General features: G+C 66.0%; 2 protein-coding genes across 2 annotated transcripts; both read right to left on the bottom strand.

Annotated features, from left to right (window-relative positions):
• Positions 1-257: 257 nt before the first annotated feature.
• Positions 258-6,304, bottom strand: F7 (coagulation factor VII). Its single transcript, XM_052650308.1, has 8 exons — positions 6,235-6,304; positions 5,027-5,199; positions 3,304-3,328; positions 3,118-3,231; positions 2,416-2,556; positions 1,750-1,859; positions 1,347-1,470; positions 258-856 (listed from the first exon to the last, which is right to left on the bottom strand). The coding sequence occupies exons 1-8, from the start codon at positions 6,302-6,304 to the stop codon at positions 258-260; spliced, it is 1,356 nt and encodes a 451-aa protein (XP_052506268.1).
• A 3,617-nt stretch (positions 6,305-9,921) lies between these two features.
• On the bottom strand, positions 9,922-56,043 carry MCF2L (MCF.2 cell line derived transforming sequence like). The gene is made up of 32 exons (XM_052649955.1): positions 55,950-56,043; positions 50,220-50,303; positions 49,661-49,775; positions 39,057-39,147; positions 32,814-32,933; positions 31,058-31,174; positions 30,543-30,692; positions 29,964-30,088; positions 29,625-29,739; positions 28,529-28,648; positions 27,689-27,880; positions 27,104-27,295; positions 26,608-26,767; positions 25,906-25,979; positions 25,307-25,380; positions 23,999-24,065; positions 23,390-23,505; positions 22,242-22,311; positions 21,126-21,218; positions 20,709-20,801; positions 20,166-20,291; positions 18,800-19,021; positions 18,628-18,720; positions 17,678-17,756; positions 17,475-17,541; positions 16,636-16,754; positions 15,417-15,509; positions 14,414-14,488; positions 11,881-12,002; positions 10,732-10,844; positions 10,563-10,666; positions 9,922-10,100 (listed from the first exon to the last, which is right to left on the bottom strand). The coding sequence occupies exons 1-32, from the start codon at positions 56,041-56,043 to the stop codon at positions 10,015-10,017; spliced, it is 3,561 nt and encodes a 1,186-aa protein (XP_052505915.1). The 3' UTR covers positions 9,922-10,014.
• Between the last annotated feature and the right edge of the window lie 1,837 nt (positions 56,044-57,880).

The raw sequence follows: 57,880 nt of genomic DNA, 5'->3' as shown, positions 1-57,880 counted from the left end.
TCCAGGGCCTCCAGGGCCCCTTTGCCACCCTCCCCGTCTGTCTCTGACTCTGGGTCTTTCTCTCTCCCGCCCTCTTTCTCTCCCTCCTCTGTGTCTCTCCATCTCCCAGTCTCCATTTCTGTTTCCCTCCCCCTCCCCCCCCAACCCCCCCTGCCCACCCCCCGACCCCGCTTCCCTGCCCAGGAACCACCGGAGAATCTCTGCCTTTGGTGCCTGGGCGCCAGGCACGCTCAGCGGCTTTATTTGCAGGGCAGGGGCTAGGGCAGCAGCGGGACCCGGAGGAAGCCCCGCCTGGGCGGCGGGTGGGCCATCAGCCGCTGTAGCCAGGCCGTGTAGCGGGAGAGCCTCGTGTAGACCCCAAAGTGGCCGGCCGCCGCGCAGCCCTCACCCCAGCTGACGACGCCGGTCAGGAACCAGGTGCCCCGGAAGTGCGTGGCGTGCGGGCCGCCGCTGTCCCCCTTGCAGGCGTCCTTGCTGCCGTCGGTGTGGCCGGCGCAGAACATGTTGTCTGTGACCGCAGGCCCGCCGGGCCTCTGGCGCGACTGCTGCAGGCAGTCCTGGGTCAGCAGCCGGGGCACCAGCACCACCATGAGCCTGCGGGCGGTGACCCCGCGCTCCAGGAGCTGGCCCCAGCCGCTGACGGCCGAGAAGCGCACGAAGGCCAGCGTCTGGTCCGCGAAGTCTGGGTCGGGCAGGCAGAGGGGTGCCACGTGGTCGCTCAGGGCCACGGGCTGCGCCAGCTCCAGCAGCGCCACGTCGTGGTCCGTCTTGCCTGGCACGTACTGCTCAGGGACGATGACCCGCACCACCCGCCGCTCCTGCTCTGGGCCCTCCACGCGGCCGAGGTCGTGCTCACCTGCGGGGCACCAGGACCATCTGCTGTCATCCGCCTTGCGGTGTGGGCCCTGGGCTCCTCTCCTGGGAATGGGGGGCGCACGTTCCCCCCCCAAGGTGGGCGGGCATCCTCCCGGGGGCTGCCAGCAGGAGAGTCGGGGCAAATCCGGACCCAGAGGTGCTGGAGGTGAGTGGGGGTTTGGGTGGGCAGCATGGTAGGGGAGGAGGGGTGCCCCGGTCCCCCTGCCCCTGGGGCCCCAGTCACCCGTAGGCCCGCAGGGCAGAGCACCCAGGGAGAGCACCCCCGTGGGGTCCTGGCCGGAGCATCGCCACCCGGGGCTGCGTCTGGGCAGGAGAGGCTGTGGGGGGCGGGCACAGGGGCCCCGGGGTGTGGGGTCTGCCCACACATTGCCTGCGTGCGGCTCTTTCTGGGAAAGTCGCCGCCACTCGTGGGAGTGGTGGTTGGAAGCCCGGAAGCTCTGTGGGGCAAGGGAGGCACCCACACCACCTACCCAGCACGGCCGTCAGGTTCCACCAGCTCCGGAGCCTGTCAAAGCAGTGGGCAGCAGAGACCACCCAGGCTGGGCCCACCAGGGTGCCCCCGCACAGCAGCGCCCCGTTCAGCTTCAGCATGGCCTGGCGGACGTGGCACACGGCAGGGGTCACATCATGCTCACGGCCGCCTGGGGCTCCCCTCCCTCGCGTGGGGGCTGCCTGGGACACTGCGTCCATCCAGGTAAGGGGATGGGGAGCAAGTGGGCCCCGGCCGGAGGGTGGAAATGCCGGGCTGGGGTCCTCTGCTCCGGCAGAGCGTCAGCGGGCCTGGAGATTCACCTGCCAGGCAACCCTCCCCTCCCCTCCCCCAGGCCTGATGACCCTCCCCTCCCCTCCCCTCCCCCAGGCCTGCAGCCTCACCTGCCAGGGGCACTCGCCTCTGGGGCAGACATGGCCCCCCACGATTCGCCCTTGGGGCTTGCTGCCATTTCTTTTTTCCAGAACAGGTATTTTCCCGCACGGATATTCCACTGTGTGAGATAGAAGTCAGCAGGACGTGGGTGAGACGGAGGCTGTGTGGCTGCGCCAGCGAGCGCCCTGTGTTGGCGGCTGTGCCCTCTCCTGGCTGGGGTTTCAGGGGCCCTGGGGGAGCTGCTGGGGCCGGGCAGCAGGGCCCGTGGGCCTGGGTCCTGCTGGTGTATCCGGGGGTGGAGACAGGCAGCCCGACGCCACCAGAGGGCCCGGGATATGCTGCGGGGGGTGAGCGGCGTCTCAGGCAGCCCAGCCGCTCTCCAACACTGCTCTTGGTTTCTGTCTGCCTCCGGGAAAGCCCCAGGCCAGAGAGGACAGCATTTGAGGTGGTCGCTCTCTCGGGGCTGCTAGACAAGGCCGCCTGCACGATCCTTGGGAGACCAGGGCTGGTGGGGCACCTCTACCCTCCGCCCAGAGCACCCCCTCGCCTTGGCGAGGCTCAGGGATGCTCCTCCCCCGGGGCCCACCTTTTAGCCACAGAGGATATACAGCAGGGCAGTGGTGCTCATCGGGAGTGGAAGCACACATCCCAGGCCTGGGCCCCGGGCCCGTTACCTGTGGGCGTGCAGGACACCCCGTCTGCCTGGAGTGCATAGCCCTCGTGGCACCAGCAGAAGCGCCCGGCCCCTGGGTCGGCCCCACAGTACTGCTCACAGCCGCCGTTGTCGTTGGCACAGATCAGCTGGCTCTGCTTGTCTGCGGGCACAGGGCACAGCTGACGCGGCCCCTGGTCAGGGCAGGAAGCCCGGTGGCCGCCCCTCCCTGGGCCAGAGGCCAGGCCTGCATGGAGGAAGGGGACACCCCGCAGACGACCCTGGAGGGTGAGACCCAGGCCTGGGGGTCCTGGGTCAGGGGACACCCCGCAGACGACCCTGGAGGGTGAGACCCGGGCCTGGGGGTCCCGGGCCAGGGGACACCCCGCAGACGACCCAGGAGGGTGAGACCCGGGCCTGCGGGTCCCGGGCCAGGGGACACCCCGCAGACGACCCTGGAGGGTGAGACCCGGGCCTGGGGGTCCCGGGTCTGAGCACATCGGCCACAGGGGCTGCAGGACCCCCGTGCCAGGAAGCAGGGGAGCTGGCAGAGATGAGTGGCTCCCCCGGCTTTGCCCCGTGCCCAGAGCCCAGAAGCGGACAGGGTGTCCAGCGGGTCAGCACCCAGAACCCCGCAGCCAGGACGCTCGGGTGGAAGCCTGCCAGGGCGCCGAGGCCCCCCTCCCACCTGGTGAGTCGGCAGCCTCCCGGCCCCGCTCCTCACCCGTCTCGCAGTTCCGGCCCTCAAAGCCGTCGGGGCAGAAGCAGATGTAGGCCTGGAGCTGGTCCTCACAGGAGCCCCCGTTCTGGCAGGGGCTGGAGGCGCACTGGTCCCCATCTGCGGGCAAGTCGCTGTTACCAGGCTGACGGGGGGCTGGCGGCAGATGGGGTCGGCAAGTCACCTACTCACCATTGTAGGAAACCCAGAACTGCCTCTGAGGGAGCAAGAGGAAGCCACGTGAGACGTGGGCGCCAAGGCAAGCGTTTATGTCCCTGTGGGGGAGGCGCCGGGCGGCTGGGGCTTCCGACCAGCCCTCCCAGTGGGCTCTGGAAGCCACACCGCTCCTGTGGAGACAGGTGGGTTCATCCAGGGAAGCAAGTTTTTTCTCTAATACCCACCCCTCCCATTGCTAAGGCCACAGAGGTCCGAATGTCCTCTCCCAAGTTCCAACCCCAGGCTTCAGCACCAGCCCTGCCACGTCGGAGCTGTGAACGTGGGTGAGACCCCACGCTCCCCAAGCCTCCGGGCTGCCCCCGACGCTGTGCTGACCGTCCAGACACCCGCTGTGGCAAAGACATGCGCAAGTGCCCTGCCAGTTCCAGGGGCCGCTTCAGTAACAGGGATTCCCCAGGGATCTTTAGGCCAATGAAAAACAGCTCTGTTGCTGTGAGAACAAACCAAGGTGGAAGCTGCTGGAAGGTTCTGAAAACCACAACCCACTCCGGTTCTCCTGCCTGAGAATCATGGACAGGCGAGCCCGGTGGCTACAGTGCGTGGGGTCGCAGAGAGGCAGACACGGCTGAGCGACTCACACACACAGACGCAAGGGGTGACCGTCCTTAGCGCGGCGGGGAAGGGCCGTGTGAGCCCTGCCTGCGAGTGCAGAGTGTGCGCTGTGCCAGGTGCGTGTTCCATGCGTGTGAGACGTGTGTCGTGTGTGTGATGCATGTCTTGTGCCAGGTGTGGGTCCCATGCGTGTCAGACGAGTGTCCTATGTGTAATGCGTGTCCCGTGCCAGGTGTGGGTCCCATGCATGTGAGACGTGTGTCCTGTGCGTGTGAGACGTGGGTCCCATGCGTGTGAGATATGTGTCCTGTGTGTGATACGTGTCCCATGCCAGGTGTGGGTCCCATGCGTGTGACATGTATGTCCTGTGCGTGTGAGACATGGGTCCTATGCATGTGAGACGTGTGTCCTGTGTGTGATACGTGTCCCATGCATGTGAGATGTATGCCCTGTGCGTGTGAGACGTGGGTCCCATGTGTGTGAGACGTGTGTCCTGTGTGTGTGATGCGTGTCCTGTGCCAGGTGTGGGGCCCATGCGTGTGAGATGTATGTCCTGTGCGTGTGAGATGTGTCCTGTGTGTGATGCGTGTCCCATGTCAGGTGTGTATCCCATGCGTGTGAGACATGTGTCCTGTGTGTGATGCGTGTCCCGTGCCAGGTGTGGGTCCCATGCGTGTGAGACGTGTGTCCTGTGTGGGGTGTCCCTCGAGTGTGTGGGGAGAGGGGGTCCTGTCTCTAGCCTCCTGATCCTCAGCCCCCTGGAAGGAGACAGTTTCAGCAGGGACCTCTCTGCTCGTGGGCGGGAGGGGAGGCCTGCCCCACCTGCTCCGCCCCGCTGGGGGAGGTACAGGCTCCCTAGTTGCGCCCTCCTCACTCGAGCATCCCTGAGGCAGCCCTGGCTGGGGTCGCCGATGGCTCCAATGGGTCTCTGAGGGCTGCTGGACAGGTGGCCCTGCCCAGGGCCTGGACGGCTTACGGGGTCGGGGGCCATCCTCAGGGGGGTGAGAGCACAGGAAACTGCTTCTGGATGAGGGGTGAGGATGCGCAGGGGGTCTTAGCATGGGGAGACCCCGGCCCCTGGCGCCCAGAGCCCGCCGCCCGCCCCCGGCCCGCCGGGTGAGCTCACCGTCCTCTCCTCGTTGCGGAAGATCTCACGGGCCTCCTCGAAGGAGCAGAGTTCCTCCTTGCACTCCCGCTCCAGCGAGCCTGGCCGCAGCTCCTCCAGGAACCCGTTGGCACGCCGGGGCCGATGCAGGACACTGAGGGCCTGCTCCTGGGGCAGGAAGACTGGGGGGCACGCTGTGAGACACGGGGGCGACGGCACCATCCCCCCACCTGTAACAGCACCTCCCCACCACCCTGCCCCCCCCATGATGGGATCACAGGCCCCCCTGCCCCCCACCCCAGTGATGGGATCACAGGCCCCCTGCCCCCTACCCCGGTGATGGGATCACAGGCCCCCTGCCCACCCCGGTGATGGGATCACAGGCCTCCCACCCACGGCCTGGCTGGTTTACAGCAGGAGCGTTTCTCACGGCTGCCAACGGGCAGCACCGCACAAGCTTCATATGGGAGGAGAAGGTGACATGTTTGTTAAATTATAACATGTCCACGCCCTTGACCGGGTCCCTTCACTTCCAGTTTATCCTAAGGAGATGCTCTGAGCCCCGCAGACACGAGGCCGCTGGGAGAGCTGCAGACACTGGCAGCACTAACGACCCACCTCCGGCGACCCCAGGCGAACAAAGACGGTTAAACGGGAAGGACCCGGGTGCCACCGGCACTGGAGCAGGCCTGCGGGCAGGGCCCCGCGGCCGGTGTGGGCGCCGGGGCAGACGTGGACGGGTCTAGGGGACAGTGTCGGCACCTGGCTTCCGCCTCGGCCACCCCTCGGGGCTGGGGAATCACGGTGGTGACCGCTCACAGAGCCGCCCGCCCGTGTTCCCACTCAGGGCTCTCCGCGTCTGCGGGTGGGGGTCGTGTTCACTGCCGCGGTGGCTGAGCATCAAGGTGCAGCATCTGTGCCCTGTCCCTGGGAGGGGGGGTCCACCAGCGAGCGGCTGAGAGCAGAGCGGGAGACGGGTCGCCTCTGAGCCCGCGTCTGGGCCTGGGGGGCGGTGGAGGCAGGGGAGGGCCCGCCGTGGCCAGGGAGCCTGCCCCCAGGCGTCTGGGAGGGGACTGGGCTCCAGGGGCTCCGGTCATCTTTTGAAAGGCAGGCAGGTCAGAGAGGACCCTCCAGCCAGGGTCCCGGCAGATGGGAGTGCCCACCATGCAGGCCAGCTTTGGGGGCGGCTGGCCTTCCACGGGGTTAATGGGGAACCTCCCCCCACTTACCTGCCTGCAGGGACCCCCGCAGGCTGAGCAGAAAGCAGAGGAGGGCCAGAACCGTGGCCTGGGGCAGCATGGCAGGGTCCTAGGTCGCTCAGGCTGTTGACTTTCCCGGGGCGGGCAAAGTTCTCCCAGAGCCGGAGGCGGTGGGGGAGGATGCTGCAGTCCTGGCGCGGGGCCTGCGGACTGGGGCTGGCCGGGCCGCCCCACGGGCTCCGTACCCAAGACTCGGCTCCGGGGTGCGTGTCTGGTGTGTGCCGCTCTGGGGAGGCTGCTGGGGAAGAGTGGTGCCCGCTGCCCCGTGATGGCCCCGGCAGGGCGGCGGGCCTGTGGTGTGACTGTGAGCACGGTGCAGAGCGGTCCTCCTGGCTCGGGGGTCACAGGGGAGGGGCGTGCCCCCGAGCAGCCCCTGTGGTGTCTCAGACCCACGCGGGTCCCTTGGGCCCTCCTGCCCCTGGGCCGCAGTGGGGGTGACCAGCTGCCCCGGCTGCCGGGCACGGGCAGGTTTCTCAGGACCCTGGACTTTCAGGGTGAAATTAGGGTGCCCGGGGCCACTGGGCTGGTGGTCTTCCTGCGCCCCGGCTGCTGGGCACGGGCAGGTTCCTCAGGACCCTGGACTTTCAGGATGAAATTAGGGTGCCCGGGGCCACTGGGCTGGTGGTCTCCCTGCGGGGCCCCCTCAGGTGTCCAGTCTCCTCGGGAGGCTCCCCTTTCCTGTTAACGGTGGGCTGGGGACACCTGCCCTGTGCCTTCCTCTGTGCGGGGGTGACGGGGCCCAGCTGTCCCTGCAGGTCCCGGGCGCTCCCTCCCCGAGGAAGACAGCCCTCGCTGATGGCCTCTGGACTCTCTGCTCGTCACTATCAGTAACTACCAGTCCCTCAGGACCCAGGTGTAGTGGAATTTGTGAAGGATGTTAGCGGGACTCCGAGCCCCTCGGGGACACGAGGCAGGTGTAGCCACTCTGGGCTCAGCTCCCTGGGGGCCCTGGCTCCGTCTTCTCCAGCTCTGGAGGGGCTCACCCCTCTGAGCCTCGCTGTCCTCATGGGGCAGGGGGGCTGGCGAGGCCTGCCGAGAGCTGGGGGCGCCCTGTGTCCTGTGAAGGCTCCAGAAGGGCCCCCGCCACCCGCGCCATGAGCGGCCAGCATCCCAGCTTCCTCCCGCCCAGCCACCACCTTCTCAGGCCAAGCGCCTCGCAGCCACTGCATTCCTTATGTGCCCTTCCAGCTGCCCATGCAGCCCTGCGCCCAGCGGCTCCCAGCCACAAGGAACTGGCCCGTCCCAGGTCTGGGCACCGCTGTCGGAGGGCTGCGCTCCCTCCGAGGCTCTGGGGAGGGTCCTTTTCACCTCTTCCAGCTCCCGAGGCGCCAGTGGCCTTTGGGCCTGGCCACACTGAGCGGACAGTTTCTGCCTCCGCTGCCCTGTGTGTGTGTGTGTGAATCTCCTGCTTTTTCAAGGACACCAGTCATTGGACAGGAGACACTGTAACCCCATCTCAACCTGCTGCACCTGCAGTGACAGCGTCTCAACCTGCTGCGCCTGCAGTGACCCCGTCTCAAGCGGGTTGCCTTCTGGTGTTCTGGATAGAGGGGTATCTTAATGGCTGCTCTCTGCCCGGAGCCCCTGATTTCCCTTGAGCAGAGCTGAGCTGAGCCTGTGTTTGCAGCCACACATGTGGCATCCTGAGCACAGGACCAACAGGGACAGGCTCCTTCTGTGGCTTCTCCAGGCATCACCACTGAGCTGGTTTCCACAGACAGACGCCCTGCGAGCACAGGTGTCAGCAGGCATCAGGTGAATGTGAGAGGCAGAGGCGCTCAGGTCCGGGGGATGGGCCCCACGTGGTGGAGGGGACACGGCAGCCCACGGGGGCTTGGCTTTGAGGAGCCTCTGCTCCCCCTGGCGTTGCACCCTTTCTCCCGGCGGCCTGGTCTTCTCAGTGACCAGTGGCCGAGCAGGGGCAGCCCTCACCTTGTCCCACTCCTGCAGGAGGGCGAGGGGGCACAGGCGCTGGGGTCCAGGGGGGAGAAAGGCAGTCGTTGTGAAGAGCCTGGGGGCCTGCTCACTTGCGTTGGAGTCTGGGGACACTTCAGTGAGGGCGGCGCCCCCCAGTGAGGGCGGCCCCCCCCAGTGAGGGCGGCCCCCCCCAGTGAGGGCGGCCCCCCCCAGTGAGGGCGGCGCCCCCCAGTGAGGGCGGCCCCCCCCAGTGAGGGCGGCCCCCCCCAGTGAGGGCGGCCCCCCCCAGTGAGGGCGGCCCCAGAATCACCGCCCAGTTTCAGGCCCTGAGCCTCTGCAGACAAAGGCAGACTGCAAGAGTTGCTGATATTTATTCAAACTCCATCCATACAATAAAGAATTCTGACTTTTAAATTTCATTTACATCAGAAGCTTAGGGGAAAAAAAAAAAAACAGTGGCTGAAACACGAAGTTTTAAAGTGCCTTTATGAGGATGAGATCACAGAAACGGGGCCAATCCCAGGCTGAGACGGCAGGAACGGTGTCTGAACAGTCAATATATTAAGTAAATTATGTGACTCATCATTTTCCAAATAACTTACACACTTCAGAGAAGCGCTGCAGAGCTTGCCCGCCGCCTACCACACGGTTCAGAGAGGCCTGACCTGCTCGCCGACCGGGGCCCGCGGCGGGGCTGCAGCGGCCTGGTGCCCGGGGGCCGTACAGTGACCCACTGCCAGCAGCTTGGAGGCTATAGACACACCGCCCGCGCTGGGCGCGTGCACACACTCATCGACACATATACACACACGTACAGAAACATCTGCCCCAACCAGACAGAGAAGCGCTTCCAGACAACAGGATTTGTTTCTGAAACACACAAGAAAACAGTAAAGCAGAAGAGTTTTCTTTCCAGTTTCGCCTTGAGTAGAATAAAATAAATTCTGCTCCTGTGCTCACAGCACTTCCACGTGGGGCCCAGGGCCGGGGCGGCCGAGCGCAGGGCTTCCCCGGCCCGGCGTCGGTTCAGGCGACAGCTGCGAAAACTGCATCTTTACGTGTGAAAACAGTAAAAATACCCGAAATCAGTGGAGAGTGTTAAAAAAGTCAGGAGTCCCCTCATTTTTCTGTAGAAAAGGCTAACCTCTTAAATTACAGTTTACATGTTCTTTTGAAAATTAACCTACACAGATGAAGGAATTTCCTTGGATTTTCACTGCCGGTCTGTAGCAACTCTGCCTGATTCTCCTGGGGGACCCCTCCCCTGCACCTGGGACCGGGTGGGCTCAGAGAGTGCTGCCGAGTTCCCCAAGAGCGTGCCCCCCAAGCCACCCCGTGCCACGTAAACCCCGGTAACAAAAAATAGTTTTCTATCAAATACAGTATCAAATTGTCGTTTCATGTAAACACAGTGATTCCTGGTAAAGATCAGAGGCCAAAGTACCACAAAAAAATGGCTGTAGGATTAATCCCTGCTTAAAAAAAATGTGTAAAAGACCAACTATCCCCACCCCCGTTCCCAGCCGGCAGCCGGTGCCTTGGCCGCTTCTGGTGGACGCCGCTCCACAGGACACACGGTCCTGCCATCAGAGACAGGGACGTCAAAAGCCGAGGCGGCGGCCGCAGTCGTGGCTGGGGCCCTTCCCCCGAGGTCTGTCGTTGGCTCGGTCAGTCCACCCCTTCCAAGGGGGTCCAGTGCCGCGCTCCACCCTGCACCTGGGAAGGCGCCCCGTCCTCGGGGGCCGCGGCGGGCTGGGTTCCAGGCGCAGCTCCGTGGGCAGGCGGCCCCAGCAGAGGCCAGCTCCCCGTGCTGCGGGCAGGGTGGCCATGGCGCTACCCCTGCAGGTCGGTGAGGGCGGCCGTGCAGCTCTCGCTGCAGCTGGACGAGGGGCTCAGCACCGCGGACCCCGCGCTGGACTCTGCGGGCAAGCAGGCGAGGGCTGCACTGCTGCAGGGCACAGACCTGCTGGCCTCCGAGCTGCCGCCGCCACTGCAGGCCTCACCTGGGCTCAAGGGGCTGGGGGGCGCTCACGGGGGTGGGGAAGCATTCATGGGGCTGGGGGCACTCAACACAACTGGGGGGCACTCACGGGGGTGGGGGTGCTCACAGGGGTGGGGGGCACTCACAGGGGTGGGGGGCGCTCATAGGGGTGGGGGCACTCACACGACTAGGGACACTCATGGGGCTGGGGGGCGCTCACGGGGGTGGGGGGCGCTCACGGGGGTCGGGGGGCGCTCACAGGGGTGGGGGCACTCACGGGGGTCAGGGGGCACTCACGGGGGTGGGGGGCACTCACGGGGGTCGGGGGACACTCACGGGGCTGGGGGGCGCTCACGGGGCTGGGGGTGCTCACAGGGGTGGGGTGGGGTGCAGGGCTCACCTGGGCTGCTCAGGCACCCCACAGGGCCACGCTGGCAGAGGAGTGCAGACAGGCTGCGGGCGGGCACCCAGCCCTCGGCACCGGAGCTCAGATTCCGCACGAACCTGCAAGGGGCTGGGTGAGGGCGCGGCCAGGCGTGGGCGAGGGGCGCATGGGGCAGGGGTCTTACCAGAGGCCCTCGTCTCCCTCCTGCACCAGCTCCACCTCGTCCCCACTTCTCAGGGCCAGAGCATCGGGGGCCCCCTTCTCATCCAGCCTGGCGACGGTGTACCTCCCGGGGACCTGGGGAGGCACGGCAGGGCACCTCATGCACCACAGCCCTCAACTGGGGGGGCCTCGCGCAGACCCGAGAGCCCACCCGGCCCGCCCTGGCCCTCTGGGCCCCTGCGCCCGCCACACCAGTGCCCGGTCACTGTGGCCCTGCTGCCCCCTGCCTGGGCCACACCTGCGGGCACGGAACAAGCTCAGCCGGGCACTCGTCTTTCACCCGTGAGAGGGGGCTCCTGACCCCCGTCTGCGTTCAGAGCCCGGCGACCAGCACCTCACACACCAGGTGCTCAGCACCTCTGTGGATGGAGCTGCCGAGCAGTGCGGTCTCGAGGAGGGGAGGCCGTCCTGCGGGAGAGCAGGGGCTCCAGCCTCGTGTGATGAGCTGTGCAGGGGTCACACCGTCTGGCGCGGGAGCGGGCAGAGCTGGGCCAGGGGCCCTCGTCCTCATGGGGGCCAACACCGTCCTCCCTGGACCAGCCGCCCAGCCCCGCCCTGGCCCAGGGCAGCACCTCCCGCCCTCTGGCCACCCCGAGAGCAGGAGGCACCCCCCTCCCCAGGCTTGCCCGCCTGCTGAGGTTCCCCCGCTGACCCCCGGGGTCCTGGCCGGCTCCGCTCACCCTTAGGCCTCCTCGGGAAGGGCCGCCCAGCCACCCGAGACGCACTCTGCTTTCCCCACCCACGTGCGTCTGCCCCCTCCTTCTCTGGGGTGGTCTGCGTGCTGCAAACAGCCGGTGTGAACTAGGGCAGCAGCCAGCGGCAGCCAATAACTGCTGTGCGTCCTGACTGATGGCTTATGCTTCCCTGGGGGCTCATGCTAAAGCAGAACTTTGTCTGGAAGGCAAGTTCGCACCTCGGACAGTGCGATTCTCTTAAATGCTGGGGTGGAGACGCAGGCACAGTGATAGCAAAGCTCCCCTGCAGGGCAGAGTGGGCAGGCGTGCGCCCTGGGCCAGGCTGACGTGAACTAACAGACCCTCCCACAGCCCCGGGGCCCCGACCCCCCGAGGGTGCAGCGGGGAGCGGTTGGCCAGGTGAGAACCCAGGTTACCAGCTTCCCGGGGCCCACTCTGCCCTCCTCCTCCGCGTCTGAGGAGTTGACGGGCTCCTCGGTGCTGGACCAGCCGTCGTTATCCTCAGGCGTCTCTGACGGGTGGGACGTTTTGCTCCAGCCTAGAGAGGGACAGGCTCCAGTGAGAATCCCCTCAGGGTCTGCCGCCAAGGGAAGGCCCTTTCCGTGACCACCGGCAAGCACAGCACCCCTCACCCCGCGGCAGGTGGTGGCTGGGAGGAGGCCTGGGCACCCCAGCTGGGGAGGATAAGGGGAGCAGCTGGGAGGCCACCGGAAGATGCTTCTTCGGGGCTTTATAAACCACGCGGACGCCCCTCGGCGAGCATTCCCACTGCCATGTGCCCAGGGCCGCCACCACATGCGTGGCCCGCGGGCCTGGTGGCTGGGGGCCGCGTGGGGAGCAGGACCTGCAAGTTTACAGCCACAGGCCCCCTCCCCGCCCGCTGGGGCACGTCCGCAGTCGCCCAGCGCAGGAAGCGCAGAGGGACACTGGGCTTGGTCACCAGGGGCCCTGGCGCTGGGCCTCGAATGTCTGCTCTCCGCGCCCAGCACCGACCGGGAGGCTTCCGGCCAAACGGGAGCAGGAGTGTGACGGGGGATAGTGCAGGCAGAAAATGACGCTGCTGCTGCGCAGAGTGCCGGCCCCGGGACGCGGGCGCCCGCAAACCCGGCTGGGGCCACCGGGGTGGCACTGCCCTTCGAACACGCCCGGCTGCCCGAGGCCTCTGAGGGACCCTCTGTACCAGGCGAGGTGGTCCCTGTGTCCACACTGGCGGGAGTAAGGGGGAAATGCTGGGCCCACAGCCGTGTAGGAGCTGGGGGCTTGGAGGAGGACGGCGGACCAGGGTAACCGTGCGTGTGGTCACCTGTTGTCCCCGTAAAACAGCCGCTGGCATTGGCACTGGGGAGAGGGGCTGATGAAGCTCCAGGAAGCAGACGCTTGGTGTGGGCAAGAGTGGAAGCCAAGAAAACCTCACTGTGCCCTGATGTGGACTGAAGTGACTCACCACAGGGGAGGAGGGGGAAGGGGGGAGGGGGGAAGAGAAGGGGAGGGGAGGAGGGGGAGGAGGGGGAGCGGAGGGAGGGGGGATGAAGAGCAGGGGGGAGGTGAAGGAGGGGGAGGGGGAGGAAAGAAGGGGGATGGGCAGATGGAGGGGGGGCGGGGGGAGGAGGCGAAGGGGGGAGGGGGAGGAAAGAGGGGGAGGGGAGAAGGGGGAGGGGGACAGGGAGGGAAGAAGGGGGAGGGGAGGAGGAAATGGAGAGGGGGGAGGGGCAGGAGGAGAGGAGGGGGTGGAGGGGAAGATGGGAGAGGGGAGGGGGAGGGAAGGAGGGGGGTGGAGAAGAAGGGGGGGAGAAGATGGAGCATGGGGGAGGGGAGGGGGTGGAGAGGAGGAGGGGGGAGGGGAGGGAAGGAGGGGGGTGGAGAAGAAGAAGGGGGAGGGTGAGGAGACGGAGAGAAGGGGAGGGGGACAGGGCAGGAGGGGAGGGGAGGGGGCTGGCAGCGCTGGGCTTGCTCCAGGCTCTAACACCCTTCTGTGGACTCGAGGTCAGGTCACTGTCTCACAGGGGCGCTCAGAGCTGACACTGGGCAGAGGCCTGCACAGAGTCTCAGTGTCCGAGGCCTGCACAGAGTCTCAGCGTCTGAGCTGCACGGGGCAGGGCCCCGGACCAGGTGACTGGCAGAGCAGGGAAGCGCCTCGGACACCCCTGGTCTTAAGCAGGAACCCAAAGGGCCTGCAGCAGCCTCTCCCAGGAGCCCTGCGGGAGGCGGCTCCTTTCCCCAGAGCCCCCGTGGCAGGGCTGGCCTCGGGCTGTCCTGCCTGGGTGGTGGGAGGGTGCGGCCCGGGTCCCTGGGGCACAGATTGTCCTTGGAGGCTGGGGAGGGCCCCGTGCCCCTGAGTGGTCTGAGCACAGGGTAGGGTCTAGCCACACCCCTGAGGGACCGTCATGCTGTCTGGGAAACGCAGGGCAACCGCACAGTGGAACCCTCTCTGGGAACCTCAGACTCTCAATCTGGGCCGGGGGTCTTGGGGTCTCCTGGGCCGTGGGGGCGACAGAGGCCAAGGCCTGAGCTTCAGTGTGGAGCCGACCCGCTGTGTCTGCACAGCGGGAGCCCCCGGGAGACTAGTGCTGAGAGGGCTCCGCCACCGCTGTCCCCGGAAGCCAACAGCGAGGCAGGTCGGGCCTGGGGCGCCGAGTCCCACAGCCCCACAGCCTCTGCGGAGACAGTCCTGCCGTCTCAGAGGCCAGCCAGCATCCCCAGCCGCTGCCTGGCGCTTGGCGGGCAGCTCTGTGGTGCTGGGCACGCCCAGCCTGAGGCCCGGCCCCCAGAAGCCAGACGTCACCAGTATGTCACGGGGATGTCAGGTTTTGAACAAAACACTGACTCTGCCCCTGGCTGGGAGGGGCCTACTTGGCCGGGCGGCTCAGATGACAGGTGAGGGTGAGACAGGGTCCCTAATCGGATGGGGAGGCGGGCATCAGGCCTTGTCCAGAAGGTGGGCCACTCTACCTCGTGACCCGAAAGGCGTGGGGTCGCTCCTTACTTGGTGTCGCTTAGCTTTTTTGTCGGGACTGGTGGGAGAAGCTGCAGAGAGGCGAGAGGCAGAGAGAACAGGAGAGCATGAGGCGCGGCGGCTGAGCGCGAGGGCGGTGACACAGAGCGCGAGCTGCAATGAGGCCCGCGGCCAGAGCTGCCTTCCGGGGACCCTGAGGCGAGCTTGTGGGTGGAGGGGCCCAGGGGTGCACCTTCCAAGGACTCCGAGCCGAGGGCGCGGGCGGAGGGGCCCAGGGGTGGAAGGGGAGCCCCGCGGGAGGGTGGGAAGGGCTGAAGACGACGCGGCGGCGGCGTGCTGTCTGTGTCCTGGGCCCCGTGTGCAGCAAGCACAGTGCACGTGAGAACCAGGATGTATCCATCTTTTCGTTTGAAGCCAATTTAAAATGATTTTGTCAATTGGAAAGAAAAAAAAAGCTCCAAGTTTCGGGGCCCATGAAAAGACCTCCAGACTTTTAGTGTCTGGCGGGGAGCCCTCTAACGGCCCTCCTGCAGCTTCTGCGCCTGTTTCTCCTGTGTATGCACTGCCTGGGCGCCCCGCGGGCTTTGAGACCTCCCTCCAGACGCTCTGAACCTGCCTGCGCGTTCCAATCGCCCAGAGGGAAGTGAAAGCCTCGTGGTCTGGCAGGCGGGGGCCTGACAGGGAAAGGCGGGAGAGGATGGGCTTGCGGGAGGAGCTGGGCTAGAAGGCAAAGGACACTCGGGCCCCCAAGACGGGCCTCCATCAGAAGCGGGGGCTTCCTCCTTCCCAAAGAAAAGGCCCCGAAAAGAGCTCTGGCCGCACGGATGACAGACACACCAGCATCGGGGACAGAGAGCGACGGGGGGAAGATGCTCCCTGGTGATGAAGGAGGCGGATGCCCTCCCGAGACGCCCCCACTGATGAGCATGGCACCGCGGGTGATGACGGGCAACCAGGGCACGAGCCGCCCCGAGGCTGTGGGCTGGTGAGCACCTTTACCTTTCTGGGCTTTGAGGGCAGCAAAGCTCTGCAGGGTGAAGCGCTTTTTAGAAAGAGCAGAGCTTTCTGAGGTGGAGCTAGTGACCACATCATCTGCGGGGAGAGAGGGTGGTGCAGGGGGCGCTGGGCGGCCACACCCGGGTCCCCCCAGGCCCCACGCTTGCCACGGACCTGCCCGGGGCCACGGGGGATGCCTACGCTGTGCCTGCTGCAGGCACCCACACCCTCCCCAGCGCTCCGGCTCAGCCCAGCACCCACCTTGGCCCTTCTTGGGGGGCCCGGCACTCTGGGTTCAGCCCAGCACCCCCCTTTGCCCTTATTGGGGGACCCAGTGCTCCGGGCTCAGCCCAGCACCCCCCTTTGTCCTTCTCGGGGGACCTGGCGCTCCGGGCTCAGCCCAGCACCCACTTTTGCCCTTCTTGGGAGGCCCGGTGCTCCGGGCTCAGCCCAGCACCCACCTTGGCCTTTCTCGGGGGGCCTCGGCAGTGGCGTTGGGCCCCCATATCCCTCCAGGCTCAGCCCAGCACCACCTTCGCCCTTCTTGGGGGACCTGGAACTCGGGGCTCAGCCCAGCACCCACCTTTGCCCTTCTTGGGGGCGCCCGACACTCTGGACTCAGCCCAGCACCCACCTTGGCCTTTCTCAGGGGCCCTTGGCAGTGGCGTCAGGCCCCCGTATCCCTCCAGGCTCAGCCCAGCACCCACCTTCGGCCTTCTCAGGGGACCCGGAACTCGGGGCTCAGCCCAGCACCCACCTTGGCCCTTCTCGGGGGCCCTTGGCAGTGGGGGCGGGCCCGCGTATCCCTCCAGGCTCAGCCCAGCACCCACCTTGGCCCTTCTCGGGGGCCCTCGGCAGTGGCATCGGACCCCCATATCCCTCCAGGCTCAGCCCAGCACCCACCTTTACCCTTCTTGGGGGGCCCGGCACTCTGGGCTCAGCCCAGCACCCACCTAGGCCCTTCTCGGGGGCCCTCGGCAGTGGGGGCGGGCCCCTGTATTCCTCCAGGCTCAGCCCAGCACCCACCTTTGCCCTTCTTGGGGGGCCCGGCACTCTGGGCTCAGCCAAGCACCCACCTTGGCCCTTCTTGGGGGCCCTCGGCAGCAGCGTTGGACCCCCGTATCCCTCCGGGCTCAGCCCAGCACCCACCTCGGCCCTTCTTGGGGGCCCTCGGCAGTGGCATCGGGCCCCTGTATCCCTCCAGGCTCAGCCCAGCACCCACCTTGGCCCTTCTCGGGGGCCCTCGGCAGTGGGGGCGGGCCCCCGTATCCCTCCAGGCTCAGCGGGTCCGTTTTTCTGTCTTCTAACTTTTTCACGTTTCTTGTGCTCACTTTGGAGGGACTAATGACGTCAGACGCGTGGAAAGAGGAAGAGAATGCTGCTGTTAGCATTCACAGGGCCCTGAGGGTGGGGAGGGGACGACCCTGAGCTCCTCCCCAGTGCTTGGCCGCGCACTTCCCGACTCTGGGTGCAGCCGGGGGGATGCCCACCTCCACAGCTGCTAAATAAGAGGGCTTTGTTGGTTTTTTTCCCCCCCAGGGTACGCTTTCTCCTTTAAAGGCATCGTTCTGTGGTTTATTCGTTTAGACTACATCCTATTCCATAGACGATTAGATGTGGCTTACATAAAAAACAGTAAAAAAATAGTGGATGGATAAAGCAACGGAGGATAAATGAGGGCAGAAGACGTGTAACAAGGCCAGTGCGAAATGAGCCCCCTCGTCCCCGTTTGCCCGTGAGCCGTGGGCCCCACAGCTGAGTTGGCGTGCTCCTAGGACCCAGCCACCCGGGGCGCTGCCATCTCTGACACACGCGTGCGGGGCTGCTCTTGGGACAGCCACCCACCCTGCGCTGATCATGATGGGATTTCCGCCCCCTCCCCAGGAGAAAACAGGGACACAGGGACGGGCCTCTGCCTGACGCTGACCTGCTGGGACTGACCAGCAGTGTGTGAGCCCGGGACACACCCCCTGGCCCTGGGCAGTGGGCTTGGGGACCAGGAGACACGGTGGTGTGGGTTGGCTGGCTCCCACTGGGAGCCCTGCACGCGGCAGGCCTTACCTGGTGCCGCCCGGTGTGGGCAGGGGCAGGCTCTGGGACTGCTCGAGGGCACGGTGCTGGCTGGCCTCTGTGGGGAGAGGGGCCCGGCGCGGTCAGGACCCGGGGCCGCGCGCCCTCCCCTCCAGGAGCCTGGAGGGCCAAGGGTTGGGGCTGCTTCGAGGGACCAAACGTGCCCTGGGGCAGCCCAGGGAACAGGCCCTCACCTCTGCACGCCTGCAGCTGGCTGGTCAGCACCTTCCGGATCTCGCTCACCCAGGCGGCCTTGATCTCAGGAGTGGGTGCCTGCGCCCCAGAGCAGACCAGGGGTGGGTGCGTGCCCACCACGACGCGCGCCATGTATCCCTCTGCCGGTGCCCGGGACCCGTGGGAACCAGGCTGGCAGTGCTGCACTGGGGTGCAGGAAGGAGCCCCCGGGCGAGGGCACGCTGAGTGCCGGGCCCGCACCCTGCGGCTCTGGCTCTGACTCAGCAGGAACCCTCAGGAGTGGGTGCCCTGACCACTGGGCCTGAGGGCCATGTGGGTGGGCGCTGGACTATGAGGACCCCAGGCTCGTGGAGAGCCGGGCGCTGGCTGAGGCCGCCCCCTCCCGTCCAGCTCTGTGGGCCCTCGGTTGGCCAAGCCGGCTTGTGTGTTGTGAGCTGTGACCAGGTCGCGGGGCCTTCTCGCTGCCCTGGGGCCACATCCCCCAGGGTCGCCAGGGCCCAGACCACCAAGGGCGTCATTACTGTGGCGGGCAATGTGGCGAGGCGCCCCCCGAGCTAAGCCACTCTCTCGGGGTCTCTGCCAGATGCGTGGACACCCCGACAGCTCCACCACCTCCCACCCCCATGGCAAGGTGAAGACATGCTTCCCGCACGAGAGTCGGGCACACGCGTGGGCCAGTGTGCACGTGCGACACGGGCCGCCCACACCGCCCCGCCGTCCTGGCACGCAGGAGCCTGCTGCCCTACCTCCAGAGCCCCTCTGCCCTGCAGGGTCCCTGCTCCCCGTCAGGGCTCAGCTCTGTCACCGACAGCCCAGGGCAGCCCCACATGAATGGGGAGGGGGTTGGGCCGATCTCTGGGAGATAAAACCTCAGAGGGTCCTAGAGAGCGACCCTCGGCCGAAACCGCTCACGGACACCCGCACAGGCCGTGCAGACCCCAGGGCCCACCTGGATAATGTACACCTCCTCCCGGGCGTTGTACCAGATCTCGAACTTCTTGGCGTCTCCTTTCACGTTCTCCGTGATGCCGACGGCCGTCATCTGTGAGGGCAGAGCAGGTGGGTGGGCCTCTGGCGGGGGGCCCTCCCCGGAAGGCGGGTGCCCGGCCCGGGGCGCTCACGTTCAGGGACTGCTTGTAGCTGTACGAGGGCGCTTTCTCGTAGCCCTCGCCGTTCTCTTCCCGCCGCTTGCAGAAGAGCACGGCCTTCTCGTGCAGGAACAGGTGGCGCTGCATGGGCTTGAAGCGGGCCAGGTCCTTCACCTTGGTGTGGCCCCTCTTGTGGTCGGTCCACACACTGAAGGAGCCCTGCATGAGAAGCCTCCCCAGGTCGCCCAGGTTCCCCTGGGGGGGCAGAAGGAGGTGCCGTGAACACCAGCGCGGGCCTGGGGCCTCGAGCCTGCCCAGGTCGCCCCGGTTCCCCTGGGGGGTCAGAAGGAGGCGCGGTGAACACCAGCGCGGGCCTGGGGCCTCGAGCCTGCCCAGGTCGCCCAGGGTCCCCTGGGGGGGCAGAAGGAGGCGCGGTGAACACCAGCGCGGGCCTGGGTCTCAGACGCAGCGAAGCAGAAGCCCGTCTGGGAGCCGGGCTGCGGCCCGTGGGGCCCAACTGCCAACACTGGGGAGAGTCAAGAGGACCGGGGAGAGTCAAAGGTAGTGGGAAGGTCAGGGGTCGCAGGCGGTCCGCAGGGACCAACAGGGGATGTTTGGGGCAGGGAACTGCTCCGTGGGACGCTATCATGGTGGACGCTGGTCACCCACTTGTCCAAACTCAGAGCGTGACCCCGACGTGCGCTGCGGACCCTGGGGGAGGGGTCAGACTGCGACGGGAGGGGGCGCTGCGGGGGCCGCCGTGCACCCGGGGGGACGGGGAGGCCTGTGTGTCCCTCCCGTTTTGTGAACCCAGAACTGCTCCAAAAAGGAAGTCGATTAAAGAGAAAAGCAAAGAGAGGAGTGCTGAAGGAATTTACAAGGCGGAGAGGAACCAGGGAGCGGCCTGAGCGCACAGCGGGCGGCACCCAATGTCAGACGCTGCCGGGGCGAGAAGGGGAGGGCCGGGGGTGGTGCCCGAGCCCTGCCGCGCCGAGACGCGGCCTCGGGGGGTGGGAAACGTCCTGGGCTTCCCCCTGCTGGTGGGCCGCCTGCAGGGACGCGCCCTGGGGAGGGGGAACGTCCTGGGCTTCCCCCTGCTGGTGGGCCGCCTGCAGGGACGCGCCCTGGGGAGGGGGAACGTCCTGGGCTTCCCCCTGCTGGTGGGCCGCCTGCAGGGACGCGCCCTGGGGAGGGGGAACGTCCTGGGCTTCCCCCTGCTGGTGGGCCGCCTGCAGGGACGCGCCCTGGGGAGGGGGAACGTCCTGGGCTTCCCCCTGCTGGTGGGCCGCCTGCAGGGACGCGCACGGTATTCTGGGTGACCTGCGTGCAGGCCGCCCCCTCACTCCGTGATGGGCCCCTCAGGCCCCGCCCCAGGCTGGCAGGGTGGGCGGAGCCTCACCTCGTAGCCGGTGATGGCGATCAGGTGCATGGAATCGTTCACTGCCTTGAGGATGCCCAGGATGGAGCTCAGGGCCTCCTGCAGGTCCTCGGCGCCCTCGCAGCTCTTGCTGTATTTCAGCATCTCCTGGGGGGTGCGGGGGGGGGGGGTCACTGCCCGTCTGGACACTGAGCCCCACCCCTCCCGGGAGAGCGGCTGGGACGCCCTGGGACAAAGGTGTGGCTCCGGTGCGGCTGTCGCTGGTGGGGCAAGACCGATGTGCCCTGGGGCACGCACCCCCCGCCTAGGTGCAGGGTTGGGGGGATGCTCTGCCTGCCTGTGTCCTCAGCCCCGACTACGGCAGCGCACGGGAGGCTCTCACAAAGGCGTGTGGGGAGCCAGGGCCCCGCAGACATGGGAGGAAAGTGTCCAGAGACCATGGAGCTCACGGATGGGCTGGGGCGACTGCCACTGTGTGGTATGTGGCTGGGAGGGTGGCCAGATCAGAGCCCGGCTCCAGGGAGGGGGCATCGGGCCAGGAGGGTGGGATGCCCAGCCTCTCACTTTGAGCAGCAGCTGGTACTTGGTGATCCTCTGGACCGGCTTCAGCAAGTAGGAGTCGAGGCTCAGCTTGTGGTCCAGCTTCTTCTGGCACTCCTGCCCCGGGCACACCCTTAGACGGCTGCCGCCCTCCCCCGAGCCTCAGCCCGTGGAGGACCGTTCCCAGCACACCCCTTAGGCAGCTGCCGCCCTCCGCTGAGCCTCAGCGCACGGAGGTCTGTCCCCAGCACACCCTTAGGCGGCTGCGGCCCACCCCCGAGCCTCAGCCCACGGAGGACCGCCCCCACCACACCCCTTAGACGGCAGCTGCCCTCCCCCGAGCCTCAGCCCACGGAGGTCCGTCCCCAGCACACCCCTTAGGCGGCTGCCGCCCTCCCCGAGCCTCGGCCTTTGGGCACCGCCCGCGCGGCCGGCGCGCACCTGGAAGAAGGGGCAGTCGGAGCACTGCCTCCACAGGCTTTCGGAGCGCGGCTTGTTCTGACAGTACTTCTCGTAGATCTGGAACTCCTCCATCTGCCAGGGAGCGGGGCCGCGTCACGGGGGGCACAGGGGTCGCGGAGCCCACCGCCGAGTCACAGCCCTCCGGGTGGGGACGCCCGGCTCCCTGGGCCGGCCCAACTCCGGGGCCCCCTCTGTCTCAGACGCCAACGGCTGTGGCGGGTCAGCCAGGTGACCGCCCCCCAGAAGCTCCGTCTCAGGGCTGCCCGAGTCCTGGCGCCTCTCTTAGAAACATTTGGTCCGTGTGGCCGTCTTTGGCCTCAGGGAACAGCCAAACAGACACAGGACCGGCACAGACTTTGTGAAGGACTCGGCTGCCCGTGCACGGGTCGGGACGGTCGGCGGGCTGATGAACGGTAACTGCCGCCCCCACTGAGGCCCGCGTTCCACAGGTTGGGGGCGCAGCCTGAGCACCTGCACTGCCCCTCGGTCCCCAGGAGGGGCTGATGCTGGTAACACCCCCCACCCCGGTTCTCAGCACCGGGAGGTGCGCCAGACCGCGTGCAGCGCAAACGGGGCCCCTCTGCCTCCTCTGCCCCTGGCGCCGGCTCCTGCTTGATGTCTGCATGCTGCTGGGTCAGGGTCACCAGGGACAGCACCCTGTACCCCATCCTCCTGCTCCCAGAGCCTGTGCACGGCCCCCAGCCCACTGATGGTCCTGCGTCCGTGACTGATACCTCAAAGCACGCATGACCGCCCAGGGTCAGCCGGTGCGTGAGGGACCAGCAGGGAACTAACGCCAGCCAGGACAGTCGGTACGCCACACTCACGCTCAGAACTCAGACACCCTGCGATGCTGTCGGCTCTCAAAACTAAGATCCTAGTTTTCTCTTTTTTGAGCTCGTTACTGGGCTTTAGGGAAACTGTGCTCTTCTGGCCCTAACGAAAAGCATCGCAGGATCTCAGCCAAACTGGAAACATCCGTCCTCGCAATCGCGGTTGGCCAGATGGGGACCGTGGCACTTAAAGCCACTGTAGCTTTAAGGAGCAGCTTCGAGGCATCAGGCCTGCAGAAGGACACGTCTGAGAAGCACGCACCCGCTCCAGAAAGCACCTGCCAACCAGCTCCGGGCAGTCCGTGTAGTTCTCCAGCTCCCTCAGGAATATCCTAGATGAGGAAGTGTGTACCAGGTCACGGAACACCGCCAGAATACGACGGCAGTGTCACCAAGTATTAGACGTTCATTTCCAGACACCTGTCCCGACTCTGGACGGTGCCCGAGACCGTGAGCGGGGATGCGCCGCCTGACTTCGGGGCCTGCAGCCCACCCCTGTCCCTCCCAGGGTCCCGACTGTGCCGAATGCTCAGGGACACGCAGCCGTGGCCCTACGGGGACACCTTGTTTCTGGAGAACACGGACACGGACTGAGGGGCCGCAGCAGCAGACAGGGCCTCTTGAGGCCCAGCAGCCCGAGTGCTCAGTGGGTTTTCTGCTCTGGTCCTGAGGGCAGGACCCTCCACCCTGCAGTGCTGACCCTGAGCCTGAGGTTGAGTTTTCGTCTGGGTTTCCGACTCCCATCCATCTATTGGATAAATCCTGGCACGGAGGGTGGCTGAGAGCCAGGGCTGAGGCTGCGGAAGGGCCAGAGGGCCCAGGCCCCCTGCTCACCCTAACCTCTCAGGGAGGAGCACCTGAAACCCACTGCTTCCTTCACAAGCTTCGGGTGACGGAGGCTACGGACAGGGGCAAAAGCACGTGGTCAGACAGAAGTGCCGGTGCCCCTGGCATCCAGGGAGATGGGGCTGGATCCCAGGGCCACGGGCCTGTCTGTGGGCAGGCTGGAAGGACCCGTGCACGGCGGCTTTCCTCAGGACCACAGGCTTCTGCCTCCATCTGGTTCCCTCTGTGTCCGCTATTCATCTTCCCACGAGCCCGAGACCGCTGAGGGTCAGCAGCCCCAGAAGGACTGCCCACATCTCCTCGAAGCCACGCAGAGGCCTCTGGCACTCCCACGAGGCGGGGATGGGCAGGAAGGAGAGTGCGCTGTGGGCATCCCTTACGGAAACGGGCCTGGCCCTGTGGGCGCATGGCCCCTTTGTAGCTCCCTGCTGCTCAGGGTCTGCCCTGGGCTCGTCCCACCCGAGTCTGCTGCCCATCTGCTTATCCCCCTTGACGGGAGGAAAGGCTCTCCCCCAGCAAAGCTCCGGCAGGCGGGGCCTCCAGCGACCCAAGGGAAGGCCTAACCTGTTATGAAAGTGGTAAATTTCTTCCATGTTTCCAAACAGGATGTCCTTCTTGTTCTGAAGGCCAGTCGAGATGAGATGAGTCATTAAAGGGTTGTCCATCTCTGCGGCGTAGCCCTGCGGAGGAAAGAGCGGTCAGCGTGGGAGGCGGGCTCCACGACGCCACCAGGCAGGGAAGTGATGCTGCTCAGGTTAAGGAATGAAGTCTACCTGAATTCATTCCGGACGGACAAGCACAGAAACGTGAGTGAATTACAAGCAGCATCAGTTACTTGTGTGTGTGTGTGTGTGTGTGGCTGGGGGGGGGCCTCCATCCATTTCTTCACCTTTCAACCTTTCTAAACACAGGCACATCTGCTACACGTGCGTTCTGACGGATTATCTCGGGGCCTGCACCCTCGCGGCCACAGCCCAGACCCTGGGGCTGAGCGTCCCCGCACCCAGAAGCCCCTCTGCCATCCCTAGGCAGTAGCCTCTCCCTCTTCCTGCAAACACATCCCAGTGCAGCTGTGCCTGCGCCCACGCGCCCTGGTCCCGAGGATGGACCGCCGACGGGCTTCTAGCTCCCCGCCGGCTCAGCAGGGCTGTTGTGGGACGAGACCACCCTCACCTCCAGGACGCACAGCAGCTCCTCCACGTAGACCCGCTCTGTGTCCAGAAGCTCCTTCATCACGTGCCTGTGGGTGGGTGCGCTCTCATGCACAAGCTGCTTCCCACTGTCTCCCAGCTACCACGGGCCGCCTCCAAAGGAGCCCCGACTCCCAGGCCACACACAGTTCCAAGTCCCCGACCCCTAGGCCTCCCCACTCCCAAGCCACAGTTCCAAGTTCCCCGCCCAGTCCCCTCCCAGGAGAAGACCCTGCTCCACGGCCCCTCCAGCCTCCCATAAGAAGTGGGCCTGCGTGACCTCTGGGGTCCTGCTATGTGCCGTGAGGTTAGGGACGCCCAGGAGGGCACGGGCTGGCAAACAGGCAGGGAAGATCTTGCTTTGTGGACCAGGATCACCTTTTAACTGTCTGTGACCAAGATTCCCATTTTTAAGCAGAAAACAGAACCAGGGTTGGGACCATGAGCAAACAACGGCTAGCCTGTCGCCAGGCCCTGTGGGGTTCTAAGTGCCTGTCCTCCACAAAGGGCGGCGAGGGGCATGGAGCAAAAGGCTCGGGCTCCCTGGCCACTGGGGGCAGAGGGTAGTGTGGACTGGCGAGGAGGCTGTCCCCGTGGACGGAGGGCAGTGTGGCGCCTGGGCCGTTTCTCTGAGTGGACAGGAGTGCCGAGGGCAGTCGTGGGGGCAGGGGTGGGGGGTCTGTGGGAGAGTGACCGCCAGTAGAGGAGGCACATGGGCAGGGCCTTCCTGTGAAGTCCAGAGTCTAGTGCCCAAGGGCATGTCTGTGCAGGGACAGGTGCCATCCTGGCAGGGGGGGCAGTGTGTGGGACGAGGGGGGCTGTGGGCCGAGCAGACCCTCCACAGAGTGGGGGCGGGCAGGAAGAGACGGTGAGGGGAGCCAAGAAAGACGAGTGACTCCGAGCACCCAGTGGGGCCAGAGTCAGGAAAGGCTGCAGGCAGGGCTGGCGGGGGCGGGTCTGAGGCTGGCCCCGCACATGTGGCCTCAGAGTCAGGGCCGTGCCCTTGAGTCGTGTCTCCTGGGCTCAGGGAGAGAGAATGCAGCTGCTTCAAGCCCCAGGGCCACCAGCTGGGCGAGGGCAAACGTGGCCTTCCTGAGGAACACGCAGAGAGACACCAGCACCCGCCAAGTGACCCTCGAGGTCAGCTGTGCTCTGAGCTGCTCCTCCTGGGGGCGGGGGTCCAGCCACCTCTGCTCCCCGGTGTGCAGACCCTCTCGGGGGCTGGGATGTGGGGGCTGAGATCTGGGTGGGCCGCGCTCCCCCTCGGAGTGGCCAGGAGGCAGTCACCCACCTCCGCAGGACGGCCAGGCTCTCCTCGTCCCCCGTGGGGCCGCCACGGCCCTGCCGGCCCTCGCTCACCTCACTCTGCGAAGAGAGAAGCCGGCCAAGCAGCGCACTTTCAGAGACAGAAGGTGAGGCCTAAGGCCCGGCTCCAGAGCCTGACCCCCTGGTCCCTCTGGGGAGGACAGGAGGCCCCATGGGTGGAGCAGGAGGGGAGAGGGCCTGGGAAAGGCGGGGAAGTCGGGGTGGGGCCGGGTAGTGAGGGGGCGGGGTCAGGAATGAGGGGCGGGGCTGGGGGCAGGGGGCGGGGTCAGGAGGGCCTGGAGGGGCGAGGGCGGGGAGACAGGGGGTTGTGATGGGGCGGGGTCAGGGGCTGGGGGCGGGGCCGAGGAGTGAGGGGCAGAGCATGAGAGCCTAGAGGGGAGGTATGAGAGTGAGGGGCGGAGCCGGAGTGAAGTGGGGGACCAGGGGGAGTGAGGGGCGGGGACAGGGGAGAGAGGGGCGTGGCCGGGTGGGGGGCATGGCCAAGGTGGGTGGGGCTGCGGGGTGGAGGCGGGGACAGGGAAATGAGGGGTGGGGCCGCGGACAGGGGCCGTGGCCGGGGCTCACCTTTGCCCTCCTGTAGGGCCCCCTCCGGAGCGCACTGCCCTCGGAACTGTGGTTCTCAGAACCCCTCCGGATGCCTGGTTTGGGAAGAAGGAGAGGAGAGGAGCGGCCTCGCCTCTCACAGCCTGGAGATGGAATGCGCGCGCAGGGGCACCAAGGAAAAGCCGCGAGCAGCCCAGAGTCGAGGGAGGCACAGAACATGACGGAGGCGGGCCGGGAGCCCCCTGGGCTCGCCATTCGCAGCGGGGCCCGGCTCCCGGTGACGGGAGAACTCTGTGCCTGGAGTCTGAATGGGCCCACGAGCTGGGCTCAGGGCCTCTTGGCGTGACAGGCAACACTGGCCAGGGCCGCGGAAAACGGCAGGCGCCATGCCGGCCGCTGGAGCCGTGTGTTTTGGGGACGGGAGGTGACAGGAAGGGCCCCGCCCTGCCATCCAGAGCGTATGCGCCTGCGGAACCAGGAGGTTTCAGGGGCGGAGGGCCGAGCCACCCAAGGCGAAAACCATCCCAGCTATGGCGCTGAGGACAGACGGCCGGGACAAGCCCGGGAAAGGCCCTCGAAGCCCTGGTGGACCCAGCCCAGCCGCAACGGGAGCAGCATGGCCGAGAGGGACCGAGGGAGGGGCCCAAGTGCCAATAAAGCTTTATTTACACAATGGGCTGGACGGAAGGGGGCGTTCCCCGGGGTAAGAGGTGCCGCTCGTACCCGGGGAGAGGCAGGGCGACTTGGTGAGCGCTTCCGGCCGGGGGGCCACGGGCTGCACGGGCCGCGTCTGCTTGGCCGCCAGCTTCTTGAGGCTGGCCTGCCTGCGGTGGAACATCTCCTCCACGCTCTCCTGCTTCTGGAAGACCCTCTGCACATGCTCCTGTAGATGGGGACGGCACGCTGGACTCAGCAGGACATCTCCGTGATGCTCCGAGAGTCACCGTGACACCCGTGGGCCCCGCTCCGCCCTGAGGGGTGGGCGCCAAGGGAGGAGGTGGCTGGCGGGGGTCTGTGGACAGCCGGCAGGAGCGAGCGGTCGGGGTCCAGCAGCGTCCAGAGGCCGGGGGAAGCGGGGCCCAGAGGCCAGCCAGGGCATGGAGCACAGGCCCTTCCGGGAGGCAGGGACCTCCATGGGGTGGGAACGGAGGGGGACAGCGTCCGTCCTGAAACGCCCGCGCCCTCTGCCTCCCGAGTGCCCAGGGATTCGTCCCCTCACCAGCAGGTCTTTGGTGAGGATGGGCTCGTAGTCCTGGAAGATCTTGCTGAGCTCCTGGATCTTATTTTCCGCCCCTGTCTCCAGAAACCTCTCGAGCTCCTGGAGGGCGGCCTCCGCGCCATCTTGGGACTGGCACTTGTCCACCGGCTGCGATGCCAACAGGTAGATGCCCTCGTCACACCACTTCATGGACTGTGGGGGGAGAAGGCACCTTGAAGGCTGTTCTGGCATCTCAGGCGGCCCGCCGACCGCTGTGCTCTGAGAACATTCGCAGGACAAATCACGCAAGTCCTGTCCAGGTCTATAGGGCTCCCCGGGGACGCGGGCCTGAAACCAGGGGCCTTGCCCAGGACGGGACGCAGCCACACTGAGGACAAAGTGCAGGGAACTGGCTGGATGGTCGCCTCTCGGATTTTTGTGGCTGGTGAGTCCTTGAATCACCAGTGTTGGCGCGGGACTGTCTGGGTCTCAGGAGAGGCCTTCGGGAGGCTGGGGGCCACTGTCCATTCAGCACCTGCGGTCTGGCCCCGGTGAAAGTGGCCCCGCAGGACCAGGGGTGGGGTCAGGGCTGGGGGCCGGGCCTACCGCCTCCAGGAGGCCGTGCAGCTCCAGCGACTTGCCCAGCAGCCCCCTCCTCCGCTCCACGTCGGCCGCGAACTGGTCGCACAGGTGGCGGAGCTCGTGGCACTTGGGGCGGATGGAGTCCACGGCGTAGTGCCTGCGCTCGATGAGCTGCTCGCCCTCCCGGGACAGCGCGCGGGCCCGCTGCACGGCGGCCTGCGGAGCCGCCAGAGGCCAGCTCAGCTCCCCGCGCCAGGGCGCGCCTCCTGTGGCTGGGCCGGCAGGGGGCGGGCAGGGGCGGGCTCGGGGCGGGCTGGGGGCGGGCTGGGGCGGGCAGGGGCGGGCTGGGGCGGGCAGGGGCGGGCTCGGGGCGGCAGGGGGCGGGCAGGGGGCGGGCTCGGGGCGGGCAGGGGCGGGCTGGGGGCGGGCAGGGGCGGGCTGGGGATCGGCAGGGGCGGCAGGGGGCGGGCAGGGGCGGGCAGGGGCGGGCTCGGGGCGGGCTCGGGATCGGCAGGGGCGGCTGGGGATCGGCAGGGGCGGCAGGGGGCGGGCAGGGGCGGCAGGGGGCGGGCAGGGGCGGGCTCGGGGCGGGCTGGGGGTCGGCAGGGGTGGGCAGGGCGCGGGCTGGGGGGCGGCGGGGGGCGGGCTGGGGGTCGGCGGGGGGCGGGCTCGGGGAGGGCTGGGGTGGGCTGGGGGTAGGCTGGGGGGGTCAGTGAGGGCGGGCTGTGGAGTGGGCTGGGGGCAGGCTGGGGATCAGCAGGGGCAGGCTGGGGGTCGGTGGGGGCTGGCTGGGGGTGGGCGGGGTGGGATGGTGACACTAGGGCATGGTGTCCCGGCAGTCCCGCCGCCCACGTCCACGCTTACACTGGACTTCTCCTCGAAGCTGGCAAGGTCCTTCAGGAGGTGCTGCACGTGTGCCAGGCTGTTGCCCACGTCGGTGAAGGTCGTGACCTTCTGGGCCAGCACGTCCAGGGCCGATTTGACCTGAGACGGGGCAGCGGGGTGAGAGGCCACGCAGTGAGGTCAGTGGGAAGGCCACGGCTGGGGGACGGAGGGGGTGCCGTGGAAACTGGCTGCAGGGAGGGCAGAAGGCCCGGGCCTCCCCTTGCAAGGGGGACTAGAGGGAAACTTCCTTGATCTGAGAGAGGACATCCACAAAACCCTCCTGCCAACACCCCAGGTGTAACGCTGGTGACGGACACCCCCAGAGACCACGCCCCATAGGGAGGGCCGTCCACTCTCGCCACCATGATCCCAGTGGTGGGCGCTCCAGGGCACCAGGGCAGACAAAGAATAGACACAAAGACACGCAGATAGAGAAGGAGGAAATCAAGCCACTTCTGTTTGCACGTGGCCTGATGGTCTGTGTGGCAACGCTACAAAACAGCGCCTGGATTGAGCTCGGCAAGGTTTCAGGACACGAGATGAATACACAGCAGTCTGCTGTCTCTCTACAGACAGCAATGAACACACAAGACACTGGATAAAAAGCATAACACCGTCTACGGGTGCTTAAAAAATGAAACATGTACGTGTAAACCCAACCAAACACGCACTCAACTCGGGCAAATGACACCACAGCGGGAAGGACAGCGAAGAAAATGTAAACAGACGGACAGACAGAGGCGTTTACTGACTGAGGAATCAGCGCAGTAAAGAGCTGACTCTCCCCAAAGCGAGTCACAGGTTCAACACAATTCTTGACAAAACCCAGTGGGATTTTCTTGGAGGCAGACATCAGGTTATCTGATATTTACACGGGAGGCGAAGGAACCGCAACAGCTAAGACAACTGTGAAGCAGGAGAGTAAAGGGGCGGGAATCCCACCTGGAAGGATGTACCATTGGCACTGAGGTTCCAACCCGACCCCCGGCTCCTCGAGGCCACAAGCGGTTCCCACGGGGCGCATCACCCGCGCCAGCCCCCCCCCCCCCCCGCCGCAGCCCCCCAGGCCGCTCACCTCTCGGAAGTCCTGCTCGAAATGCCGAAGCTGCAGGCACTGCTCCAGTTTTTGCTGATGTTTTGCCCAAAACTCATCAAAGGCGGCCTCGGTCTCGTTCAGCTGGGCCAGGAGCCTGGGGAAGGGGCAGCAGGCACGCTGGTGTGTGACTGTGAAGCCCCACTCCTGGCAGCGCCAAGCCGTTGGAGAGGGCGTGTTGGGGTCCCTGTATGTCTCCCCAGAGCCCGGCCTCCCCTCCGCACGGTGGAGGGTGTGCCGGGGGCCCTGCGTGTCCCCCGGAGCCCGACCTCCCTCTGCATGGTGGAGAGCGTGCCCGGGCCACGTGTCTCCCCGCCTCACCTCTGCACGGTGCTCTGACTGTCCAGCTGGTCCTGGTTGGGGCTCTGCTCTGGGCTTCGCGCCAGCGGCTCGCGAATGCTCTCCAGGACGCGCCGCCCCTCGACAAGCGCCAGCTTCATATCCTCCTGCGGGACGTCCAGGCTCGTCATCCAGGCCGCCAGACCCAGACTTGGCCCCGGGTGGGGGCCGTGAGGGGTCAGAAGGCACCGCGACAACCCCCGACCGCCCCCACCCCCCGGACCCTCTGCTGCCCGCCCGCCCGGTGCCCCCGGGAGGAGGTGCTGGGAGGCACCGGTGCGGTGAGCGGTCGGGGTAGGGTTACGGGTCTCCCGGGCAGCGGGCAGGAGTAACAGGAAACCGGGTCCCGGCGTGTCTGCTCCACGTCCAGAGGGAGCAGGGGCTCTCGTGGGGGCACCCAAGGACCATCAGCGGGTCAGGGCCTCCTCTGACTCAGAGCCAACAGTGTGCGGCCGCCTTGGCCGACCCCGCCACATTCATCAAGAGGCCAGTGTGTGCCATGGCCGCGGGTCAGCTCAGCCGTCCGGGTCGGCCCCACCTCCCACCGTCTCCCACACACACCTTGGCTCTGTGCTTCTTCTCCGTGTGGGCAAGGAGCACGGAGCTCGTGGACTGCACGTCATTGGGCAGCTCCGTCTCGGCCAGCTCGGTCCCAAAGGCCTGCAGCATCTGTGCCGTCTGCTTGACCAGGAGGGCAAAGCTCTCGATGGCCTATGGGGGAGGAGACCGTCACCCCGAAGCCCGCGCACCACACCCTCCTGGGCCTGGAAGCCCAGCTGCAGCCCAGCCCCTCGGGAGGTCCCCCAGCCTCAGCCCCAGCTCCTGCACAGACGTGGGCTCTGCACCTGCCTGGGGGCGATGCCAAGAGCCCAGCTGGAGCTTTTCTCTGTCCCCGTGCTCCTGAGCCCCAGAAAGTCAGTGCCGACAGGACTCACGTTTCTCCTTCAGATGCCGAGGTCCACTGAGACCGTCGGCTCGTGCTCAGGGAGAAAGCTCGGGAAATGGCACCAGGTCCTTGGAGCAGGCGGAGGCCGCACTGCTGGGCGGCCTGGGGCCATCGGGGGTGGGGGACTCACCGTGCGATGGCAGAGCCACCTGGAGTGGCAGTAGGCCAGCGTCCCGCCCAGGTCCTCCGTCAGCTGGGACTTGTCGATGTAGCCGTGTAGTTCTGGGACTGAGCTCAGCATTATGACCTGGGGGGACGAGACCACCCATAAGCAGAGTGCCCCGCAGACCCAGACGGAGGGGCCTCCCAGCTCCCCCCACGGCAGGCAGGTGCGATGCTCCCTGGGCCTTGGCTCTCCCGTCCATGAAATGGGCGCACAGTCCCAGCAGATGGCAGCCATCAGGATTAAGCAAAGCCCTGGGCAGAGCTGGGCACTCTGCTGACATGGGCATCTGATGGGTGAGGGGGCCTGCGTGTTCATGGAGCCACACAGATTCCAAAGCTGCCCATCTGTCTGCATTCCCACCAAAACCCAGCAGGCTGCATGGAGGCGGAGGCAGGCCCTGGGCATGGCCTCTGTGGAGAACAGGGGCCCGGGGGCTCTTCCCCCGGGAGGGTTTTGTTTCCTGTCTTGCTCTTGCCCTCTGAGGTCACTGCATCCGTGAGCTTTGGGTAAAAATACCACCTTTGCTTTGCAAACCGTCAGGCGCTGCCGCTGAGGTCCTGGAGGTTCTGTCCATATGCCACTCGACACCCCCTCGTGTTTTATTAAACACTGAGTCTGCTCCAGGCCAAGGGCCATCCGACACGCCCCGGGTCAACACTGACTGTCTCCACATGGGGGCGGGTGGAGGGGACAGGGTGCCGCTGAGACCTCAGAGGACCACCGGCCCAGCCATCCGGGGACCCACATCGAGACTCTTGACTGAGACATCATCTTCTCTCAAGAACAGGCTACGGTGCCAGCTTTCAGCAGAGACATCCAGTCTCCCTTCGCTGTCCAGCAAGGCCGTTCGCCCAGAACACCCTGATTCATGCCAACAGGAGTGGAGACGGGTCGGTCAGCTATTCAAGGACTTAAGGCTCTTCTGTGATTTCCGTCTGTTCCGTGTCGACTGAAGCATGATGGAAAAGGCTAGAGCCCACTGGCCCTCTTAACGTTTTCTGCTCAGCGCTAGGTCAGCACAGGCCAGGGCACCAACACGGACCCACTCCAGCAGCAGCCCTCCCCGGGCAGTGCTTCCCGAGTTTCGAAGGGTGAACGAGACGGGCCGGGGAAGGGGCGTCGTGGGCGATGGGTCCTGTAAACCTGGCTTCTGAGAACTTGTGCGTTCGGTCCCACGTGGCCGGGTACAAGGCGACCACTGTACTCCGGGCGGAGACCCCTGCCCTCGGCGTCAGAAACCGAGGCTTTTTGACGCTACCGAGATGGGCGCACCCATTTCCCTTCAAAGCCAGGGGCCTGCGCCCCTGGCCCCTGGCCGGTGAAGGCCCTCTGTTGGCGCAGGAGAGCTGACCTCGGGGACGGTGGCCCACACTGGGGTGCTCAGGTTTCAAGAGCAGCCAGGCAGGTCCTGCGGGTGAGGTCACGAGGTGCCGGGCACAAGCTCTTGTGCTCCCTGGGTCCTCTGCCAGCCTGCTCCAGGAACCTAACTGGGTGTGCCTGGCCTCCCCAAGGGAACGCAACTTCCCGGGTGAGCAGCCACTAAGGGGTCCACACAGCCTTGGCTTTCCAAGGACAGCTGGCAGCTGCCGGGGCTGCCCTGTGCCGGCTGGAGTGAGGAGGTGAGTCAGGGTCCCGCTGCAGCCGGGGGGTCGCTCACACCCACTTCCCTGCCCAGTGCCCTGGGCAGAGTGGGCGCTCCCAACAGGAGGTGGGCACTTACTGGCACCTTCATCTTAAAGTCATCTCTGTTGAACCTGAAGGCGAGGTCGGAGAGTGTCCTCTGGAAGAACCCGGTTGGCCGCAGGACGAGCACGAGCTGCAGGTTTGCGGGGAAGGACGCCTGCGGGGACACAGGCCACGCTCCGTCTGGGGTCCACATGCCCTCAGCAGCCCGCGGCCCCATGGGAAGGACTGGGTGCCTCCCACGCCAGCGCCAGCCCAGGGCGGAGCCGGGTAGACACCGCACTCGGAGCATCGCCACCCCTCACTCAGAAGGAGAACAGCCACACTGCTTGGAACAACTGTGTTCCATGGCTTGTGGTCTCAAAGGTCAAAAGCTCTGACCTTTGGGGGAACTATGCTCAATACCTTGTAATAACCTACAAAGGAAGAGAATGTAAAAATATATATATTCATATATATGCATAACTGAATCCCTTTGTTGTACATCTGAAGCTAATACGACGTTATAAATCAACTTCAACACAAACTTTAAAATAAAACAAAAAATCAGCTGCAGGAAGAGCTTTGTTCTCCCTTCTGGCTGAGTCATGCGTCCCCACACTCTTATCTTGGAGTCCAAGCCCCCAGCACCTCATAATGGCTTTAGGGCCTTCACAGAGGTGACCAAGTCAGGGTGAGGTCGTCAGGGTGGGCCCTGACCAGACACACCCCGTAAAGGTGACGTTTGGGCGTCGACACCCACAGAGGACGCGTGTGGGGTGGAAGCAGATTGGGGGTGCTTCCACTGGCCAAGGGTCTCCAGAGGCCGTTGGGGCGGCACAGACAGACCCCCTCGCAGCTGCAGAGGGTCCAGCCGGCTCAGACTCGCCATCCAGATGGGGAGACGGGAAGCCCTGCCATCTGAGCCCCACTGGGGTCCACGGTGTGTGTGAGGGTGGGCCCCAGGAACCAGGGCGTGGGGGCGCGAAGACAGATGCACACACACACACACACCACAGAGAGAGAAGGAGAAGTGAGCTCACACCCGGGGCAGGCGCCCACACCCAGGGCAGGCGCTCACACCCTCACACCCGGGGCAGGGGCTCACACCCGGGGCAGGCCCTCACACCCGAGGCAGAGGCTCACACCCGGGGCAGGCGCCCACACCCGGAGCAGGCGCTCACACCTGGGGCAGGGGCTCACACCCGGGGCAGGCGCTCACACCCGGGGCAGGTGCTCACACCCGGGGCAGGAGCTCACACCCGGGGCAGGGGCTCACACCCAGAAACCAGGGCATCACACATACACCACAGAGAGAGAAGGAGAAGCGAGCTCACACCCGGGGCAGGTGCCCACACCCGGGGCAGGCGCTCACACCCTCACACCCGGGGCAGAGGCTCACACCCGGGGCAGAGGCTCACACCCGGGGCAGGCCCTCACACCCTCACACCCGGGGCAGAGGCTCACACCCGGGGCAGGCGCTCACACCCGGGGCAGGCCCTCACACCCAGAAACCAGGGCATCACACACACACCACAGAGAGAGAAGGAGAAGCGAGCTCACACCCGGGGCAGGTGCCCACACCCGGGGCAGGCGCTCACACCCGGGGCAGGCCCTCACACCCAGAAACCAGGGCATCACACACACACCACAGAGAGAGAAGGAGAAGCGAGCTCACACCCGGGGCAGGTGCCCACACCCGGGGCAGGCGCTCACACCCGGGGCAGGCGCTCACACCCGGGGCATGATCTGACTCGCACGTGCACGTGAGCTGTGTGTGCGAGGCGTCTGGCCCCGGACAAGTTGCTGTCTGCACCCTGGGCTCCCGTCGGCAATGGAGGCGGGGGGTGGGGCAGTTTGGCGGAGAACGGTGCGCCACCCTCGCCAGGCCGGGCCAAGCTCCCTGCCGCCCACAGCATTCAAAGCCCAGCCCCAGGCCGAGGCTGTGACAGCTGCTTGGTCAGCCCCCGGCCTGGTGCCCAGTCCACTGCCCTCTGTCTGAGAGCAAGCCCCTCTCGTGAGAGGGAAGTGAAGAGAGGCCATGGGGCTGCCCCCGGCGCAGGGCAGGCGGGCAGTGCCCCCGGGCACAGACACAGCCAGCGTCCTGCGGCTCCTCTCCTGTCTCGCCCGGACCTGATGCCACCCTGCTCTCCCACGTGGAAGCGCTGGGACCCTCCTGAGCCGTCCGCAGTCAGGACGGCCTCCTGCCCAGGACATCCAGAGACGACCCCCACCTGCCCACACACCTCGGGTCCTGAGCATGGCCCGCGGGGGCCCCGACCCCTGGGCCGCCCGATGTGGCTCACTCGCACGCCCTCCCTGGCCTCCTCGCCTAGGCCCCCGCCAGCACGTCAGGGGCGTCACAGAGGCCTGGGGTGGGCCCCATATCTGAGGGCCCAGCCAGCGTGTCACTGAAGCCCATGCCCCAGGGGCTGCCCTCCCACCGTCTCTGGGGGGCCCTGACTCCCTGCAGCCTCCACGTCTCCCCAGGGGCACAGCCACATCGTCTGGGCTCCAAACAAGACGTCTCTTCAGGCTGGACCTTGCTGCCCCCTCCTGCTCAGACCCCTACGTCCAAGCGCGAGCTCCCCTTGCCTGGGCTTGGTGGGGGTCCTGGCCCCTGCCCCGGGCCTCAGCCCCAACAGTCACGCAGGGGCCGGACATCTGCTCAGTGACGCTCTGCTCCACCTGGGAGGCCCCCGAACCCCCCTCCCCCCGGGCCCTCCTCTTCCTCCCCCGGAGGCTCTGCATGCCAGGACACCCCGCTGGTCACCCCCCACGACCCCGAGCCGTGCCTCCGGCCTGGCCACACTGACCTCCTGCCTGCCGGCCCCCCTCTGGTGTCCCCCCTCTTGCGGCCCCAGGCACGTCTGCCCCGCAGTTCCCAGTCACAGCCCTGGAGGGCAGGACCGCGTGGCCCCCATGTCAGCCCCTGAGCAGCCCTACTGGGCGCCATGGGCAGGACTGTGTGGATCCCGTGTCAGCCCCGGAGCAGGCCCCCTGGGCGCTGTGGCCAGGACCACGTGGCCCCGTGTCAGCCCCGGAGCAGGCCCCCTGGGCGCTGTGGCCAGGACCGCGTGGCCCCGTGTCAGCCCCGGAGCAGCCCCGCTGGGCACTGTGGGCAGGACCGCGTGGACCCTGTGTCAGCCCCAGAGCAGACCCGCTGGGCGCCGTGGGCAGGACCGTGTGGATCCCGTGTCAGCCCCAGAGCAGGCCCGCTGGGCGCCGTGGGCAGGACCGTGTGGATCCCGTGTCAGCCCCGCTGGGTGCCGTGGGCAGGACCATGTGGATCCCGTGTCAGCCCCGCTGGGCGCCGTGAGCAGGACCGTGTGGATCCTGTGTCAGCCCCATGTCAGCCCCGTGTCAGCCCCGCTCAGAGCTGCAGTGGGCTCTGCCCTCGGTTGGGACACGGCAGGTCTGGGCTTAGGGACCCTGGGCTGTGGACCCTCCAATCTTGTTTCCCTTTCCAAGCCGAGCTGAAGGCGCCCAAACAAGGAGAAAGAGCGCCCCGAAGGAGAGACGTGCAGCTCGCGAGACAGCGCGTAAGGCGGCTTAAAGCAGCCCCGAGTTTCGGCGGTTGCCATCCAGGCTGCAGCCCCAGAGCCTGCAGGGGCCCCCTCGCGGGCTCCGGCCCAGGGGTCCCAGCAGATGCCAGGCGGTCTCTCCCCCGACCCCCTTGGATGAAGCACAGGCCGATGGGGCTGGCGGTCCGGACAGGTCTGCGGCGGGAGATGGCGTCAGCGCGCCGCCTCTGCCCACACCTCGCGGAGCCAGGGAGGAGATGGACCCGAGGCTGGCTCGGGGTCGGGGGCGGGGTGGGTGGACAGGCGTCCTGGGAGCAGCAGGGCGGGGCCTGCAGTGTCCCCGCCCCCGTGGCCGCCCCGCCAGGCCTGGCGCCTGGTCACAGGGTCAGACGCCTGCAGCCTGCTTGTCTACACGGCTCTTGCTTCCCCGCGTTTCCGCAGCACCACCCACTACACCAGGCACACATCAGTGTCTCAGTAAATGTGCTGAAAACATAAACAGGACTTCTGGCATTACTTTGATCAGTAAATTCTTGTAAGAAAAAGCACTGGAGTTCAAAGAGAATTTCTGACAATTTTGTTGGAAAATGCTCTCTTTTGGGGTTTCCAAAGCAGTACTGGGGAACTGTAAGGCTTATAAAAAGAAACCTACGTTTTTACTGCCGTCAGAATCAGTGCAAAAGTCAGTTATGATTCTCACAAAACAAAGCTTTAAAGATGCACCAGCTCTCTTCAGAAGTTCGCCTGGTTATCAGCTCGGTGAAGACGACCATGTTCCCACTCAGCTGCGGGAGAGTGCCGCCGAAGGCCGGTCTGCCCCGGGCCATCCTGCTGGCTCGCTGGGGACCTCAGGGACTGTTATTAAAAGTGACTTGTCTGTTTCTTAGCAAACAGTCCTGCCTTTGATCAGCCTTGCTAACTAACGTGGAGTGGCTGATTAGCTGGAGAGGTATTTACAAGGCTCCTGTCGCGCCCAGGGCCCAGGATGGGTTGTCGGCCACACGAAGATGGATGGGGCTGGCCCTGACCTCAAGGGACCGTGGTGTGCAGAGAGGGAGGGTGCCCCGCCGGGAGGGGAGGCCAGGGCGGGCCTGAGCGAGAGCTGCTCTGGGGGGCGCTGGGGGCTGTGGAGGGCAGAGTGGCAGCCACCCCGCCCTCGGGGAGGGCACCCCAGGGGCAGGGAATGGCATGGGCGTGAGGTCTGGATGCCCATCCCCCTAAGAAGCGGCTGACTGATGGCCCTGCACACCAGTGCACGTTCGAGATGCACACCGGTGAGACACGCACGAAGGGGCCTGGGCGATCACTACACCTGAGAATGTTAGTCTGCCCGCGTAGCCCCTCAGCAGCAGCATACTTAGCTGGAGATTCACCTCACTGCCATCCAGCCCGGGACTGACTTGCTGATTCCAGAATCACCTCTAGGAAGTCCTCTGTCACCTGACCCACTGGCCCTTACAGTTTAGTCCTTAAGCTGGCCGGGCAGGTGACACCCATGTGCAAATCCACGTTAAAACTTAAAGGGATGAAAGGGGCACACTGGCTATCGGCTGGTGGTGGCACACAGTCCCCTGTGAGCTTCTGAGGACTCACAGGCAGGGGAGAGCGCAGGCCACCGTCTATGCACTGCACTGTACTCTTCTGAAACACTCCCGAGTGCTTAGACCAGGTTCAGGTAAGGGACAACACGGAGGGTGTGTGCCGGTGGTGGGGGCCAGGGGCGGGGACGGCGGTGGGTGGAGGGAGGCGACATGTCAAGAGGAGAAGGCTGGGCCGGCACCTGGGACACGTGAGCACCAGGACCTCCAGCAGTGAGCCTCGGGGCGGGGCCCGAGCACTGGGAGGAGTCGGATCTCCCGCCCCCAGACCCCAGCCCAGCAGCCTCAAAGGGGCCAGCACAGGACGCAGAACAAGGGCCTGGGGGCGGGTCACCCCATGGGGTCAGGAGAGGGCAGCGTCCGCCCGAGACCCCAGCACAGGCGCTCCGGGCTGCCCTGCCGCAGACAAGCACACTTTCCATCCTCTCTGCAGGGAGAAGCACTCCCCACTTCTCCACCCAGCTTGAGCGGGGGTGGAAGCCAGCGCCAAAAATAAGAGCGGGCTCTCTGCTGACTGCACCGCCCTCTCCAGCTATCCCGCGGCCAAAAACAGCGCCCAGCGCCGCAGGGCAGCCGCTCTTCCACCCTGAAAGGCGGCCACGGTCTGCAGACTGGAGGGTCTCCATGTGGCCACAAAGGCCACCAAGGACAGGATGACTGCTGATGATCTGACCTGGTCATGAGACTAAAGAAGAAACAGCCCATTTGGAAGGAGAAAACAACACAGGAAAAGCTGGTCGACATAACCCCGTACCCGCAGCCTCAAGGTGCCCTGCGACACACTGATCACCCTCAAGAATGACCGCCCCGTAGCTCACTCAAGCGCTCACACGCTCAGCGTCAGACGCACACCAGCAGGTGACACTGTTTTCAAGTTATAACACGGCCCCTGAGAGTTAACCCATGTGAGACTAGTTGAACACAACAGTTGCACACAAGTACACGCACACACACGCACACACACACACTTGTACACGCATGCACACATGTGCATGTGCACACACACACGTGCCCGAGCCGCTCGAGGAGTCCAGGGAGGTGTGCGCTGGCCCTGCCCAGCCCCAGCTGGCACTGCCCAGCCCCAGCCAGGATCCAAAGCGCCACTGGGCAGGAAAGGCCATGTCCCCCGCCCGGAGAAGGCATGGGGGTCGCTGGCCGGGCAACAACACTGACACTTACCGCTATTCTCAGGATGGATGCCTTGACCGAGGTCCATCTGTCCTGCCTGCGGTCTATAACCAGGATGAACCCGATGCCAGCGTCCTGCAGGCTGAAACGAGAGGGCGCAGTCAGCATGCACCCAGAGGTCCGGCCGTGGCTGTGGCGCGTCTCCGGGAAGAGCTCGGGGTGAACGGCCGCCCGAGACCCTCACACTGCTGCTGCTCCGCCCAGCACCGCGGCCAGGGGAGGACAGAGCCGCCTGCGGCGCTGCCCCGAGCTCGCCAGGCACCTCCCTCACGGGGCTCGCTCCGACCGCGGTGGACAGATTGGCGCTGCGTTACTTCCCGCCCTGACACCAACCAGCTCACAGCGCAGAGAGGCGGGCCGGGCCCCTCCGTCCTGGAGCCCAGCTGCTCCACTCGGAGCCCAGCAGCTTCCCCCAACGTGGACTCGCCAGTGAGCCTGTGACAGGGAGCCTGCAGCTCGGGTGTCACGTCAGCCCCACCATCTGGTCCCCCAGGCTCATCCACGGTCTACAATCACTGTCGAGGCTGATGGCATGGCCACAGCTTGGGGAGAGCCCCCCGCGGCGCCCGGTGGCTTGCGAGCACCCAATGGAGGCGGGAGACGAGAGGTGGCTTCTTGTGGTGGCAGCATCCGTGAGAGAGATGCTGAGGCCAGGAACGACAGCCTGTCCCGCTCAGCCTGACGCGCCTGAGTCACGGCCGACCCGGCGGCACTTCTGCGGGACGACCCGCCCCCAGCCCTGCCAGCCGGCGTGGGCAGCAGCACCCGCCAGCCAATCCCGCGAAGGACTGAGAGCGCAGGCCTAGGCTCCAACTGGAGCACTGATTGCCAAGTCTCTGCACATATCTGCCACAGCCGCGTTTAAATGAAAACCAGAAATACATGGCATACATATAAATTACGTGCCCTGGTGGTACTCTGCCTGCTGCAAACGTTATGTAACACGGTGAGAGCTGAAACAGCCCAAACCCTCCCTGATTTCAGAGCAGGGACAGAGACACAGTCACACCTGTGTGGGTATGCACACCTGTGCCTGCACGCCTGTGAGGGTACGTGCACGCCTGTGAGGGTACATGCACGCCTGTGAGGGTACGTGCACGCCTGTATAGGAGCAGGCATGCCTGTGAGGGTACAGGCACGCCTGTGAGGGTACATGCACCCTTGTACAGGAACAGGCACGCCTGTGTGGGTACATGCATACCATACCTCTACAGGAGCAGGCACGCCTGTGAGGGTAGGTGCACCCTTGTACAGGAACAGGCACGCCTGTGTGGGTACATGCATACCATACCTCTACAGGAGCAGGCACGCCTGTGAGGGTACGTGCACCCTTGTACAGGAACAGGCACGCCTGTGAGGGTGTGTGCACGCCTGTACAGCAGCAAGCATGCCTATAAGGGTATGTGCACTCCTATACAGGAGCAGGCACGCCTGTGAGGGTATGTGCACGCCTGTAAAGCAGCAGGCACGCCTGTGAGGGTGTGTGCACGCCTGTACAGCAGCAGGCACACCTGTGAGGGTATGTGCGTGCCTGTACAGGAGCAGGCACGCCTGTGAGGGTATCTGCACACCTGTGCAGAAGCAGGCGTTCCTGTGTAGGTGTGTGCACCCCTGTGCAGGTATGCACTCCTGTGCGGGTTAGGGTCCTCTGCTGAGACTGCCCATCCCCCATTGGCCCCTCTCCTCTGGGGGGACTCACAGGCTGTCCCCTGGCGAGCGGCACATGCCACTTCTGCACAGCCTGTGTCTGCAGGGCCCCCCCTTCTGACAAGCTGCCCTGCGGCCCTGCTCCTCCTGGGCCCGCAATGTCTCCTCTGCGGCCCCTGTGCTGACGGCCTGTTCCGTTTAGAAACAGGCAGGGCGGGCTGCCTGGCCACGGGCGGGAAGACACGGCCCCGAGCCTCCACTCACCGCCTGCCTCACTCACACATCTCAGCCACCAACCACCGCCCAGTCCCTTGGGGTCTTTAACTCGCTCTGTGCGTTTGAATGCCAGATGGTAGAAACTCCGTGACGTCAAAGCCTCCTGTTGCGCCTGCACACACCAGCATCATGAATGGCACCGGCAACAGACGCAGCGGAGCGGTGAAGGCGCCTTTGAGAACAGCCGTTTCAGGTGGAAGTAAGGAACCCATGGGATTCACGGAAACCTGCCCCTGAGGGCGGCCCTGTAGGCCAGCAGGTGTTGAGCAGGCAGCTCACGTTCCTGGTTTAGGAAACACACAGACTCGAGCTCTGTGGTCACCTGGCCACTGCCCAGCAGGGGCTGGTGGGGCGGCTCAAGGGACGGGCCCCTCCCACCCACAGGCCCGGCACCGAAGCTTAGACTATGCCTCTGTCAAACCTTGTGATGACCCAGAGGCAGCCGGAGTCACGGACGGAGGCTCAGACAGACAAATCATTTGCCTAGAGTCACACAGCTGGTGAGCACAGCCGGGACACCCATGGTCTGGCTCCCCGTCCAGACCCCCCAGGCTGCGTCCACCCTGCAAGGTAAAGCAGCCCCTCCGTCCCGCCCACCTGGGACTGTGCGGCCAGGCAGGGTCCTCCCCTTCAGGGAGCCCAGTCCCAGAAGCAGATGACGAAGAGGCCCCACCCCAGGACCCGGCTCGATGCCACGAGTGGGCTCTCCCAGCCCCATCTCGTCTCCACCACGGCTCCACCGCCAGACGCAGCAGGAGGCGCCTCACGTGAGGACCAGGGGCCCCCCCACGGCCCCTTCCACCCCCAGGACTGCAGCCCCAGAGCCAGGCCATGTCCCGCCCCCAGGAGCCTGGGCCCAGCCCCCGGGGCCCATCCACCACCCTGTGCGCACAGGAAGGCCCGTCTGTGACCTCACACGCCCAGGGGAGAGGGCGGGCGGCCCACGCTTGGTCATGGAAAAGCCGGGTCCCCCAGGGTCCCTGTGCACCAGGCCTGGGGTGGACTGTGCTGAAGGCAGCGGACAAGGAAACCGGAGCAAATAACCGGGAAGCTGCAGCCACACAGACGAGCCCCCGGACCCAGGCACACGTGGGCGTGTGCACACACAGATGTAACCTGCAGCCTCCTGAGGGCTGCCAGAAGGGGCCGCCGAGTGAGGCTGATGAGTCACTTTTGGCCCAAACAGTCCAACAGGCAGAGCGGTCTCGCAGACTCTGGTTCTGGGAGCCACGCGTGCACGGGAGTCCTCTCCAGCACCCCAGGCCTGCTAACTCCTCAGGCGGCCTGGGCACGGCCAGCTCTGCTCTGACCCTCGCGGCTGAGCAGCCCGAGGGCGGCCTCGAGACCAGGCCTGAGGTCCCCGCATCTCCCTGCCCAGCTCCGGGCCCTGTTCTCACTCCTGACGCATCACAGGGCAGGGTCGGGCGGAGCCTCGGAGCCTCTGGTCCTCGCCTGGCCTCATCCCCGACCACAGGGCTCACGGTGGGCCCTGACCCGGGGCCATGTGGACCGGGCCCGCTCTGCCTGGCGCTGGGGCAGGGAAGCAAGCCCAGCAGTGGGGCTGGGGGGCCTAGTGGGCCCTTTCGGGAGGGGCTGGCAGGAGATTCGGGCAGGCTGGCGTCTGTCCCAGATCAGGCCTGGCAGGTGCGGACAGGCGTCGGGGAAGTGGGTCCCCAGGGCCCGTGGGAGGGAAGCTCTGGCCTCCCAGAGGGGCCCTGGAGGAGCAGATGGGCCCTGGGGGCGGGGTCAGCCCGGGGTGGGGAGGGGATGTTGCCGGGTGGGGCGGGGTTTGGGGTGGGTGAGGCACAGTCCCACTCGCAGGCCCCCTCCCCCGACCACACTGCTTTGCCCGTCTCTCTCCATCCCACCCTTGGACAGGGTCTGGGAGGCTGCTAACGCCACAGAGACATGGCTGGGCCCACGCACTGGGCCTGGGCTCGCCCGCCGGGTCTGGGCGCAGGGCCACGGGGCAGGGCCGCAGCGCTCAGGCCCAGCCCTGGTTCCGGCCGCCGCTCCTCCGTTCTCCCAACTCAAAGCTGCCCCGTTAGGCACGGCTCCTGCAGCAGGGTCCCTTCCCGCTGGTCAGCCTACCAGAGCTCAACAGCAAGGAAAGTCTCAGACCTTCCACAAAGCTCCCCACGCGCTGACAGCGCCGCACTCGCCCTCAGGCTCCGCGGCCGCCAGGGCCATTCGCGCGCCAGGCACAGCAGGACGGGGCAGGCGTCCCGGGCACGCAGATGGCCGCGACCCCCCCACAGCCCAGCGGGCACCCTGCTTTGTGCTCAGCCGTGTCCAACTCTGCGAGCCCAGGGACTGCAGCCCGCCAGGCTCCCCCGTCCACGGGCGTCTCCAGGCTCGACTGCCAGGGTGGGTGGCCATGCCCTCCTTCAGGGCATCTTCCCGACCCAGGGATCAAACCCAGGTCTCCTGCGCTGCAGGCAGATTCTTTACCATCTGAGCCGCCAGCTAGGGGAGAAGCCCCACTGAGCACATAGATTCCGTAATCACACTAAACACACACACTCTGGGCCACCGCTCTGGAACCGGAGTGACCGCTCCCCCGAGGGCGTAAGCCCGGTGCCCCTCGGGAAGCCAGACTCCCGTGAGGACCCTCCGGGATCCGTGGTACCTGTTTTGCGCGCAGGCTCCAGGTCGGGGCTGGCCCGTCCACCCGCGCCCTCCGAGTGGGTCCTGTGCCCAGCCGAGGTCCTCGCTGAAGCTGCTCAGGCACCTCCCTCCTCCCGGAGCTGAAACCCCAGCCGAGGCAGCCTGGGGGTCCACAACCTCACTGTGTGCACAGGCTGGTCGGTCAGCCTGGGCTCCCCAGGAAGGGGCTCCCCACACCCCTCACGGCGGCGCAGGGCGAGCCCCCTCCTCCGGCTGGGTCTTGTCCTCCTCCCGCGGGTGAAGGGCAGGGCCGGCCGCCCTGAGCCGGACACCAGCACATCACAGCTGCGCATCCCCCGGGTGGGCACAGCCCACGCTGAACCGCCCGATACGGCAGCCCCCGGCCCCTGGGAACTGAAGGACGGCCAGCCCAGGCTGGGAACTGAACTTTTATGTTATTTAACTTTAATTTTTCAAATTAAATGACATTGGACGGCAGTAACAGAAAAAAAGATGACAAGTAAGCAAGCAGTCTGAGACGGGTGGCCTCGGGCTCCCCAGGAGAATGAGACCGGGAGGACGGAGAGACAGAACCCGTGGGGAGAGGCTGCCCCGTGGGGAGGGGACCCTGAGCTTCAGACACACGGGCCAACGGGCTGGGGCCGGCCGCCGACGGCAGTGAGAATGGTCTTCACTTGCTTCTTTCATGAGCCCGAGGGCCTGAGGACAGCTACAGCAGAGCTCCCCACCCGCCAGATGGCAGGAAGCCGAGGGCGGCCCCGGCTGGGGCTCACTGCCCGGTCCATCCACACCAGCGGCAGCTGCAGAAGGACAGGCAGGGCGCCCACCACAGGCCGTCAACAGGAAGGGGCTAGGCACGTGTGTGCAGTCTGGTTTCAGGAGATGTGCACAGGGACGCAGCCGGACGCTCCCTGTGGGTTCCTGTGGGGAGGGTGAGAGCCACTGCCTGTCTACAGATGTCTGGGGTGTTCAGGACACGTTCACACATTTTCTGTCTTTATGTGCAGAAATCAACCGAAAATTCACGTGGACGTCACAGCCAGAGCAATAAGTGAGGTGCCGCCAGGGGATGAAGGCCGGACGATCTACAGCTTAGCAAGCTCGACGGGGCGGCCCAGTGGGTATATGGGGTTGGGAGCAGCCTGGCTGCACGACTCTGCATGAGGCGGGGCCCGAGCACGGGGCTGGAGCTTAAGAGCAGCACTCAAACCCTGCTCCTTCTGCAGGTGCCCTGCATTTCTGTCATGCAGCCCACAGAAACTGCGTGTGGGGACACGCGTGCACGAGTGTGGTCTGCATGCTCGTGTGTGGGGTGTGTGCACAGGTGTGCAGTATACACTCACTCCTATGTATGAGCATACGTGTGTGTGGTGTGTGATGCATGCCTGTGTGTGCACGTGTGTGTGGTGAGTGCACACACACCTGTGTGTACCTGTGGTGAGTACATACACACACGTACCTATGTGTGCACATGTGTGGTGAGAACATGTTCACCGGTGTGTACACACATTTGGTGCGTGCATGCACCCCTGTACCCATGTGTATACACGTGGTGAGCGTGTGTACACCTCTATCTGTGCACGTGGTGAGTACACGTACGCCTGTGTACACACATTTGGTGCATGTGTACACCCCTGTACCTGTGTGCACACATGTGGTGAGCATGTGTACACCTCTGTGCACGTGGTGAGCACACGTACGCCTGTGTACACACATTTGGTGCATGTGTACACCCCTGTACCTGTGTGCACACATGTGGTGAGCATGTGTACACCTCTATCTGTGCACGTGGTGAGCACACGTACGCCTGTGTACACACATGTGGTGTGTGCATGCACCCCTGTACCCATGTGTACACACGTGGTGAGCATGTGTACACCTCTATCTGTGCACGTGGTGAGCACACGTACACCTGTGTGTACACACATGTGGTGCATGCATGCACCCCTGTACCTGTGTGTACACACGTGGTGAGCGTGTGTACACCTCTATCCGTGCACGTGGTGAGCACACGTACGCCTGTGTACACACATTTGGTGCATGTGTACACCCCTGTACCTGTGTGCACACATGTGGTGAGCATGTGTACACCTCTATCTGTGCACGTGGTGAGCACACATACGCCTGTGTGTACACACATGTGGTGTGTGCATGCACCCCTGTACCCATGTGTACACACATGGTGAGCATGTGTACACCTCTATCTGTGCACGTGGTGAGCACACGTACGCCTGTGTGTATACACATGTGGTGTGTGCATGCACCCCTGTACCTGTGTGTACACACGTGTGGTGAGCACACATGCCTGTGTGGGGGTGACCTGTATGCGTGCACCTCTCCTTGGGGTGAACGTGGCCCATCACGAAAACCACCTGGGCGAGGCTCCTCTGTCTCCAGCAGTGGGGTGATCTGAGCTGGGTCCACAGAAAGTCCGCATCCTTATTGGCCTCAAGTCATCTGGGACCCAGGCCTGTGGTCCCCAGGCTGGGGAGAGGCAGCAGGTGTGTGGGAAGGTGACCCTTGGATGTTATCTTCCAAATGCGGTGGGCAGGTATTGGGGGCCCCCAGGGATCCTGCAGGGCGGCTAAGTGGGTCCTTCTGTGACCCTACACGTGAGTGTGCACGTGTGTGCCTGTGTGTGTCTGCATGGGTGTGCACCTGTGCCCACAGGGAGGCCTCCGGTGACCACCTTCACTGGGAGGAGGTCAGCTTTTGCCGCAAGGAGGGAGGGAGGGGAGAGGGGCGTTTCCAGGAGACCAGGAACAGGTTTCCTGTTCTGGCGTGTCTGCTGCGTCCGGGTGAGGCCTGCCCGGCAGCCAAGAGTTTCAGAATGACCCGCGGCCGTGAGCCAGACACAGCGGCCCGAGCTGGCTGTGCTGGCCCCGTGTGAGATGGGAGAGCTAAGAGCAGGGGAGAGCGGTTTCAGAGGACCCAGGGAGGCTTGTTTGGTGAGCATGGGGTCCGCGTCTGGGAAGCCGGGGGCTCGTCCACTGGACCTGCGGGGGCTGTGGAGCTGGCCTGGTCGCAGACTGCCCCCGGCCTGCCTGGAGTCGGTGTCGCCTGGGGTTTCTAAAGGCGCCCCCTCCCCAGCCCCCGGACTCCCTGGTTTAGGAGACTCGGGACCGCAGTACCGGCAGCGGCCACCAGGTGGCAGCCCACCCCACCCCTGGGTCCCGCAAGAGGGAGGCGCCACGGCAGCGTCCCTTCCCTGCTTTACGCGCGGACACCGAGTGTCTCCCCACCTTTAAAGGCGCACCGAACCTTCCAGAAACGCAGCTGCGTGTGAGCTGACAGGTGACAGCACTTCGGCTTCCCTCACTCAGGGCCGATCCCCACCACGCCCCAGGAACCGCCCTGAAAGCACTGGGGGGGCAGGTGGAGGGCAGGTGGGGGGCAGGGCTCGGGGTGCGGGTCCCCCAGACCCCCCGCTGCTGGACGGCCTTTCAGGCAGCCCCTCCCCCGCTGGCCCTTCACGCAGCTGAGGAAAGACCAGTTGGTCCCAACGTGGGGTTTCACTGCGGGTGGAAGGGCGACGGGTCCACCAGATCCCCGCTACACCCTGCACCCTGAAGGGACTGCAAACGGAACGTGCGTGACCACCACGATACACACGTCCGCCTAGACACGGAGCCGCGGGCCTGGGCCGCACGCACGTCCACACACCACGGGCCCCCGGGGGCACAGTCACACACCGCCTCTCCTCAGCTTCAACGGGAAGCATGTGCCGGGCTCGCAGGGACCGCGCGGACAACCCTGGAGGTGAGGGGTGGGAGGCTCCACCCTGCTGGGGTGAGAACTCCTTAAAAGGGGGAGAGACAAAGGTGCCATCCGCCTGAAGGGGCGAAGGGGCGGCAGGGGTGCTGCGGTGAGGGACGGGGCGGGGGCCCGCCCCCAGGCCTAAGCTGACCTCACTCTGTCAATGAAGCCTGTCTGAATAGCAGACTCTCACCGAGGAGCCGCTGTCTGAACTGCGTGCGGGGCAGACACAGACCAACTCCGAGTGCCGGCGAACAGGGACAGCCCAGGTGAGCCCGCGAAGCTGGGCCGCCGGGACTGGGGCCTGGGGGTGGGGGGCGTAACGGAAAGCCCCCCACAGGAGGGGGCCTGCACTCGAGAAGGAGCCACCCAGGCCGAGGGCGTGAGAGCAAGGGCCCCGAGGCCAGGAGGCCTGAGGGTCAGCAGCACCCGAGAGGGTGGTGACCCAGGGAGGGGAAACCAAGAAGGTGGGGGGTCGGCCTGCTGCGCCCAGAGAAGGCTCACCTCTGCCCCGCCAGAAAGAAAGGGACCTCTGCCCTTTCCACGCCTGGGAGTGACTTGAAACCTGAGATTCCCGCAAAGACAGGGAAGGTCGCCCCAGAGAACCGTCTTAGGGGCAGTGGGAGGCCACAGAAGCCCCCATGGCCCCTGGCTCAGCCAGCGCAGAGAGACCACCGCAGATGGCGGCCCACCAGGTGTGCGGTCCAGGGCCCACCACCGCCTCGGCCGGGGCTGGGGAGCCAGAGACGGCTTGTGGCCACTTCCAGCCTCAGGACTCCAGGCCGCACGCCCCTGCACGGGGGCGCGAGGGGGACGGCCAGGGGACGGGGTTGCAACGCGGAGGCCAGGGCTCTCCAGCCCCAGGAGGAGCACACAGCCCACCCGCCTTCGCAGACACCTGCTAAGTCTCTGACTCCCCCGCCGACGGCCCAGGGAGGAGGAGAGGGCACTTGGCTGGCTCCACGCAGGGACCCAACACGGGCGTGGGCGACATCTCCACCCGGGGCAGGCGGCACCACGCTTGGCTCCCAGGTGAAGGACTGAGAACAGGGACTCAGACCCTCCCTAGGCAGCATCCACACGGGCCTCAGTGTGCTGTGAGCTCCACTGCCCACCCTGGGACGGACCTGGGGTTCACAGGCAATGGTGGGGGACAAGCCACAGGGGACGAGGGTCCCCGGGGGAGCACAGGAGTGGCATCACAGGGGGCCGAGGGCCACGCTCCTCCTGGACACGGAGCGTCCACCCCTGGAGACATCACGGAGGGGAGCTTGCCGAGCTGGCCAGAAGCCCACCCTCCGGAGAACCAGCGAGACCACTGGGGCCCACGGTCAGCAGCCCACAGCCAGCTGTCTCCCTGTTAAAATCCTGGGCTCCCTGAAACCAGTGTAGCTGCTCTTCCTCTTACTGGCCTGTCCCCGGCGTCCCATCCCCAGGGCTGGGTGGCTTTTCCATGTCCCCCTGCTGGGAAGCCAAGAGCCAGACTCACCGTCCCGGGCCCCGACCCCAAACACCGCGCGGTGCCACTCCACACGGGCAGCCCCACCTCCTGCTCTCCCCAGACCCTTGAACCCACTCAAGCAATGTCACCCTGAGGTCCAGGGCCGTCCATGGGACAGGAGCAACATCTGCCTTCCTGGCTGGAAATCCAAGGGTGACGGTAAATGAGAGGCAGGACAGCTGGCCTCCATGAAGTCCCTCACGGCTTGCCCGAGGGCCCTAAGGAAGACCGGCCACTCCCAGGACAGTGGCTAGACCACCCACCTCAGCTCGGCTGCTCAGAGCCTGGCCCAGCAAGTCGGGTCCACAGAAAGAGGGGACGGCGTCCACAGACCACCACCCCACCCCGTGGTGCCCTCTAGGTCCTTCTGCCAAGTGACCCTCACCACCCACGGCCTGCGGAAGGGCTCTTCCATCCTAACACCCCCACCCACGCTGCGCGGTGAGGTGCCAACGCTGACCAGGTCCTGGCAGTCACACCTGCTGTTCGCCCAGCCTCCAAGATTAGACCAGCTCATCGTGCTGTGACCCGGAACCTGGCTGAGAGGGCATGCTGACCGCACCCTCGGGGCAAGCCTGCCCTGCACTCACCTCCCCCTCAGGCACTTTGAAAAAGAAACATCAGCCGCCAGGCCACTCCCTGCAGCCCAGCGGGTTGGCTGGAGCGGGAGGTCCACACCTCACCCGTCCAAGGCAGGGCACCCGGGCAGCGCTGCATCTGCCCCTGGCCCCCTGGGCGTGGAGGAGTCTCTGCACCCCTCGGATGAGGGATCGGGGCCCTCGCGCACCTGGGGATGCTGGTGAGGTAGGTCATGACATTCTGGAAGTCCTGGTCCGGGACGTCGCTGAAGGCCGGGTAGTCGGGAAAGGTGATGACCGGGCTGCCGTCCTGGCCCCGCCCGCCTGGGGAGAGCGCAGGGCAGCAGTCGGCATCCTTGGGGCCTCAGGGGCGGATGGCCCCAGATCCCACTGCGGGGCCACCGAGCCCCAGCTCCCCTGCACCCCGCCCCCCGCCCCCCCCCCGCCCCCCGCCCCCCGCCGCCCCCCGCCCCCCGCCGCCCCCCGCCCCCCGCCCCCCCCGCCCCCCGCCCCCCGCCCCCGCCCCCCGCCCCCCGCCCCCGCCCCCCGCCCCCCGCCCCCCGCCCCCGCCCCCCGCCCCCCCCGCCCCTGCACCCCGCCCACTCCCGAGTCCCGCCCCCTGCGCCTAGCCCCACCTATGCCCGTGCCCGCCCACCATACCCAGTCCCGCCCTCGCCCGCCCCGCCCCTGCCACGCCCCTTAGCCCCGCCCACGCTCCTGAGCCCCGCCCCTGGGCCGCGCCCCGCCCCGCCGGGCCTCGGCACTCACCTGACAAGTAAGCGAAGCGCTTCTGCAGCTGGTCCCGGATGTCGGCGGCACAGAGCGGGCTGATGTCGTGGTGCATGATCTCATCTGCGGGAGGGCAGAGCAGACGGATACGCAGTCACCGGGGACCGCCCCCCGCGCCTCGGCTGGATCAGCCCCACCGCGGACATCGAGGGGACCAGCGCTCGCGGGCCCGACAAGGGGGCTCCGCTTTCCTGTATAGACACCCTTGTTTCTCAGCGCACAGAAAGCTGTGTGCGGAGTGAGTCATCAATATTTAACGTGTGATGTGCGTCAGAGGCACGCAGAAAGGCGCAGGGATGGACAAAGAGGGACGAAGGGACAGACAGGGGCAGGCAGGCAGAAGGGAGGCCGGGGGTGCAGAGCAGGGCTGGGGCTGAGGACGGCCCCCGGACAGCTGCTCAGGGAGCCGGCCGCTTTGGTCTGCAAGTGCACAGCCATGTCCTGGAAGTGGCCTAGGCCATCCCCGGGGCCCTCACCTGCTGTCTACACAAGGACTCGCTGGTCAGAATGGAAACCTGGCCACCGCAGTGGGTCCAGACACACACACCTGGCGCCTCACCCCTGCCAGACACTGACCCTGAGCAGGGCTCCGAGCCCGTCCACAGCCTGACGCTGACGCCTGCAAGTCCTAGACCAGGGCCGGCAGCGCCCCAGTCACAGCCTGGAGGCATCGGCCAGAAACAAAGGATTAGCAAGACTCCTGGGAACACAGACACGGACAAGGGCGTGTGAGGTGCTGGGGCGTCGGCAGGCGGGGCCAGGGTGCTGGGCCCACAGGACCTGCATCTTAGCGCTTCCTGGCTGCTACCGCAGGACTGACATCCCGTATTTGGTGTCTGAAGGCCTGGGTGTCCTGGAGATTTCTCTACAGACACTCACGACTCACGCTGGTCACTGGCAAATGGCTTGTCTATACCCGGATTAAGACACAGGCCCCTCACAGGCTGGAGATTTGGGCCACTGAGGCCTGGGAGAGAGCTCCACGGAGCGAGCGAAACGCCCTCCGCCCTCTGCATGGCCGAGCCTCCATCCCGCAGTCAGGCACGTGGGAGCAGGTGCTGTGTTAGACGCACGGCGAGTCCCAGAACCCGGCTGTTGTCTGTGGACCTGCCGCCCCGACACCGGCTGCCCTGTGAATCTGCCTGGTGCAGACGAGGAGGGGGTGGGGCCATGCCCCTGGCCCGTTGGGCCCACAGAGCGGGCAGCACTCCGGGTCTGGGACTGAGCGGGGGTTCACGCCCATCACACTCAGGGCCAGGGCTCTGGCAGTCGGCCCACGGCAGCTCGGGGCGACACAGGCCTCCCTCTGCACGGACACCTCTCAGCTCTGCTGCTTTTGTGGGAGGAAAACAGCTGGAAACGATTGTGCCAAGAGAACGTGAAGTGTTTCTAATTCCAGACGCGGTGGATCACGGCCGTTACACTGCGTTTGTTTGGAACACGCGTCGGGTGTGAGACACGCAGCTGCGAGGAGGCTGGGAGGCCAGGTTTCACGCTGCCCACACTGTCTGTCGAGCGTGGACCCTGGGCTCTTCGAGGCCAGCTTCTGCCGCCCAGGACAAGCATGTCACAGAGACGTTCCCCTGGGCAGCAGTTCAGGTTTCAAAGCAGGGTGGCCTGCACGGTCCATTCAGACAAACAGACACGACTCCTCCACATTCGGTGGCCGCTGGCTGCCCCACAGAGAGTGGAGAATCCCCGAGCCGTTTCCAGCCACCTCGAGGCCCGCAGTGTGTGTCACGTGGCCCCCTGTGGACAGCGGGTGCTGGGGGGAGACACTCACTTCTTTAACCTGCACTCGAGGGGCCGCAGCTGGTTGAGAAGGAAGTGAGCTGCCCGCCTGCCCCTTCTGTGGTCTGGGACAGGAAGTGGGGTTGCCCCGCCCACTAGCTCAGGGTCAGGGTCAGGGTCAGGGGCCACCCGGCTCCTCCACAGACCCACTCTGTGTCTGCACAGAGCCTCAGTTAACCACCGAGCCCAGCTAACCACCCAGCCCACCCTTCCTGTGGCCCAGACGTGCATGGAAACTCCAGGCTTTGACCCGTCACAGGGCCCTTTCAGGCGGGAGGGGTGCAAGGGGGGAGGTCGGGAGGGGCTGGGCACCTGGGGCGGGAGGGGGTGCTCAGGGCCCCGGGCCACAGAGCCCGCTGCCCGGTCAGGGGACAGTGGGAATGGCCCCTTGCTGAGCTCACGGCTCACCCGTCCAGAGACCCAGCTCAGCTGTACACAAGGACAAAGGGGAATGACCCCCCCCCCCGTCCCGCACTGAAATCTCTGCCCACAGAGCCGTCCCCCGAGTTCCGCTTGGTCTGGGCAGCATCAGAGAGTCGGTGGGGGGTGGGGGGGCCACTCTTTCATCTTTACACCGCTTCATCTTAACACAATCAGACTCCGGCAGCAAACTTCCTTCCTCTGGCAAACTGACTCTCTTTAGGACGAGGATTTCATAACACGTCGTGGGCAGCCTCTGGCCCATCCTGTCTGCGGGAAGGGCCTCTGAGTACCTGCGTTTGCTGCCCCACTTGGGGCAGGGAACACATACGGGGCGGGGCTGGTGGGACGCAGAGTGGACCCTGTAACCCTGGAAACCCACCCCAGGTGGTGGTCGCCAGGGTCAAAGGGGCCTGGCGTTCAGCTTCGGGGGCCGGCTCCTGCCTCGAGGGTGACCTTGCACCTCGCCGTGAGGAGACAGGAGGCTGAGCAGGGCTCCTGAGAAGGGGTCCACAGCTGGCCAGAGGCCCTGGGCTTCGAAGTCCACTAAGTCCATCACGAGCTGATTCACTTCCTTGTTTACATCGGGTTGAACGTCCACACCCAAGGCTTCCGTTTGTTTTCTATCAAAATACATCTGTGATGCCCTTTCAGAGTCCAAGGTGGAGAGTCCATGGGGCCTCCACCTGCTCACTTGGGTGGGAGTCCCAGCTCACCAGGACCCCCCACCCCCCAGGAATGCAGGGAGGAGTGTGCCTGGGGCTTCGAACAGCTCTGGCCTGGCCCTCAGCCAGGGTGGGTCAGGTCAGCTCCCCAGGTGTCCGGTCCAGCAGGAGCGACGTCTCCGTGGCAACCTGTGGTCTGACCCGTGGCTCTGGGGTTAGCCCTCCGGGATGCTGGAGGCCTACAGCCACCGGGGCCGAGTATGCTCTCACAGCCCAGCCGGGGCATTTTTAAGGAGTTACTTGTCCCTGGATTAGGCACAAACAGTTCCCATCACATACGATGCATCGTTAACTCAGGGCACCAACAGTCTCCGGATTTCCTGATCTCAGAAAGTGAATCCTCATGTATTTTAAAATAAAAGGCCCCATATGAGAAGGTGCTTGACCAAACTTGTCCTCAGGGAAGGGCAAGCACGTGCAGGTTTGAAAACCGAAGGGCAGAGACCAACGAGGATTCGAGCGTCAGTGCCCTGAGTGACTGGGAAGCAGGCTGCGGGCCCTGAAGACGCTGCGTGTGGCTGCGAAGCCGGTGAGGCGTCGGGGGAGCCGACGTGAGGGAGGGATGCAGGGGAGCCTTGAAGGGCCGGGGGCCTGCGGGCCACACTTCGGGGAAACACGCATCTTCGGATGAAGCCGGACATGCAGCTCTGAACTTGTTCTCACGGACAGACAGCAGGAGCGGTGGAGGTCACGGAGAGGCTTTGGGAGCTCCAGCCATGCGGCGCCAGGGCTCCGAGGGAGCGTGTCGGGGGCTGGTCCCGCCCGCCCGGCCTCAGCCCAGAGGGGACACGAGCGGTGGGCAGGCCCGCACTGCAGAGCTCCGAGGGAGGGCCTCCCCGGCGAGGCCTCCTGGGGAGGGGTCCTGATGAAGCAGGTCCAGACCTGGGGGTGGGGCGGGACCCAGCAGGAGGCTTGGTGGCCACGATGGGGCAGTGTAAACACACGGCTCTGAGTGCCCAGCCTGGGTGGGACGGACGGGGTGGTTCACACACACCCGCCAGGCATGTGACCGCCCAGAGAGGAGCGGGGCGGCGGGCAGGCCAGGCACGCGGGGGAGGGAGGCCCAGGGCGGCCTGGGGGCCTCGGGCGTGGGGTCCACGCGGAGTCTGGGCGCCAGGTCTCTGTGGACCTTTCATCACCAACGAACGCGGCTCCTCCTGGGGACCCCGCTCCTGCCCAGCCCTCGGGTGCAGCTCCTGAGCCCAGCCGGCCCGCCAGGTAGGGCACCACACGCAGGGACCCCCAGTCACAGTCACAGCGGGCAGAGCCCGTCGGGCCGCACGAGCCAGGCCCCTCTCCTGGGCTCTCGCTGTCCCCTCCAGCGGCCGAACGCCCGCCTCCACCTCGGGCCTGAGGCTCGGTCCTCGCCCAAACGTTCCGTCCTTCTCCAGGCGCCCGGGCCTGTGGCACCTGCCTGATGAGTAGAGGCCACCACCTAAACTCACGCCCACCGGCCCGAGCCCCTGGGCCAGCGCACACCGGAGACGGGAAAGACAGAGACAGGTGAGAAAGGCGTGGGGAGACGGAGAGAACACGCAGAGGAGAGCAACAGCGGAAGGGAAGCGGGGTGACCTGTCCGCAGACCGCAGGCGTGAGTACGGGTCGGCATCGGGCGCACGGCAGGGAAGGGCCACCGGGCCGGCGGGTCCAGGGCCTCATCGAGGGAGGGGGCTCACAGCACAGGTGCCAGCGACTCTGGGAAAAGGACGGACACTTTCTCTGGTAGGAAAGCAGACGTTTCCAGAGGCTGGGGCGAAGCCCTCCAGCCCTTGGGTCCCCCGCAGTGAATCCACGAGGGCGCAAGGGAGGACCCAGCAGCTGGCAGGGAGCTCGCTGCCCTGGGACGGGGGCAGACCCCAAAGCCCTGAGCCCGAGAAGCTTGCCTTCCGGGATTCCAGCCTCGGCACCCTGACGCCGCACGCTGCCCCCCCGGGACGAGCGCGACGCCCCCGTCCACGCTGCCCCCCCGGGACGAGCGCGACGCCCCCGTCCACGCTGCCCCCCCGGGACGAGCGCGACGCCCCCGTCCACGCTGCCCCCCCGGGACGAGCGCGACGCCCCCGTCCACGCTGTCCCCCCAGGACGAGCCCTGTGATCTGGGTGTAAGCGTGATGACTGAGGTTTCCGCCCCAGCCCCCCCCAGCAGTCACCCTCTGAGCCTCATCCACCGGTAGGTTCACACACGCAGTCTCCTCTTTATGAAACTGGAAACTTCAGACACGGAAGGCGAGGGTGTGGCTAATTCGATACAATTTACAAAAGACCTATTTAACGAATTACTCCTCAATCCTCAGCAGAAATACCCACTGGAAGATGAGCTCACAACAGAGCGCTCCAGAAGGAGCACCTTCCATCCCTGGAAACGTGACCAGGAAACCCAGGCGCCTCCGCCCAGGCCCACCTCTTTGTTCTCTGTCACCACAGGCGTGACTCTCCCGGGGCCGGGCAGGTACGGGGGCACCAGCTGCAGACCGCCCCCTGCGGCGCCCCCCTGCCCGGCCCTGCTGGTCCTGCCCCTGCTGGCAGGGAGACCCCCACCCCCAACGTCCCTGGGAGCGGAACAAAGGAGCTTCCAGGCTGAGCTCGGCTGCGCCCTGGTGCCCGGCAGGCGCTGCTCAGGAAGGGGGAGAGGACGGGGACAGGTGGGGAGGGGCCGGCCAGCCCGCCCGCCCAGGAGGCCCCCTGCAAGCTCGCCACCGGGCTGGGCTCCCGCGCAGGTCCCGCGTCCAGGCCCCGGGCCCCCCACCCTCGCGCACGCCCTCGGCCAGCCCACCTGTGCGGGTCTTCAGGAGCAGCCAGAGCGTGGACAGGTCCCGCGACAGCAGGGAGAGGAGGCTCAGGGTCATGCTGTTGCCCGCCGGCCGCATCAGGAGGCAGCGCCCCGCCGCCCGGCACGCCCGCGCTGGGCACACAAAGGGAGGTGGCTGGGCTCCATGCCGGCCGCCCACCCGCAGGACAAGGACCCGGCTCTGCCCGGAGCCCGCAGTCCGCCCGCCTGTTCCACTCGCAGCCGGCAAACTGCGCTCGGCGGGGTGGTGCTCGGGCTCCCCGGGGCCGGCTCCCTCCCTGCCGCCCGTCCCAGCCCTCCCTGCGGGGCCCCAGGCTCAGCGGCTCCTAAGCCTGTGGGCGGGCGGGCGGGCCTGAGGGCTGGGACCACCAAGACCTCCCAGGGCGACCCCTCAGGTCCTCAAGAAGACCTCAGAATGAGGCACCCCCGGCCCCCAGCCTCCCCGGGGAGTGGGGCCCGGGGGAGCTCGTTAAAGCACAGGTCGGGTTTGCAGGTGGTGTGATGCTCTCTCCGAGGACCCAGTCTCCAGCAGGAGGGACCCTGGGGGCTGAGCCCAGCCTGCAGGGCCTGGAGAAGACTATCTGTGGGCATCACGGCCCATCCTCCCCATCCCGGGCACGCAGCCAACTGCGCCCGCCCAGTCTGGGCCCCGGGGCCTCGAACCCAAGTGGAGGCCCTGGAGTCCAGCTGATCACGCCACACGGGGCAGCGGTCACTGCGTGCCAGGCGCCCCGTCCACGCCCCGCTGCCTGTCATGTGGCTCGGGGTCTCAGCTGGTCTTCCCTGGATGGGCCCCGTGTCCCCCTCCTCATAGCTCCTCTGTGGCCTCTCTCTTTCGGCCTCCTGCTGACACTGGACAGGCCTCCTGCCTCGGGCTCTCACACAGGCACCCGGGGCACCAGGGCCGGGACCTTCCCTCAGAGCAGGGGCGACTCTGAGACCCACCCACGCCTGGCTCAAACGGGCACCCAGGCCACCGGGGCCAGGGACCTTCCCTCGGAGCAGGGGCGACTCTGAGCCCACCTGACACCTGGCTTACACGGGCACCCAGGGCACCGGGGCCGGGACCTTCCCTTAGAGCAGGGGTGACTCTGACCGCCCCCCAACACCTGGCTTACACCCCAGGCAGTTCCAGTCTCAGCCCAGCCTCCAGGGTCACGATCCAACTCCTCGGAGACGCGGAGACCGTGATGGCCCCAGCACAGTCTGCTCTGGCCTGAGTGGGTGACCGCGAGCTGGAAGTGGCCGTTCAGAGGCCCAACGTGCTCTGGCGCGGTCATGCTGCTGGGGCTCCATCCCTCTCGCACCCACACCCTCCTGACCGATTTAAGTCAAGGGGAAGGCCTGACCTCCGGTCACTGTCTCAGGCGGGTTGCTGCGCCGCTCGCCCAGCTGCTGGGCCCAAACTCTGGGCCCCTGGGCTCCACTGCAGGTGCCCTTCTCCAGCCCATGACACAGGATCTGCTTTTCTCCTTTCTCTCCAGGCTGTGCTCAAACGTGAGAGGCACGCCCCACCTGCTGTCTGAGGTCCGAGGCCCGCCGCCTGGGGAGACTGGTGGATGGACTCCCAACGCCTGCCCTGCGCTCCATTCTGAAGGCATCACGGTGCAGTCTGCACTGAACGAGCACGTGGCCCCCTTTAAAACCAGATCACTTCGAAACTCCAGCACGGAGTTAAAGAGGAGTTGGTGGTTTGGAGGTTTCCCCTCTAAAGACACGTGATCGGTTCTTCCCGTCATCAAACACTCAGCAGCGGCTGGCGAGGCATGGGGTCCAGCAGGAGCACCCAGGCTCCGGGGTCCCTGGAGCAGGCTGGGGGGGCTTCCCCAGTAGCGGCTGCGGTCGGGGAGGCGTGAGAACAGATCCTTTTCGGTGTCTCCGGCCCAAGGACCCACAGAGCCGAGGGCCACAGGCAC

The sequence above is a fragment of the Budorcas taxicolor genome, chromosome 12, assembly GCF_023091745.1.
Source record: "Budorcas taxicolor isolate Tak-1 chromosome 12, Takin1.1, whole genome shotgun sequence".
In the NCBI taxonomy this organism is placed as follows: Eukaryota; Metazoa; Chordata; class Mammalia; order Artiodactyla; family Bovidae; genus Budorcas; species Budorcas taxicolor.
The sequence above is the reverse complement of the archived record's forward strand: the minus strand, read 5'-3'. Positions and strand labels throughout refer to the sequence as shown.

Excerpts from the sequence above, each read along its gene's own strand:
- F7 (XM_052650308.1), bottom strand. The coding sequence starts at position 6,304 with ATGCTGCCCCAGGCCACGGTTCTGGCCCTCCTCTGCTTTCTGCTCAGC. Across the intron at positions 3,329-5,026 it reads TCCGCAACGAGGAGAGGACG|AGGCAGTTCTGGGTTTCCTA; the intron begins GTGAGCTCACCC and ends TTGCTCCCTCAG. Across the intron at positions 2,557-3,117 it reads GGGCCGGAACTGCGAGACGG|ACAAGCAGAGCCAGCTGATC; the intron begins GTGAGGAGCGGG and ends CTGTGCCCGCAG.
- MCF2L (XM_052649955.1), bottom strand. The coding sequence starts at position 56,043 with ATGCGGCCGGCGGGCAACAGCATGACCCTGAGCCTCCTCTCCCTGCTG. Across the intron at positions 27,881-28,528 it reads GCTTCGAGGAGAAGTCCAGT|GCCGCCGTGCAGCGGGCCCG; the intron begins GTAAGCGTGGAC and ends GCGGCTCCGCAG. Across the intron at positions 10,845-11,880 it reads GAGTGGGCCCCGGGAAGCTG|GTCCCCGGGAGGTACACCGT; the intron begins GTAACCTGGGTT and ends GTGCCTCCCCAG.